This window comes from Homalodisca vitripennis, unplaced genomic scaffold (assembly GCF_021130785.1).
Source record: "Homalodisca vitripennis isolate AUS2020 unplaced genomic scaffold, UT_GWSS_2.1 ScUCBcl_441;HRSCAF=2454, whole genome shotgun sequence".
NCBI classification, from domain to species: domain Eukaryota; kingdom Metazoa; phylum Arthropoda; class Insecta; order Hemiptera; family Cicadellidae; genus Homalodisca; species Homalodisca vitripennis.
Window position 1 is genome coordinate 114,618 of NW_025776564.1, and position 61,282 is coordinate 175,899.

The 61,282-nt window shown below is 32.5% G+C and overlaps 1 protein-coding gene across 1 annotated transcript; it reads left to right on the top strand.

Moving 5' to 3' along the window:
* Positions 1-24,973: 24,973 nt before the first annotated feature.
* Positions 24,974-59,428, top strand: LOC124370692 (the record flags this gene model as incomplete). The annotated part of the gene is made up of 2 exons (XM_046828978.1): positions 24,974-25,084; positions 59,146-59,428. Coding segments are annotated over exons 1-2 (394 nt in total), but the record flags the coding sequence as incomplete, so codon positions are not given.
* Between the last annotated feature and the right edge of the window lie 1,854 nt (positions 59,429-61,282).

The window sequence follows — 61,282 nt, forward strand, 5'->3', positions numbered from 1 at the left end:
TGGCGAGCACTATCTATTACGAAAAGAATCTATCTATTCAAGAAATTATTATTTAAATACAAAAGAATTGTGTAATTCCCCATAAGTTTTCTTAATTAGTTTAAGTATGCATTTTTTGATTCATAAAATATTTTTTATTTAGACGTCAGTCTGTCACATTTATATTCCTAAAACATCGCAATATTAATCTTTAAGATTAAAATTAAGACATCCCATTATGCACGAAGCTGGGTTTCGACAGTTATTTAGGTCAAAAATCACAGTAATGATTAGCATGTTTTTTAAAGAATGGATTATTTTCATGACACTCATAAATACTTTTCTTATAACTAAATTTGTAATTCTAAAGCAAATAAAAGAGTAGCTATATATAATAAATTCTAGAAAACTGTATAACTATCCGACCTCAGGGTTCAGAATACGGACTGCTCTTTATTGGAATATCTTTAAGTGAATATAACTTAACACCGGGTTAATGGGAGAGAATGGTACAGTGCTAAAGTGTATTTACTGGAGCCAAGTCGGTAATAAGTAGATGAACAATGAAGAAGATGTACGTGTTATTTGTATTTTAAGATGGACATCAAGTCTAGATTAATGAATCGTCTAGGGAAGGTCGTCCGGCAGGCAATGCTCTGGGGTGTGTCAGGTTACATTTATAGTGAGTAAATTGTCTAAAGAGAAAACCATAATGTTTCTGTTTTAGTTTCAGCGATTAGATAAGTACTAATCTACCTTATAAAATTTCCTAAAACACAAGAAGGTAAGAATTTGACTCTTTTTGTAACAGTCAACAAGAACTGTGCTAGGTGAAATTTAGCTGGACTGTTAGTTTGAACTAATGTAACAATTAGAGCTCTAAATGTTCTAAAGTGTTTAAAAACAACATCTTTTACTGTAAATGTAAAGATATAAACCCCATCTTAGGATAAAACCTCTCTTTTGATAGAAGTAGTTTTCTACGATATATATTTTCTTGATCGGGACAATCAATTATGGAACAAAACATACTAGGAACAAAGTAAATTGAAATTGCCATAATTATAAACTTTTAAACATATTTTCTTGATTACGGCATAAGGCATACTCAATATTGGCGTCGGAAATATAAATCACTTGAACCAGTAGTGGTTATATACGTGCAAACCTAATAAGCTGTGTGCAAAGCAACGGATAACTGCTAGCAGTGCAGATACAAAAGACAACTTTTTTTCTAGTCTAACTTTTACCATAAATTTACAGACTGTTATGAAACCTATATAAGTTTGTCTTTTGAGAAAGTTTGCTTCTCAGGGATATATTTTCTTGATTCTGAGAGAGGCAAAATTTGCTTTGGAACAACAAAAAAATACTATGACAGTAATAAATTAAAATTGATATAAATGTACACTATATATGTTAAAAATATTTTCTTGATCGAGGGAAGAAGGAAAATTCCACATTTGCGTCAGAAATATAATTAACTCGAACCAGAAGTGCTCATACAGGTGCAAAACCTATAAAATTGGTAACTGTTAGTTTAAAATATTTTTACAGAAAAGACCACACTTTTTGGTCCTAAAAAGAAAATGTTACATCCTTTGAAGAATTGCCCCCAAAACATTAGCAAAAATATATTATTATATATGCGAGAACATTATAAAACTTAATTTAAGATTAAAACTCTCACCCTCTTCTATCCCGAAAGAAAGTTAAAGACTGCTTAGGTTTTGTAATCCCTTCAATGACGACTTTAAATCTGTCTTTGTTTTATTACTTTCTTTGGTTAAACTCTTTAATTTTACCGAGTAAGCTATTGTTGTAGAAGTTCTGTCTTCGTCAATACATTCGCTTAGTTCTGCTAACAAGGGGATGGGTGTATGCTTGATATTTTTATTTCCATTTATTTTATTTTATAGAAATCTGCCAAATGTGATCCTAATCTATATATATATATATATATATTAAAAATATTATTTAGTCTTTCTCATATTTATGTGAAATAAATTTAATAAGAAGTAAAACTAAAAAAACAATTGGATTGATATCTTTAAAAAATAGACTTGTTATGAGTATGTTTTACAAAAGGCGTGCTTACATTTTCTCCAAAAAATGCCTTGGGCCTTTTGGAACATCACTTTATAAAAAGGCCGGGGGTTAAAAATGTAATGAGTAACATATTGCATTGAACCTCAGCATAGCATGTTACGCAACACCTGGTGTGTAGTAGTGTACTTTGTAATACAAGTTAAAAAAGAACTTTTTTTATCGTTTTATGGGTTCTGAAGCTTTTGGTACTTTTCAGATTAGTGCCACAACAATACCCAAGAAAAATCATCTTATTAATAGACATGGGAATCATGAATAAAGATTTTTGATTTTGTTAGAAGACTATGTAATCTGCCTCTTCTTCAATCAACATAAAAAATATGCTTGTCATCGAATCTCAATAAAATTATCTTTTATATAAAAAAGAACCTCCTGACTGACTGAGTGTTATTGAGTCCTCCTTCTTCCCTTTTAACTGATGGAATGAGATTTTACACAAAAATAATTTATGACGAACTCGATACTTCTTATAACAATTAAACATTTTATATATTAAACCATGTAGCCTAATTATCCCAATACATACAGAACTTTACTGTGACTTGTTAGGTAAATTTAAATTATTTAAATATTTATATGACACCAATTTAATAAATTTAAATCTGATTCCATGATCAGATGCATCGTGAAACATGCTTGGTTTTTTACATGTAGACTTGTGAAACTTAAATTAAACTGAAATAAAATTAAAAATTGAATTTCCACTAGAATGGGTTCTACGATGCATCATATTCAAATCAACTTCTTTCTTATGATTATCTATCCGCCCGCAGGATATCTAGAGAATATACTAAATATTTAAAACATTGCAAGCAACCTGTTACGACACGTGTGGTGTGACGTAATTCTACCTTGAATGTGTCGAGTTTGTTTAGAAAATTTATGTGTTAAGCTATTTTAGTTAAAAATATTCCTCAAAACCGAGCCAAACCTCGTAGAGTGACATGTACCATCATCGCACTAATTATGTAAATGAAGCTTCATACCCGATGTCTAGTACTAGTATATAGGTCAGTTCGATTTCGAGATACTGTTCGGATATATAGGCAGACAGAAATTACAATTTTCCAGCCTCACGAGTGAGAGGCTTTGCAAAACTTCGGCCAATAATGTAATATAAAATGAATGTTATTGAAAGTAAATATTTATGTTCTAAACTTTAAAATTGTTACTTTTCAAAATATACATTAAACTCAAATATCTTTAGTCGAAATTAAAGTACTTGTTTTGATAATTTTAAATATCGGTATAAGAAACTTGAACAACGTAACTTGTTGCAAATTTATTACAATAAGATATAGAGTAAAGCTTGAACAAACCCGAACTTTATGCTTAAGCGATTATCAGTGATTTTTTTGCCACAATCCGACCGTGAAAGAAGCATATGAATGAAGAACAAGTTGAGCCAACAATTGAGTTCATTTCAGTTTCAAGATCGGACAATCTTTGTAATAGTAAGTCAGAATGTGTGAGCTCTCTTGTGAGTAGACACTTTACAACTTGTAAGACAAAAGTTTGGCTACGAAGTAACTGGAAGTTTGCCTCAACGAGAAAAGCTGAAGGTTTAAAAATAATCTTAGAAAAAAATCCAAAATTGAACCATAAAAAAAAAAAAAAAACAGTTTCCTTAGTCCCTTCACTTAAATAAGTATTTTTTTTTAGGTATCTTGCTCTTAACCATTAAACGCTGTTCTAATAAACGTGAACAACGTAACTTGATGCAAAACTTTGTCACAATAACATATAGAGCAAAGCTTGAACAAAATGTCAACGGTCAGGTTAATTAAGATTTGTAGGCTACAAAAGAATCTTTATTCGATTGAATTAAACTGTTGTCTGACAGCAGGCGAGAAGAGAGTCAATAAAATTAAAACAATGTAAAATAATCACTGTGCTCTCTACTGATGCACTCACACTTGTTCCAACTGCGCTGAAACAGTAGCAGCTAATTATTTACTAGGTTAGTGGCAGTTAATATATTTTGCCGGTGATTTACTGAAAGACTAATACATCGCGATGTAAGAAGGTTATTCAGTTAATGAATTGTTGATACTGAAGCACGCTTGTTACATTCATCACGATTTGACGAGCGTCTGTCCAAAACTTGGAAATTGCAAACTATATGACAGTGTAGGAGGGTGAGGAGAGAAAGACCATGGAGGAGGAAAAGTGTGTGCCAAATTTTATCTTTATGGGAAATTGAGGGGTTAATAACAAGTTTTAGGGGCTGCAACCCAATTTAATCCCCTATTCGCGTCTAATCTTAATGAAAGTGCTTTATGTTTCCTATTTAAACCATCAGGAATACATGTGCCAATTTTAAACTTTCCGTAATATCGGAGAATTTAAGAATTAGTGATTAGTGACTGAGAGCTTTGCCTTTGATATATATTGACTTTTTGTTTTATATTATTTAGATATTTATAATAAATTATTGCGCTAAAGCTATAGAGCTGTCTTGAATTTATTAAATAACGCCTCTTTAATTTCTTCCATCGCTAATTTGGACGACAAATTCAAAGGTTACATATCTGAATTTTGAAGGCTTTTGAAGAAAGATACTCCCCTAACAAGAATTGTTACTTCTTTTTTCCACGAAGGTTCAACCATGTTTTACAAACAATGGTGATAAATAAAAAAGATAGCATAAAGTATACAAGAAGACTGGATTTATTAGCGAATATATAGCCTTCTATAGGGCAAGAACAGCCTAGTGATTCCTGAGTATTAATACAATTCCTACATTTCACGTAACACCATTTTTTGTATCCCTGATAAAGGTAAATAGAAAAATTGATGCTCTGGATATCTAAAAAGGCTGTGGACCGGATGGTATCCTGCCTATAGCAATGAGATTACAATGAGACCTTCTTTGTGAGCAATGAGCACATATTTTCAATCTTACAGTTATATTCAGTCTTCAACAAGGTATATTTTCTACTTTATTGAAAGCAGTGGTGTAATACCCATTTTCAAAAATGGTGATCGCAGCTTAGTCGATAATTATCGACCAATAACCATCCAATCGCCAGTTGCGAAGATATTTGAGTCGATTGTCCTTGACAGACTAAAGTAGTCTGCAGATGGATGCAATTTACTTAGACTTCAGACGAAATCTGCCACTCTCTAACTCAAAACTGAAGACTTATGGCATTATGAACCACCTAGTAACAGCAAATTAACAGGCTAGAATATACTGTCCGTTTCTCAAGTAGGTTTCTGAATACTTCGAAATATCTTCCGGGGTTCCTCAGGTTTCGCTGACTCTTTATTCTTCAACATATTTTTAATTATGTAGGAGAAGGTATTGAATACAATTACTTGCTTTTCGCAGATGACGTGCAATTATTTGGAATAATCAATGATATAGAGGATAGTACCCTCTCTGCAACGTTCGCTTGATGGTGTAAGTAGTTGGTGTGATGCCAATTTGATGCAACGTAAAGTGCATGGTTATATCTTTCTTTAGAGGAAGGACCTTGCTTGAAGAAAATTACCACATTCATGGGACCCAACTGCTATGAAGTGATTAAGGAGTGTACATTAACACGCTTCTAACTCCTGACAATCACATCGACGACATATGTGGCAGAGCAAGCAGATTGCTAGGTCTTCTATCTCGAGCTGCTAAGAGTGGACCTTTTGCAATTCTTTATAAAACCATTCTGCACCCGATTCTCGAGTATGATTCAATCGCATGGCAGCCTTTTTGTACTCCTATCATATGGCAAGACTAAAAGGATTGCATTGAATATGTATGTCTTATGATTTATTAAGATTTATTTATGATTTATGCTTTTTGGTAAAACTCCTAGAATGGTTTTCTAGGATGTACCAGGGTGATCTGAGGGTACAGATTCCCCGTTGAATATCTAATTGAGAGTGTTGATTTAGCCTTTATTTATAAACTCATGAATGGAGTTGTTGTCCCGATTTACTGGCCAAGATTCAGCTGAGGATACCTAGTCGTAGTAGATCTATTGAACTATTCGTAAATCGATCTCATCCAAGACATTATTTGAAATTTGTCCCCATTGCCAGACTGGATCGCTTAGGTAACAATCTCACTGCAGAACTTGATTTCTTTCACGACAGCCTGAAAACAGTAAAAATAAGATTTATCAGCGTCATTTGACGGCGCGCGGCGTTTCTCATTCACCCATCCAGTCATTGTAACCCAGATGTAGTATTTATCCATTTTTGATTAACGCATGCATTATCTTTATAATCTTATCTTGATAATATTTATGATAATGAACTGCTTAAAATTTTATTACAGTTTTTATAAGTGTTTTGAAGCCCCTAGTTACATTTTTTGATCGCTAAGTTATTATTGTTAACCTTTAAGAATTATAGTAAACTATCTATTAAAATTAATTATATAAATTTTTTATGTAGAATAGAATATTCCAATTTTTATGTTATTCTAGATTGAAAATGTTTACTGATTTTGTTGTTTTCTTTATAGCTTACTTGTTGCTTTTGATCAAATCAGTATTATTGTTATTATTTAATTTATATAGGTGTAAGCATAATGGATTATTACTTATTATGTGCAATATTATTTATTAAGTAGAAGAATTTTAGTTGAGAGAAATAAATAACTACTGAATATGCGGTTCTTCAATTATGTAATTCTGGCTATAGTATCTTCAACTTATTTGTTTAATAGTAGTATTACGTCTGTTACTAGTTTTATTTTTAATATTATAATTTATTATTATCATTTATAAATTTTATCACGGTTAATTCATGTTTATAGGTTGTTAATATTTGATGAACTTGATAACCTATTAATATTTAGTATGCCATCTTGATGATATGAATTACTGTATTGTTATTGAAACGTGTTTAAAATGAGTTTATTTTGAATAATTATAAATAAATATGCGTATTAGAACGCTTTGGTATGATTTTTTTTTTGTATAGATTTTTTGAATCAGGTTGGAGGTCTCGAAATCTAACGTTACCGATTTTGTTCTCACTCACTGGGCAATAGCAAATCTCTGAAAAAGTTCTGCTACTTCCCCCTCCAAGTTTTGGGATTTTATGGTCTACCTGAAAGTGCACAGAATTTCTTTTTAATTCAGTAAATATTTTTTAACTCACGATAATGGGAAATTAAACTATACAAATTCTCATTACTGCGAAAAAACGTCTATTTTAAACTATTTTTCATGACCTTTAAAAAGAAAATTTAAAGTTCATCATAAAGGTTATAGATTTCATCACACTTTACCCTCAAATTGATCGTCTTTGTGAAACAAGTAACACTGGTGAGTCAACAAAACAAAGGTTGGAAGTTTGCAATCGAAAATAAATATTTTGTTCTGAAAACAAAACTTTTTGAACTGATATTTCACGTCAAAACCACGTGAAAGTAGTCAATATGACAAGAGTTTATCTGATAAGTCTACATATACTAAAACGTTTATTTATTCTTCTTCTATTTTCAACTTAATTCTGATATACATTATTCTTTCAAAACTTAAGTAGAGTTTTCAAAAATAATAGGAAATGGAGTTTTCCTTTCCTCTAATTACTGTACATATTTTCTTACCTCATATACAATGTTAAATAATAATATGTGTATTTTAATATAGTATCAAACATGACTAGCACACATTGAAAAGCACTACTTCATTAGCACAATTAATTACAACATCAGAGGATTACGAGCCACAAGCCACGATTATGTAACATGTAGAGTTAATTAATGTTTCTAAGTGTAAACATTACAAAATATGCAAAAGGTAGGTAATTTGAAAAAATAGGAACGTTTTTGCATCTTCATGAATCAGCTCTCCATTTTATAAATTATATTTTAATTCCTAAGGTTTTGAATACATCAAGACACAATGGGTTAATAAAAATTTAAAAGCTAACTAGGATGGTTTTAATAATAGAATACAATTATATCTTTATAATTATTTAAATAGTACTTTTATAGTTTTGTATTATTTATCACATAACTATGAAAACAACAATTCATTACTTTTTCTCATTAATTGCAAACACTCCAGGTGCAGTCTTCTGAGTCCATGAAGATTTTTAATTTTTAATACAAAACTTAGCCTTTTTGTACTAAGAGGACATACACAGCCTCTAGAAATTATAGGCTTAAGCGTTAGCGAAGCCTGTCATTTAGTTTATACACATAACTAGGCTACTGTAGGAAGAGTTTCATTCAATTCGAATACTAAGTTAAGCTGTATTTCACCTTTTACTTACTGCAGCGTCTAAAATCTGGCAGTCAAGTCAATCTAATTCCATAGCTACGCTACGTTATGTGTAGAAAACTTGGTTGCTCCACCATGCTGTAAGATTGTGTCTGAAACATAGTAGTGCCCCTAAAGAGACAATGAGAATATCTATTCACCTGGACTACGCTAGATAGCTTCTGAGTAACCAATCTGAGCTCCTTTATAGTCTGGATGTTTCTGATATCGAAACGATGTAAGAGAGTTCTTTTTGACCATCTTCGTCGACGACTTTTCGTGGATCTCCTCAAGTGGGCATGAGCCTTACAATGCAGAAATCAATCTTTACTAGACACTTAAAGGAAAGGTGAAATGGAGCATAACTCAATATTCGTAATGTATTTCCGTCTGTCTGCTTGTCTGCTTAATATCTTACCTTAATTATAAAAGAATATCTGCTTTAATTGAGGTCACTGAAAAGTATATTATTTCTCTTTAAAGACATTTTTGTTTTTTTATTTTACTTTTTGCTTGTTTGGTTTATATTAAACTTTAGTTTATAATTTTACACTTTTAGTTTCACTTTACTGAGCATTTGCGATAGATTTCATTATGCTTCTTCTAAAGCGATTATGTATCGAAAACGCAAGTTCGTTGACCTTACAGGCCATGTAATCCCATTATACTTTTCATTGTTTTGAGTAAACGTGTAAAAGAGAAATTTGTACATTTGGCATCGCCATATGTTAAAAATGTATAATACAAACGTTTCAAGGATTGTAATCTATCCGCTTCGTCAGGTGGGGAAGGCATTAATAATATAGTATCCCACTGTAGCCTGTGCTGGTGTTATGTGTGATTGTGATTTCGTACTCGTGAATTGTGGTCGGGACTTCCATCCTGTGCAGTAACAACAAAAGGACTGGACTCTAAGTAGCTTTTGGATATGTTTGAACCCTTTATTTTCTTCTTTCCGTTCTTTGTTTTTGTATTAATACTTCCCCTAAATGACGTAAGGGATATATTCTAATCCTTGAAGCGTTATGTTATACCTTTGTAACATATAACGATGTCAAATGTCCGGAATTCTGTTATCCTTTCAAACCTTTCATCATCAATAACAAACTGTAAACAAATAAATTTGTATTTTATCAACTTAAAAAATTATAATTGAGAATGTAGTGATATTGAAATTAGACTATAAGAATGACAATGTTCTATGTATTCTAGTTGAAAGTTAAGGGAAACTATGAAGTAACAAAGTAAAGTGGTGGCGAGGTAGTCTGCTTTAATCTGAGTAATGATGCGGTAGTCGCGGCGGGACTATAGTAGTAATTTAAAATATGTTGTACACTTTGTTAAATTCATAACACTAGCATATTCATGTTGCGGCTCTGCCCTCTGCGGTTTTAACAGAAGATAAGATCCTTGTCTGGATACTTAGATCACGATACTCATAAATATTTTCAATAATGTCCGTAAAAATACCATCTCGGTAACTTAACTCGTTTCATTTCATTAGAACAAGAACTGGCAACCAACAAGAACACCACCGTATACTCTTATTCCATTAGCATCCCCGAATCAGTGTGACCAATGAGTTAATCCCCATCTCATAAAATACCAGAGCATCAGACCTTAAATCGCGTGGAGTAACAGTCATCGAATAACGAACACTCTTATTACATATATATATATATATATATATATACACATATATATATATATATATACATATATATATATATATATATATACACATATATATATATATATATACATATATATATAATTACATATATATATATATATATATATATATATATATATATATATATATCCACACCCAAACGTCTTTCATTGAATTACATTAATCATATGAATAAATGATTTATTTCCATCAGCATCATACAACAGAAATTGCAAATAAAAAACCTGGAAATTGACTGGCCACGTAACCAGTAGTGTGGCCAGTTTTATAAGGCATAGATAAAAATACAATAATATTTTTTTTTCAGTCTAGCACATAAAGTTTAAATATTCAAGAAAGACACTCTCTGCAATGTTTATGATTTCAAGTTATGATTTCAATGTTTATGATTAAGTCATGATTTCAAACTTTAAACTAGACTACTTAAATATTGTAATAACTATTCAATAATTATAACTGTGAAAAGGTTTTTCAAATGTGCGTTAACATTAATTTATGAATATATTGTATGCTATGGAAAAAATTAAACTATATTAACTAATTACATGGTTCAAAAATTCTACATCTTGTTTAGTCATTAGCCAACTTTTCAACAGTGAACAAAATTCCCTAAGTCTAATGCTCTGTCCTTATATAATAAGGGACTTGATTAAAATATTTAGGTGCAAGGTAATTATAGGAATGCCTAAAAATGGATTTGTTTACTTTAATTAGTCTAACATTACCTGCAGAACAGCTCCTAGTATTATAGTGATATATTAAATTATTTTCTTTATTGCCACTTCTCCTGTAGAACAGACTTAAAACTTTAAACACGAAAATATGACGGAAAGGTAGTATATTTAACGTTTGGTATAATGGAAAGGAGGGTGGAATGGAGGAGGTGTTCTGTTTTTTTAAAATAATACGTAAAATATAATTTTGAGAGATTCGTAATTTATCGATCAGAGTTTTAAATGTGCCTCCAAAGCAGACGATACCATATTGTATACGTGAGTGAATTAAAGCAAAATACAACGATCTTAACAATGAAGTTTCACAGAAATGTCTTAAAAAATAAAAAGTTCGAATAGATGATTTTATTTTCCTGTGTAGAGATAATATATGTTCGTCCCATTTAAGTTTGTTATCAAAAATAATTCCCAAATATTTAATGCTTTTCACACATTGGATTGTTCCACAGTTACAAACAAGTAAATCACAATTAGTGGAATGGAACTTTATCTCAAAAGGTAAATCGCCACCACCTGGATCAAAAAGTTTTATTCTTTTCGATTTCGTTTTATTAACATTTACTTGCATTTTATTAAAATTGCACCAATCCCTTAATAATTTTAAATCATTATTTATGTAATTATCTAACAGTGTTAATTGCTTATCATTGTAAAACAGTACAACATCATCGGCAAATGCAGATATATTTCCCCTCCAACCAATCTTCAATAAGTCATTAATAAAGACCAGGAACAAAGTTGCTGAGAGCACTGATCCTTGCGGAACGCCAACTTTAATCTCTTGTTGAGAACTGTAGCAATTATTTATTTTTACTTGTTGTTTACTGTTAGTCAAAAAGCTTCTAAACCAATCCAAAGCCACACCCCGAATTCCTGTCGTTTCTAGTTTAGATAAAAGAATTTCGTGATTTACAAAATCAAAGGCTTTTTTAAAATCGACAAAGATGCCTATAGTTTTATCACCAGAGTTAAAATTATTGTAAATTTGTTCAGTTGCTGAAATCAAAGCATCTTCAGTAGATTTCCCTTTTGTGAAACCAAATTGATTATCACTGAAAAAACTAAATTTATTTAAGTAGGTTAGAACTCTTTTCAACATAAGTTTTTCAAAAATCTTAGAAAAAAACTGATAACAAACTAATGGGTCTCAGATGGTCAATTTTGATAGAATTGTCTTTTTTGTGAATAGGAATGATAGTGCTGATTTTTAATTTTGACGGAAAAATCCCTTTGCTGAAACTTAAATTCACTATATAAACTAAGACTGGTGCTATTACTTCAATTATGTTTTTCAGTAAACAAACACTAAATTGATCGAAACCAGTCGATTTTTTATTCTTTAAATTTTTGACAATTTGTAGTAGTTCCTGTGTAGTGACAGGACTAATGAAAAACGAGTGCGGGTAAGTGACGCGCGCCTGATGGACAGAGCCGACAGTTTGCGTACTCTGTATATCGATAAGTTGTTATTGATTACCTCGGCCACCGCAAGAGACTCAGTCACTATCTCTCCGTTATCTAACTCGAACTTTTGTACGCTCTTATTGATTGCAGAACCAGTTACCTCATTTATTACTTTCCATTGCATGGATGGGTCACAATTACAGTTCTCTATTTGTTTTTTAAAGTGTTGATATTTAGCTCTGTCTATTTCAAGTTTAAGTCTTTACAAAATTTATTTATAATAACATAAGAAATTTTGGTCATATGGCCTCCTTTTAGATATTTTATAAAGTTTCTTTCTTTTACTTATCTGATTTAATACATTCACCGTTATCCATGGACTTCTTAATTTAGCTTTAAATATCCTATTACTATAATCTCTTGTCGTACTACTTTCATTGATAATATTGGTAAGGATGTCACAAAATGTATTATAAATACTATCAACATCATCATTCAAATATATAATGTTCCAGTCAACAAAATTTAATTTAGATTTAACTAATTCAAAACTAATAGTAGTTTTTCCGTGACACAAGCGTATTTATATTTATATTTCTATTTATTTTACTTGTACTTGCAAACCTAAGTCCCAACAAACAATGATCAGTCAAACCAAGGTCAAACACAGCAGAGCTATAATTATTTATGTATCTATTTCTTATAAAAATATGGTCTATACAAGATTAGGTGTTTTTAGTTATTCTAGTTGGTGAATTAATTAGGGATACAAATCCATTATTAGATAGAAGATTATTATAATTTTGTGATTCAGAGGTATCTACTAACAAATTTAAGTTAACATCTCCAATTAAAATAACATTATTTGGTAATTTATTAAGAAGCTGTGTTAATTCGACTAAAAACTGATTTACTGAATAAAATTGAAATCTATACAAACACAATAATTTAAAGTAAGTATTATTAATTTTGATGTCAAGAAGTAAAGCATCAGCTGTGACCATATCTAGATGAAGTTGATTAACGTTGAATGCGCAGTCAATAAAACAAACAATACCACCTGCTCTGTACCGATCATTGCATTTAGCGAAAGCTCTGAAACCTGCTATATTGTACAATTGTAATTCGTCAGAACTTATCCATATTTCACTTAAAATTACAAAGTGGGGCATTTCTTTAATATTATTAAGTTCTACAATAAAGCTATTAAAATTACTCCTCAAACTTCTTATATTGGTATAAACAAGGTTAAAATCGTCTTTAAATCTTACTGGACAGAAAAAGTCATTTAAGTTAACATTATCGGGCATATATCAAACAACAATACACAAATATCTACAGATTATATAATGAAAACAGAAAAACACAACACAGTCTACCCACTCAAGAAATCTACTTATATGTACTGTCATACTACTTAATCTTAACAAAATCATCACAACTGTTTATTTTTATACATTTTCTCTCCAGCCGATTTCCTTATAAAAAATTTCCCATCTCTGACCCATACGTAGGCATAGCCAGCCTCCTTGGCCTTTTGTTTGAGTTTAGCTAAAAGTAGTTTATTAGCAGGCGAAAGATGTTCGTTGATGTAAACTTTTTGCGAACGTAACGATGGATTTACTTGGTTAGCAGTTTCTTCTCCCGGAATTTTGTGGGAATGATATCCCTGGTGGACCTGCTTGAGAATTGTACCACGATCGAGGGGTTGCGATCTTGTTTGAAGGAAGGAATCCTATGGGCGGCAGCGATCTGGTTCTCTTGAATTTCCACCCCTAAAGCTACTCCTACGTTCTTGACGATAGCACAGATGTTCTCCTGGGCTGTTACAGGAATTCCATTAACTTCTATATTATTCCTACGCGAGTATTACTCGAGTGAACGAACTCTCTCCCTCAGGTCGTCAACCTCAGCAGTCAGACCATCATTCTTGATACGAACTTCGATATTTTCTTTCTTCACCGCTGCCAGTTCTTTTTTTATGTCTTCCATAAGACAGTTGGAGGTGTCTAATTTATCCGAGATAAATTTCACAGCTGCAGAAAGTTCAGCCATTTCAGCTCTATTGGGTTTAAGGTCACCGAAAAATTCGCTCTTAAAATCCTGCATAATCTTAAACAAGAAATCCTTGGTCGATTCTTCAGACGCACAACTATCATCACTTTGTAAGGACGAAGATCGGCAGATTTTACATTTCCAATCTCGACCGGATCGCGTTTTTTGTTCGCAACATCATCTTTAATACACGCTAAGTGGAACAAACTGCCACACGATCCGCTGCACCTTGTAATATCACCTTTAGCACTATCACACGATTTGCTACAAACACCACAGAGAGACATAATTAATTCAGAATTTACACATATACATTAAAAATAATAAGTTATATAGTTTGACAACGTGTTCGGGCAAGTAATGGAGTGCGAGTATGCAGCGATAAGGCGGAGCGTCTTATCAGCTCGGATTGCCGTGCTAGACTGAACAAGGAACAGGTTACCTTGAACAGGTCTATACATTTACACTTGTATTTTGAGTAGTCACAAAAACGACTTTGTGACGTAATTGTAAATAAACTCCCCTCCAAAAAACTCCAATTAGGATTTGAAGAATCCGTCTTCCAGAAATTTCATCCTTAACTGTTAAATGTTCCCAAGCAAACCTGAACCATTCAAATAAATCCACTTGCATTCATTTCCCATCCCAGGGGTTTTAAATCGGTTTCAGTATAGTTATTTCCTTACAGTAACTTTCTAAACTGTTTATAAAATAAAAAAAAACGCATATAAATAGTGTAAAATGTACCCCTAACTATTTAAACTGTAATACCGCTAAAATGTGTAACACATTATTTGCGTGGGAATGGTGCATTTATAAATTGGTGCACAATTATTCTCTGTATTCGCCCAAGGCTGTTTTAAAAATAGATATAGCCAATTATTACATGAAAAAAGATATCGTTCAAAGTGTGAGTTATGAAAGGCTAGTTCGAGCCAGTGGCCGTTTGAGTAATAATGCGGTCATCAAGCTTGGTTTTAACGCATATTGTAAAATATTTATCTCAGCAGGTACATTTGCTGAGTAATCCTGTTCTCATTAAGAACAAGCTCTTAAGTGAAAGTACTGTTTACTCTAGTTGAAATTCCGGGAAGAGGGAGGATAAGTTAATGGCGAGTAAGTTATGACAGGCCAGTCCTCTTTTGTATTAATGCGGTCACCGAGCTCAGCAGTTATGTTCACTTTAAAATATTTACAGTATCTCAGCAGGTACATTTGCTGAGTAATCCTGTTCTCATTAAGAACAAGCTCTTAAGTGAAAGTACTGTTCACTCTAGTTGAAATTCCGGGGAGAGCGAGGATAAGTTAATGGCGAGTAAGTTATGACAGGCCAGTCCTCTTTTGTATTAATGCGGTCACCGAGCTCAGCAGTAATGTTCACTTTAAAATATTTACAGTATCTCAGCAGGTACATTTGCTGAGTAATCCTGTTCTCATTAAGAACAAGCTCTTAAGTGAAAGTACTGTTCACTCTAGTTGAAATTCCGGGGAGAGCGAGGATAAGTTAATGGCGAGTAAGTTATGACAGGCCAGTCCTCTTTAGTAATAATGCGGTCACCGAGCTCAGCAGTTATGTTCACTTTAAAATATTTACAGTATCTCAGCAGGTACATTTGATGAACAATTCTGTTCTCATTATGAAACGCTGTTGTCAAACAATTACTTAAAACAATAAATAAGGTTCTGAATTATCTGGAATTGTTTATAACCATATTACATAGTTTCCAAATTTATCAACCGAACAAAAATTTTGACTTTTAGGATTATAATAATTTATAATAGAACCAAAGACCTTAAAGTAATGATAATGTTGCAGCACAGATAAGAACTTTTTAAAATTTACTTAGTCCGTATATTATAGTTTTTACATAGTCCGTATATTATAGTTTAATATACACAAAATTGTGTACAATAATAGTAATAATTTACTGATGATATTAAAATTTCATTTGTATCTAGATTGTTAATAACAAAAAGATTTAACAAAAATCATTCGCCCAAGGCGTTTTCCCGTCCACTTTGAAGACAGCAAAAGTTATTCCAATTTTTAAAAAGGACGATCCTTATGTCGCAAGTAACTATCGTCCAATTTCCATTCTTCCGGTCTTCAGCAAAATTTTCGAAAAAGCCTTCCTTCGACGATTAGAAGATTTCTTCAATCGCTTTGAAGTTATTTGTAATGAACAATTTGGATTTAGAAAAAACAAATCGACTATTGATGCTGGCACGAGTCTCATTGATTCTGTTGCCGATGGTTTGGAGAGGCGGGAACATGTGCTTAGCATATTTCTTCTCAAAGGCCTTTGACTGTGTGCATCATGAAATACTGTTGCACCAGTTATGCAAAAACAGCGGTGTTTCGCAGTTCAAGCGGTGTTCGTGGTTTGCCTCACAAATGGCTCTCGTCATACCTAAATGATAGAGAGCAGTGTGTGCAGATCCCGAATACCCTCTCAGGAAAAGTTAAAATGCCCTATGGAGTCCCACAGGGATCGATTCTAGGGCCTGTCCTTTTTCTCGTCTACGTCAACAGATTGAGTTCATCAATCCATAATGGAAAGATGATTCAGTATGCTGACGATACGACTCTCTGCATTAGGTCAAAAACCAAACCAGATCTTGAAATCAAAGCCTTTGAAGAACTCAAACTCATGCATTGATAATTTTTTCAATATCAATTTGAAAACAAATTGTTCTAAAACAAGCGTGATTAATTTCTGTTTTCGGCAACATGAAAACGAAATCCGACCAATTGTGATGGTGGATGAAACCATAATAGAAGGAGAAGAATCCACCAAGTTTCTTGGGATGCACCTTGATCGAGGGCTGACATGGGACGATCACATTGAGAGTGTCTGTTCAAAGGTTGCTTCTGGCATTTATGTCTTACGCAATTTGGGCAAAATTCTGTTCATTGGATATTCTGAAGACAGCTTACTTTGGCCTAATACATCCACATTTAGCTTATGGTCTAAGATTGTGGGGTGGCTGTTCTAGATACAAATTTAATAAAGTGTTTAGAATGCAAAAGAAAGCTGTCAGAATCATTTAAAAATTAAATCAGAGAGAGTCGTGTAAATTAGCCTTCGGGGAGCTTGGATTACTGACTTTGCCTAGCCTCTACATTCAAGACGTCGTGCTATACTGCCGATTCAAGTGCGTCTCACTTCGGGGGTAGCGATGTACACCAATACGGAACTAGAGGCCGGGACAACTTTCGTATGGCACAGCACAGAACTACTGTTTTTGAACGCTTGCCATCTCAGGTTGGTGTAAGGCTAATCAATAGGCTCCCTGAAGAGATCAAACGCGTCAATAACCACAAACAATTTAAATCTCGATTAAAACACTTCTTAGTGTCCAAAGCATTTTACTCAGTTGACGAGTTTGCGATGGGTTGCTGGGATAGTCTTCACTAACATTAAAAAAAATTCCAACTTCCCTTCTGATATCCAAGAAAATTTTGCCACTATCGAGAAAACGGCGGCAGGTGGGCACATACCCAAAAAGTAATTTTTATTTTAAATTTACTTATCTATTATTTTTACTTAGAATTAAAATTAATTGTGTTAGTTATTAGATTAGGACTTTTATTTATATATGACGCTTGCAATATAATTATTGTTAATTGTTTCCTGTAACAAAGAATATTATTATTATATTCATTTTTAAAATAATTACATATATTTTATTAAAAGTAACAGATATAAAAGTAGCCTTACTAACTTTTAAATTGAAATACCCTAAAATATTAATAATCTATACGCATGTTTAAATAATTTATAATTAACTACTTTACGTCGAAATTGTGAAGTATTAAAGTATACTACGTCTTTTTAACACTGTCAGCATGAAAGGAGACTAAGATTTATTGTAAGCAATGTTACATCCATCGAACTACCCGAAACAATCAGGTCCACAGTCGAACCATAGAGGAGGACAGAGAGATAGGATCCCCTACATCAAGTTATGATGATCGTGAATAATTTGAACAAATAGCGAGCGCCACATTGTCAGCTATGGGGTTTATCCATATTTCTATTACTTCTTCATTTCAGTTTTAATGTTTTACTAGTAGTTTTTACAAATAATTTTTTGAAAATCATTGACGCCATTAGCATACTTTGTTTAAATGGCTTGCCATTCAAGCATGATAAGTGATAGTCACTGAAAATATATTCCAATCTCTTGATCAATTTTAGATGTAAGTTTAAAGATGGAGCTCTAGAGTCGGAGGGTGAAACTGTTTTTATAAATACCTCTGAAATATCATGAATTTCTCTCCAATATTTCATGATATTTCATTTAATATCCATTTAAGCTATAGCTATTTCATTGACAATAGAACTATTTTAAGCTAGTGTAGAAATCCTTAGTCTAAATTGAGACTAACGAATTTCAATTATACAACTAGCTTTTAATTTAACAAAAATATGATATAATAAAATGATTGCATTGTCTGTAATTGATTAAACTTCCAACAAAGACAAACAAAGACAAAGGAAAGCCTCTGCACTTAGCGTGACATTTATAAAGTGTAACCGACTTTGACAGATGAATAAAAAAAATACTATCTCTTGTTTAAATGTGTTTAAATTATTACTCTTGAGTTTGACACATTTACCATGACTGTGTTTTGATTCTTAATACATAAAACAGTCGTACATGTGCACAGCCTTGAATGATGCTAGAAGAAAAATTATTCATTCAAAAAGGAACTAAAATCAATTTATCTAAAATACTAAAATCAAAGCAGTTAATACGTTGGATTGGAATTAGAATCAGGTAACAGAATCTTTACTGAGAGTCATTTATCTTTGAATTAGAATAATGTCTTTCGTTCGTAAAAGCCCCACTTATTCTTTAATTTTAGTAATAAATATGTTCGTTACAATTAAGTAAAATAATCCTCATATTCGTGTACAAAGTTTTTTTAACTTCCAATTAATTTAATATTCTAATAGACAATTAAAATTAACTGAAATTATCAACACTTCAGTCATAATAAGATGCTTGATATTTTACGGTATCACTAGTTATGGATATTAAAACTTTTCTCGATCTATAATTTGTGGTATTTTTATAATTAAACACTCCAAGAACTCGAATTATATTTTTAATGATTTTTAAAAACTGTTATTCTTCTTACAAGGAATTAACAATACATATTTAATTGTGTAAATTTGAAAGTGAACTGGCTGGAGCCTTAAGAAATCACAAATTATCCATAAAAATAAAGCTACCGTGGTCAACAATAACGGATAAATGGAGCAGAAAGATATTGAATCCATCGAAGAAATATCTGAGAATACATTATTTGTACGTTACACTTCTCGATATCTGTGGCACAAATGTAATGACTTTTACTTACATTGTTATGAATATCACGATATAATATGCTGCTCCCATTTAGTATTTGAACTATAAATCTTTAAAAACGCGTATTATGTATTGGAAAGATATTTGATTAATATATCTAAAAATATTTGTTGAATCCAGAATTTTAATACGTAAAACACGAGCTGGGAAATGATCACCCTGTCAATTGGTGGAATTTTCATTAATAATTGAGCTACCGCAATTGATTTAATAGGAACAGTTCCACTCTTCAACTTGGATTTCGGTCACAACAGATAGTAATTGCTTGTTTACTTTACTTACTTGTTTTCGTGATATAACTTATGTTTATTATCAGCTCAACCTCTTTTGGGCTCTTTATTTGTCTTGACCATCTATTTCGTTGCTGTTTTTAAGTAAACAATATACTTTATAACTACTTAAGTAAACGGACTATAAAACTTAAGCTCTGTGGCAGTTACCGGAAGTAAAGTCGCTCTTTACTGCCGCCGTGGTTTCCGGTATTCCCGAGAGAGCAGAGTCCGCTAAGAGCGTTTCCGGCACATAACAAGCCCCACGAGCCTGTAAAGTTAGACTTTGTAGCCTCTGAGAAGCTGTCTTTATTTGACGGACTTAAAAGGAAACAATCTTCCCTTATGATTTCACCTTAAACACATTGCAAACTGTCGTATTGCATATACATTTGTTCAAATCCAGTACAATAATGTCAAATACTAATGAGCCAAGTTCCTAGATAATACTGAAACAGCCGTACAGCTATTTACGTCATAAAACAAAAACTTTTACCTTTGTGTAATACAGTCATCATACCAGTGACTGATAAAAATGATCAAGAAATATTACAAATACCATTATCCTAATATAATTTAATTTTGCTTCACAATTCTAAGATTCGACCAAAGAATATAGTAAAACGGTATAGTATCCAAAATGTGAGATGAACTCCATGCCCGTATATTCTTGAATAAAATATTCAAATGTTTAGAAATTAACAGTTTTTCAATGATTTATGTTACAAAATATTCGCTCGGCGAAAACGGCTATCTACTGGGACCTTTTACCCATGATTGTATTAGTTACAGAAGATAAATCATTCATGTGAACTAGGTTTGCAGAGGTCCGGGGTATTATTTTAATTAGTTCTGAGGTGTAACGATTGTTCTGCGCCATGTGACATTGATGTTGCCATTCAAATCGTTTTTACTTGCGATATTTGAGCCTCTCACCCTACAGAGGGTAGTTCGAGCTTCATTAAATAACATTTAGGTTCATAAAAACTAAGCATTGTTAGATATTTATGTTGATGTAACCAGACTTTTTCCTCACCCTGTATTATTTACAATACTTGATAAGCCGTTACTAACAGCTTTGATTGTATTAGTTACACAAATGTAGTAGTTATAGTAGTCACAACTATTAGTGACAACTCGCGTTTTCTGTTTTAAAAAGAATTAAAATCGTTATATGTGTTGAATAACGATCAGTCAGTTCAAGTACTGTCTTTACCAATTTGAGTTGGCAATGTTTACCCTTATTAAAAGAATTGTCATAAGATGATTATTTGTTCATATGACTTATGAAATATTTTAAATAAATTATAATATTCAAATAATATTCTCGATAAAGCTAAAGAAGGAATAAACAATGTACCCATTTGTTTACAAGTTATATTCAGAAAATATAACATAAAGTATTCAATACTGAAATATTACAAAGGATTTACCAAACTCTACTGTTATGATACGACTATAAAATCCCAAACGTCTTCTTCGGAAAACTGCAGAAGGGTACGTGGTTATAAAAATACATAAAATTGTAGTGTTATGCTCTGAGATAAAGATTTCTTCAATGTACCTTTTATTAAATCTGAATATATGAACTTAGTTTCTCACTTATCTTAACATTTTCGTACAATATGCCACATCTTACAAATTAAAGTTATTTATAACAATCTGAATAAGAGTGAGCTTGTTAAATTGTTTTCGCCAAAACTGGGCATGAGTCTTGTATTGAGATATTACAATTTATGCCCGTACTATCCCTTTTTAGCAACCTAAATGCAAAGAATAAGTCTCCTCTGCTCACCCTCTGTTTCTATCCCTATGTTGAGTTTAGCAGTTTACCTAAGTTACACTAAATTCTATAAACTAGGTTTCTCTGATGTCGAAACAGTGTAAATAGTTCATTTGAGCTTCTTTTCAGCCGAATAATTTTGTATATCTTTTCAGAGGAACGTGACTCCAAATTCCAGGAGTCAAGCTTGTGACAGTCGGGATTTCACACGATGCTCTAAGTGGAAGGTGAACTGGAGCTTTACATTCATATTGAACCAACCCTTCCCACCATAGCTACGATAGTAAGATATACGGTCTTCCCTATTGTAACTGTACAAAGGACAACTCCAGGAAACGGCTCTAATCCCCTTCCTTACAATTTCCGAGTACCCAGTCACCCCGGTAACCACATAGACCCTCAAGAGTTAAGGCGAGTATATGTTTTTCTCAACTAAATTTCCATGAGAAAGAAGCCTAAACTAACATTTTCATATAGACAAACCTGAATCTTGAAAAACAACGTTACGTAGAAAAAGATAAATATGTGCCATTTCTGACAATAAAGAACGTTGTTGAGTTTTGTAACAAAAATGGTTTTCATTTATTTCTATCATGATTTTAAAAGGAGCCTCTATCTTTAGTGTAAAAAATGAAATAAACCCCCTTTTTTAATTTATAAAAATTTAAACTTGTAATAAAAATTAATTATGTACTTTAATTACTTAAGGGTATAAATATAAGTCTATTTATATTTTAAAATACTATTTAAATGTTTCCACCAGAATCGTTTAAGGTTGAATTTAAATTGATCAATATCTTTGTTTTACTTGTTACCCTTTATTGTTTTAATCCTTTAAATAGTATAGGTACATTTAGATACATCATCTTGTCTGTCTACTCTCAACTGTGTGGAACACACTGTATGTAATATCAAATAAAGAGTTAATCATATTTGATGTATAATCTTTAATGAAATACAAATACAATATAAATACAAATACAAATACAATACAAATACAAATACAAATACGGGCTTTGTATCTTTAATGAAATCAATGATGCTTTATAAAGAAATTTTTAAAGATATATTTATCTAAAGATTACCATATTAATAGAAACAACGAAACCGCGGGTGACATAGCTTTTGAAGGGAGCAATCCGGTTTTCAGCAAGGGGTTTCCTCCCCAGGTACCATAAGGTGCACGTGCTAGAGCTGCGTTAGCACGTTTTGACAAAAGTGTACAGCCATCATGTTCTTATGTAAGTCCAAAATGTAAAATTTCTCAGTCAGTAGAGAAAACTCCAAAGTAGTAATTTGTCTGAAATTCGTTCGGCACAGCTGTTACTCCCTCGAGTCATTACGTTTAGAAAAACCCACTGCGCTTCGGCTCCCTTGAGAAATTTGCCTGCTTATACTAAAAGCTGATTTGACATTGTTTTGTCTCTTCAGACACAGATAGACAGCAGATTTCAGCTGTCACTGTGTCACAACATACTCTGCTGAATACTGCGCTCTCTCTTCTAGTACTATCGCAGTCAGTGCAGGAGTCTAAACTCTAACTCTACTACTAAAACTTTTCTGACTAAGACGATGTGATAGACTACAACTTGTCTACCTCTTCAGGAATGATAATGTATTTCCTCTTAGCGTGTACTATAGATAGTAATATAACAGTCTGGTAAGTATTGTACAGATTCTGATAATAACAGACCCAAAAAAGCTGTCTATGATAACATAAAGTAACACATAGAACGACTTGAATTAAAACCATTTTTTAAAAATTAAATTTTAATTGAAAAATTTAACCACGTCTGGCAATGTGATGCTCTATACGTGCTTATTTTACATGTCAACATTACACACGTTACAGTGCTCGAAACTTAACGACAGTTACACCAAAATGGATTACTTTGACATTATTTAATAACTAAGTAAATAACCTGAACTAAATAAAATAAATGTTATAAACTCGTCTGGTATACAATAAACTGTTGTATTCAAAATACTAGGAGGACGGAATTAAAAGAAATATTTCTTAAAATTTTTTTACTTGTTGTGCATTTTTATTTCAAACTGTTAAGTAATATTGTTGAAAGAAAAATAAAGTAATGTCTTATTATACCAAGTGAAGTTAGGGCTAAGAATCCCTCACTAACACTTAACCTGGGACTAACGCCTTAAGGATGACTTCTGATTCCAACACTATTAAGCAAGGCGACCGGACTGCTTGCAAGGATAGGTTCATTCAGTGGTTCAGGATCACAAAGAGCAGCCACTCTCGACGTTGCTTGATTCGGCTATCTTGCGATAACCACCGTACCCGCTACACTGCGCCATCGCTTAAAAAAGCTCTAGTAATAACATGTATAATAAAATATTTTTCTCAACCCATTTAATTTTATTTTGTGTTGTAATCGTTATGCCGTTCTAAGAATCGTATTATAGAAGTAACACATTTTATTTTCTCATAAATACAATAATTACAATTCTCGCACAAAAAAATGCGAATTGACAGTCGCAAACATAAAATATCTCATAAGATTGCAAATTGTTGTAGATACGAATTTTATGATTTTCTGTGAAATGATTGTGTGAACTGAGTGAATCATTTTTATTGAAGACGCGCATTATGAATCTTTATTATTGAAGATATTATTATTATGATAATGATGATAGGGTGTGTAATGCAATAAGAGACTTTTTATAACGCTTTTGTAAAACAATGCTATATATTTCAACTTAAGTGGTGACAAGTAATAAAATGAACGTGGCTTCTTCCAAACAAATGTTATCAAACAATATTTGTTTTTGTATATATCAACTCGTATTACAAAAGTATCAGCATTTGCCGTCCATTACAGTAATTAAAAGAGAATTCGTCACAACGATGATTTAAAAATCCACTGAAAGCTTTATATGCCGTTATTCGCTGAGCGGCAATCAAATATCGAATGTTGGAGAGAAATCTTAGTTATTTCACTGATACTTATATAAAATATTTCACTCTTTAACTCCAGGATCTAAAATCTCTGTTCTATAAACTTAAATGTACAATGGCTCAGAATATCGGAATATCTTTCAGTCACTGTGCCTTATCTCAAGAGTGTCTAAAATGTAATTTAAAAGTAATATGCACTTGGTGTGTTTCTATTTTCAATAAGAAATTGCGTATGAAACCGCAATTAATTAATTACTAATACCGACTGCGAAAAATTTCCAAGCTGTTGGAATCAAAGTGCAAACTAACAGGTCAACATTAATTGTGATAGGGATTTACAGGTCTCCCAGTGGAAATGAAGATAAGTTTTTTTTTTAAATTCGAAGCGTTACTCACTGACCTGACTAACCATCAACACGAATACGTCTTGATGGGCGATCTCAACGTGGATGCGATAGACAGTAACCATCCATCCACCAAGCAGCTAATCGATCTGCTGAGGTCATTTGGCTTTGAACTGTTGGCCAAAACTCCAACGAGAGTGACGGCTAAAACACAGTCGGCTATTAATAACATCATCACGAACATTGAAAATGTCACAGTGTATGTGGTCAACACAGCTATCTCGGACCACTATGGCCAAGAGGCTGTCATTAGTGGAAAACGAATCGCGAGAGAACCAAAAAGTATAAAAACAATAAGAGACAAAAGGCCAGAAAATATCGCTCTCATTTCCTAATAAAAGTGGAATTTTCCTAAATTTCTCACACCCCGTCGTAGAGCAGGAGCAAACTTTCAATGAACGTTTGAATTTCCATCTCAACAACTGTTGCCCTACAAAAAAAACTATCTAAGTTTGTCAAAAGAAGGTAAATAATACTTGAGTCACCTAAGGTATTCTGGTTTCGAGAGGAAAATTTTTCTCCGAAATAAACAAAAAAAACAGCCAATGAACAGTTCAATTTTTAAAAATTATAAAACAATTTACAGAAAGGTGATCTAAGCTGCAAAAGCGCATGATGTCTCAAAATCAATTATTTTTTCAAAAAACGTTTCAAAACCATGCATGGGACATCATTAACAATAAACATCAAGAATTCAAGTAAATCACATTCAAAATTGAGGACACACTTGTGAGTTGGACACACTTCTAGGGTTGCCGACGAGTTTAATGGATTTTTGCATCCTTTGCTTACGGACGGGGCCCTCGTCAATCACTGCCACAGGGGAATCCCACGCGTAGACAGTCCAACAGCCTGAATGGCTCTGACTCCCGTAGTTGAGAAAGAGCTCGATAGAATATTCAACAACTCCCAGCCACAAAATGAAATGGTCTATAATTGAGATCCATGTGGTTAATTAAAAAAACGCTCAAGGCATATTGTGAAACCACTGACTCAATTTGTCAATTTGTCTTTTAAACTCAGTAGTTTTTCCCTCTCTCCTAAAAATTGCAAAAGTGCATCCAATTTTCAAAAAAGAAACCCTCTTTTCAATAAATAACTATCGGCTTCAATTTCGCCTGTTTTAAGCAAAATATTTGAAAAAAAAAACATTTTAGAAAAATATTGCTTTACTTCTTAAATAAAAACAACCAAGTTTCTGAACACCAATTTGGATTCAGGAAAAATAAATCGAAGATATACGCAGTGATGTGAGTCTGGTTGATATGGTTGAAGAGGGGCTAGAACGTCAGGATCACACATTAAGTGTGTTCCTTGACCTTTCTAAAACATTCGATTGCGTTTACCATGAAATACTGTTTAAAATACTACAATCTTATGGTATCCGAGGCGTGCCACTCTTACGGCTTTTATGATTTTTAAGTCAGAGAGCTCAAGTGGTTCAGATCTCAAACAAATTTTCCAAACCAATGCAACTGAGTTATGTAGTTCCTCAGGGCTCTATACTCATTCCAATCATTTTCCTGTTGTATGTAAAACGACATACATTCATCGCTGCTGCATGGTAAAATCGTGCTGTATGCTGATGACACGACTCTCTGTTTCAGAGATAACTCACAAGAAGGATTGTAACTACAAACCTTCGTCAATATCAACAATTGTGTTCAATATTTCGATAGCCTCAAGCTTCAAACGTATTCTTCGAAATCTAAAGTGCTAAATTTTGCACTGCGTCCAGTGGACTCTCAATGTGGGTCATCCGTCATATTGGCAGATTCCATACTGGAAGAAGTATACTCCTCAAAATTCCTTGGAGTACTCCTCTATCGAGGATTGACATGGAATAATCACATTGACCATGTGTGTGCCAAACCGTCCTCAGGAATATATGTTTTGAGGTCCTTGGCCCGGTATTGCCCCAGTCAGGTATTGATTGCGGCATATCATGGGCTAATTCAATCTCACCTTTCCTATGGAGTGGTGTTGTGGGGAGCCTGTACAGGCAATAATTTCTTGAGGGTCTTCAAATTGCAAAAAAGCGATTCGTACTATCGCAAAGTTGAATTTCAGAGACTCGTGCAGAATAGCATTAAAAAATTTGCAACTGTTGACTTTGCCTAGTCTCTACATTTTAGAAAAATTTTTGTTCTGTTTGTCTAAATGTGCCCTTACCAGAGGACGTGACATACACGGGTATGAGACTAGAGACAGAGATAACTGGAAGACACAGAACGGTGGTTTATGAGCACTTGCTTTCGCAGGCAGGTGTTCATTTCATCAACAGATTGCCAAATTTTATGAAAAACGCCCAAACGCTCAAGACGTCAAAGCTCGTCTTAAGCGCTTTCTGGTGTCAAAGGCATTCTACAGCGTTGACGAGTTTCTTGCGTTAACTGGGAGACTGCCCAATTCTATGACTGACTCCAGCGCTGGAAGTGGGTTGAGATTTGCGAAGGATGAATGAGACTAGAATATATGAAAAATTATGTAAGTTTGAACGTGGTGGTAATATGGTATGAGAGTTTAAAAATTTAGAACTAATTATGACGTTTGCCATACAATGTCAAATTGTTAGGAACAAGATTTAATTTGATTTTACTAATAAATATATAAATAAAATCTACGTATCATATTTGTGCTTATAACATCAGTAGTAATAGCAGTTATGGAGGTTTTATCGAAATAGATAGGATAATCTTTAACTGAGAAATTACGTATCTCAAAAATATAACTTAGTATTAAACCTTTGTTTTGCCTCCTTTAAAGGACATATACCTACTAGTACTACGAAATTTCTGTGGTTTTTTATACATAAAATTTGATTACCAGCAATGTATGAATTCGTTATATATCCAAAATTTTATTCAACTAATGGATGTGGCGTTTGATTTTATTCATTATTGTTCTGTTATTTGACATGTAATATTGTATCTTGTAAATTAAAGATTCAAGATTAAGCATATCGCTCAGATACATACTATAAAATAAAAAAATACTTAAAATCTTATGACATAAAATATTATTTTCAAGACATAAAACCTTTAATAATTGTTAATGTTAATTTATAGCTATTATTATGTACATTTAAGTACAATTATTCTGCTTTTCAATTTTTGTTCTGTTTACAACCTAATATTATAATCTTTCTGCAATGTTAATATTATGTAGTAAAATTGCAGTATAAAATTAAAATATTATAAAGGTAAGGTAAGTAAGAACTTGCATCGGCAGTTATATACTGAACTGGCGTCGGAAATAAACTATTTTGGGAGGTTTTTTTTAGAAAGCATTAATTTATATTGTGAACGTATATTATAATCTCACTCTGAGTAAATTAGGCTACAACATTAAATCTGTAAGAGTTACATTGTTTTTCTGTTTGTTAATGGATTATACATTTTCAGTACAGCTGGTGATTCAGTTTAAATTGTAATTGAAGGAAGCAAAACCGGCATCCATCTCTCCGACATCGTTTAAAAGCGGTTATTCTACACAAACGATACAACTCTGTTTTTATTCTGTTTACTCCATTTTCCTTCAAGCGTTCTAAGTTAATTATATATCTTGTCCATGAGGAATCTTTCGTTTGCTATCTTATTTTTCTTTATATGTGTAGTGATAATTATCTCTTATCATAACGAAAAATGTTGAATAATTATCCACAATTCCAACTAATAAGTTGTTTCAATGAATAATTAAATATCCTTTATTCAACTACAAATTTAAATTTAAGATTAAATTAAATATCAGTTATTCATTAGAATGACTCATTTTGCCCAGGTTTAATTTAAACCAAATTATTTGAAATTGAAAGCAAAGATGGGAATATCTTAAGATGATCATCATTTGTATAAGGTAGAGTTACGTGAGACCAGGCTTCGCTGTTTCGAGGCTAATGGATATTACTTGTAAGGGCTATGGCTCAACGACATCCTGGTGTTATATGGTTCATCCCTATTTTCAGAAGAGCTGCCTTGACTTACTACCGCCAAAAAGTACTGAACGTACTTGTAATCATGCCCAAAAGGACTGCTGCAATATCTCTCCTCCCAAAAATTCCTCATGTTTGAAGGCAGAGAGTTTGTGATTGATGGTAAACTGCTCAGATGAGGGCTGGCCATAGCAGGGACATCAAACTTGCTTTTGAATAGTTGATGATTTATCACAATTCCAAGCCTGTAGTTTCCATGCGAGATTCTTTCTCTACACATCCTCCATCAGTAATAAAGTTCACTAACTCTCAGCTAAATCCTATGAAAGGACATCCACCATCATCGAACTCTTTCATGCCTATTAGGAGCGAACTTTCATATTTCTAGTTTATATTCAATCTTGATATATCCCCTTGAAAAAAGGCTTCACTAACTGCCAGCCAAATTTGATAGAAAGGCATATAACAATGTTGAAATAATCTTGTCTATTAGGATATGACGTTCTATCTAAAAATTATAAATTATTAAACTCTTTGTTGGGATATTGAACTAATAATAAACTGTGCTCACTAAAGCCTAGCCAAATCCTTGGCCTGATATGCACGTTAAGTAATTAAAATTTCTATCAATGTAGAAATAAAGCTTCATACAAAATTTCAAGCAAACTTTGCTTTCAAGATATTCTGCGGATGACAGACAGGTTGACAGGCTGTACATTCTCCCTCCCACAATGTGGGGGGGATATTGTTCACCATTGTGTCTACAGATCAGTCTTGTCTTGAGATATCCTTAGACAGTTAGGTATCGATATCACAAATCGAAACCACATTAAGGGGAATTTATCATCATAAATGATATATATATATATATACAGGGTGGAAAAAAGTATGGAAACGCTTTCACTAATTTTGTATGGCTTCACTTATAAAAATTAAATTTTGTACATCACCACTTGTATTAAGAACCTAGTTTTTGAGACCAGTGGGGACATTTTATCTTTTCAGGGGGACGGCCGTGAAGAGTCGGACGAAAATCTTAAATGTAAGCATAGGCCGAGTTTTGGTATCAAATTAAAGGTCTAGTAAAGAGAAACTCATTACCGCAAACCGCACTTAAAAAGGTTGACCCTATCCAGAGTACGGGCCGTATGAATTTCATGACAAAGAAATTTAGTAATTTTGTCTTGTGAAAGTAACTAATTTACTTTCAGTAGTATGTTTTATGTCGGGTTATGTAAAATGTAAAACAAATTCCAACAAAAAATTATTTTTTTTTACCTCTACATTTGTTGGATAACAGTAAATAGGGTTTTCCTGTCTTGTCTTCAAGAAACTGAGAGTATTCAATAATACCACCGTAACTCCTTATCAACATGAGGTCAAGGTCCAGTCCCTCCAGCCCTTTTATCTCAGGCAAACATAAAACTGGTTTAGGCAATACAAACAGTACTATCACAGCAAAACTCCACAGTTTTGTATTTTTTAATATCAGCTTGGTTTTTAGTCTACGTTATAAATTTCGTCCACGTAAGATAAAGTTGAAAGTCTTCACTAGAAGGTACTGCGATAGTTATAAATTTTTTTACTTAAGTGTTTACATTTTTATTCTACTAGTTTTAAAAGCAATTTCGCTTAGTGAGTTTGAGAGAAGCACGCTGCTTATGATGCGTGGATATGGATATCTAGTTCGTCCCTATGAAGAAACCGCGCATTTGTTTAATGACACTTTTCTTGATAGACCCCCAATTAGTAAGTCAACAGTGTTTAAGACAGTAAAAAAGATTTGAAGAAACTAGAACAGTCAAAGATCGCGAAAGAAGTGGCAGGCCTAAATCGGCAACAAATGAACAAAACTCTTTGGATGTACTCAAAACATTTGTTGAAAAATCCCAGCACCTCGGCCAGAGTGGCTGCAGAAGATCTTGATATGAGCCATACTCTCAGTGTTGAATGTTTTACACAAAAACAAGTATCACCCTTTTAAAGTAACCCTAACCCAAGAACTTGCAGAGGATGATTTTGATCGAAGGACTGAATTTTGCGAAATAATGATGAGAAAGTGTGACGAAATTCAAAATTTTTTAAGTTCGATATAATATCGAACTTAAAAATAATTGTTTTTCAGAAGAAGCTACATTCTTTGTTAATGGACAAGTTAATAAGCATAATTGCCGTTACTGGGCCGACCATAATCCACACTGGATGATAGAAGGCCACACACAAAGGCCTCAGAAAGTGAATATGTGGGCTGGAATAATAAACAATAAACATTGTAGGGACCGTTTGTGATAGGTGGAAATCTGACAGGCGAAATTTATTTCAATGTGTTGACAAATAACATTTTGCCAGCAGTGAGTGCTCTTCTTGGGCAAATTTTAATGCAGTATGGTTTCAGCAAGATGGAGCACCGCCCCATTACTATTTGCGGGTGCGCAATCTGTTAAATGAAGTGTTTCCTAACCGTTGGATTGGTCGCAGGGGTACCGTTGAGTGGCCGGCTAGGTCAGCGGATCTTAATCCACTAGATTTCTTTTTGTGGGGCTTCTTAAAAGATAATGTGTATAAAACTAAACCAGCAGCCAACATTGAGGAGCTCACAAATCGTTTATTAGAAGAAGCAAGAAGAATTACACCCGAGATGCTTTAAAATGTGACTGCAGTAGGTTTTTATAATAGACTAGCTCATTGCCAACAAGTGTTCGGAGAGCAGTTTTGAGCACCTCATTTAAAAGGTTATGGTTATTTTTTTGTAATACATAGATAATTTTTAATTTAATTCTTTTGGATAATTGTGTTCCATAAATTGTCATTTTCAGTCAGAACAGTTTACTTGAGACTGTGAAATTGCGGAGAAATGATAATTAAAACAAACGTTACCTATGAAATTCAAACGGCCCGTACTCTGGATAGGGTCAACCTTTTTAAGTGCGGTTTGCGGTAATGAGTTTCTCTTTTACTAGACCTTTAATTTTGATACCAAACTCGGCCTATGCTTACATTTAAGATTTTCGTCCGACTCTTCACGGGCCGTCCCCCTGAAAGATAAAACGTCCCCACTGGTCTCAAAAACTAGGTTCTTAATACAAGTGGTGATGTACAAAATTTAATTTGTATAAGTGAAGCCATACAAAATTAGTGAGAGCGTTTCCATACTTTTTTTCCACCCTGTATATATATATATATATATATATATATATATATAAATTGATATATATTTATATAATGATATATATTTATATAATGATATATATTTATATAATGATATATATATATATAATGATATATATATATATATATATATATATATATATATATATATATATATATATATATATCATCATATATAAATAAAGGTTCGGGTAACATCTTAAGTGTATACCTCAATTAGTTTTCAAGACGCTGTGCAGAGAGACAGAAGTCAAATTTTTGGTAAAGCTCACACAATCAGGTGTGTTTTGTACATTGTTTGGTAAAAAGGATATATCTATAAAATTAATGCTACACAACACGACATTTTGTACGAAGACACGGATAACAAGTAAAAAGCCAACCAGTAGCGCCTCAAAGTTTTGTAGCTACATTTTGCCTGAAACAATTTTTACAAACTTTAACAACTACACACTATTATAGATAGCGGCAATCAATTTATAAAATATTTCTATCCTTCAATTATAAACTGTATTTCAAGAGGTTAATAGGCTGTAAAGTAAAATTCATCACGCAATATATCTCTTACGATGGTCCGAAACAAATTAAGTAACGCACTTCGGATCACATTTGCCTATCTCATAAAATTCAGCCGTTTTCAGTTTGTTAAAATACGGAACGTCTTTATCTGAGTCTGGTAGATCTTACTTATTTCAACAACTTTCGTTGTAGAGTCACAATAATTAAGATTTTATAACGACTTAAATGAATATCTTTCCACAATAAGTCTTAGAAAACTCTCTGTTGAAAAGAGTTTAACTAAGTTCGGAAAATAGCGCTATAGATTTTAAGTTTAACACAATTCTACGTCTTTGAATCAACAATCAAAGTGAGTTTATTCAATAATACAAAAAGCGTCTTATTTATTTTGTCACGTTGAAACTTTCAAGATCTGAAGTTACCAAGTTGTTTACTAATTTTAATAGTATTTCTACATAAAGCCAGATCTCAAGTAATGAGCAGATATGAAACTAAACGTGTAAAGACTACATTGACGTTCCTTGTGTAGTTTTTCCACATTAAAGATTGTCCAAAAAAATAATTTAGCAAGCAATAAATATTGTCATATAATGTGTGGTGTTACTGTAGACGGTTTACCATCAGACTATTTTGGTGCTTGCATAATTTATACTCTGTGACATGTGCTCTATTATTGAACTAAACTTCAATTCCACATTAATTCTCTTAATAATTAGTGCGCACGAACAATAAAAATTATTTTCAATTACTTACTACCCGATCATAAAAGCGAGGTAATAAACGTTTTGGACTTTATATGAAAAGCAATCTATTTTGAAACTTGTTTTCTTAAATTGGTTGTAGTGAAGCTAATAAGTTAAATACTAATACAAAAATGCTCTACTATGCCTTATAACAATTTATTGATTTGAATTTTACCAACAACAATGAGATTTATAGAAGAAAAATACGAGAAAGATATAAGTCTACAACTTATTGAGTTTTTCAAGGGGTATAATCGCAATATCCTGGTATTGCTGAGTTAGCCGACGGTAATAAACACGGTCCAGTACATTATTTGTTCAAGATTATAATTTTTAAATCACACAGAGAAAGAGAAACCTCACCGTAAATGGTTCTCTAACAATGTAAAGTCGTAAAATATTAAACATCAAACTTTGAAGAGTAAATTGTTCATTAGATTATTTCTCTTTATTTTTGAGTCGTAACCCTTCTGTGAAAAGAAAAAAATCGCTATGAATTATAACCATTAAAGTCCCAAAGTTTTAGCAATGTTGGATAAGTTGAACCAGACTCAAATGATCACTAATGGTAAGAATATTTTATTTTATAGTAAGAATTTAAAATACAATTCGATTTTGCTTAAAATTAAAATACACTACAAAGAAATTAGAAAGTTTTTAACAAATTTTAGTTAGGAAAAATTAAACTTTGTTGACTAATAACTATTCCATTTTATATTTTGAAAAAAATTTTTAAATAATCGATTTCTTTAATTTTTCAATATATATTATTAGTTCAATTATTATTTTAAAGAACACCGTGTAGAATTATTTAAAAAAGTCTCTACTGCTCCTATATTCAAGGAAGGTATCTGTAATAGTGCGACTATAAAATAAATTTATTAATTATCAATAAAAAAAATTTCAAATTTAAACCCTACTGCCGATTTTCGGTGAATATCAACCGATTATTTACAACACGATAAAATTGTATTCCAACCCCCTAATATTCCATGTATCACGATTAATTAATATCTGGATTTTCCATGAAATTTAATTTGAAAAACCTATGTTATACGTTTATTTCCATACCTTAAAAACCAGTTGTATTATTTTATAAATGCGTACGCTTACAATGTCTCAGTTGAAAATAAATAAAATAAGTGATTCAGTGTGGTTGGGACAAGCAAAAACTCGCATCCATCTCTCTGACAGTAAACGTGCCCAATCGGTTCTTGCACGTAAAATGTTCAGCGTTGTTGTTATTTTGTTTGCTCCAAAACGTTTTCCAATCTGATGTTATCACTCAGTTATATGTTTCCAGTAACAATCTTTACTTTTTGATGTTTGAGTAATTAATGAACTGTTTAATAGATACACCAAGATCAAATCCAACACCACTGTATTACTCACATTCATGAAATTATGTGCTATATATTTCTTAGTTTTATAAATAAGATAAATTGTGTCAATTGTTTACAATATAAAATGTAATTATATCTCTCACTGATATATAGTTGTAACGATGTATTATGTAAAGGTAAGCATATGGTGTGTAAATGTTTATCAATATATCAAGGAATCAATAATAACAAAAAGGAATCATTTTATAGTCTACCCTCCCAGTAGACTATAGAATGAAGTGAATTTTAAAATAATGAATTTGAATATCAGTATATTTGTTAGAGTAATGAACTGAAGGGATCAAATAAAACCCCTTGTAAAAATTATTTTATTTTAGACATGTGTTTAGGTACTAAACCATCATCAGTAATTAGAGGTTAATGTTCACACTGATGATGGTTTTAATACCGAAACACATGTCTGAAATAAAATAAGTTTCAAAAAATGGTTCTAGTTAACCATTCATTATTCTAATATATATAAGATAATCCTGTAATGTCGAGTTAATAACATAATAGTATATTTGTGTTTATATTTCTTTATATAAAAACATCCAGCTAGTGTATAGTATTATTCATTTTTAATACAAATAACGTAGAGCATATACTAAGTTCAGCGAAGGAATGTTTTAGCAGTAGAATATCTTTGACAGATAAGTGGCTAAGACGGATGGATAAATGTATATTATAAATATCAATGAGTCTGAATAAAAGAGATCAAAGATGTTTTATTCAATGCCATATAAAACATCTGTTAAAATGGCGATTCACAATTTTAACTTTGGCATTGAAATATTGTAACGTGAGTAAAGCAATGTGTTTATAACAACATTTACGACATCAATGGTTTTAGAAAAAATTGATATTTTCATTCATCTTTCCTAAGTTCATCTAGATAAGTTCTAGGCTACGAACTGAAGGGCAATATATTAAAAGAATGGAATTTGCTCAATAATTTTAGGACAGTAATCATTAGGAAGTTGATTAACGTTTAGGGAACATCGCCCCAGAGGTTAAGTCATGATGAGCTCAGAGCCTGATCGTCAGTCAGTGGAATGACGTCACAGGACATTGTTATTATGGTTTTGATTTGATTGATAAACAAAAATGTTAGGATCGCGTATATCATTAAGAAAACCGACAATGCCACCTGCTTATTACAATAATTGTGTGATATAGTGGCGTATTATATATATATATATATATATATATATATATATATATATATATATATATATATATATATATATATATATATATATATATATATATATATATATATTGTATTTCTTTTTTTTAAGGAGAGGCAGGAAAAATGCAATTACGCACTCAGGTGGACAGCCTACAGTGTGTGGAACTGCCCTAAAAAACGGGGTTACCCTCTAAAAAACCTCCTCTAACCTGGGATTGTTCATTACATTACGTCAGGCTAGGCCTAAATTTGGCGTAAGCCCGTAGGGCTCGCTCCTTATGCAGCCGCTCGGTCAAGGGATGTGGCCCACTTCGCGGTCCAGATCGGGTTTCTTTTCCAGGAGGACGCCGGACGACCTGTGACAAACAATCCTAGTTCCCCTCATCCTCCATAATATTTTTACAGACCGTGTCCACCGAAAAAAACACCGAGTTTTCTTGTGGTGCCAGGCGGGGCCTTTCCCAACGTGGACAGCGGAAGAAGGTGTGCATGTTTTAGTTAGTGAAGTTGACACACAACATGGTGGATTATAATTCCGAACTTGCGCGTGTCACAACGCGGGGTATAATTTGTTTATTTTAACCTAGTTTGTAAATTATGTGTTAGGTTAGTTATTGGCAGAGAAGGATTTAAAATACAGTACAAAGTTACTAAATTCTTACCAAGAAGACACACACAGAAAAATATTTAAATTATCAATCAAAACCATAAAAAATCTATCAAAGAAGGAGTGGCCTACTCGTTATTTGATAGAGCAGAGTTTATCCTCAGATAAAGATGGACTAAAAGAGAAAGTTGAATTGGATCTTAGACGCAATGAATACCCTCAATTACCAATAAATAAGTGCAAACGAATCAGAAGAATCATTCCTGAATCTGAAAAACAGAATAGTTATAAATTTGCGTTTATGTCAATCCCTTATGCACTGGGATTATCGGAGAAAATTAGAAGAGTAGGTAGAAAGTACAACATTAGAACCGCGTTTTAAAGCACATAATACTCAGTCTCGTAAGACAAAACCCAAAAATGGCGCCCAGGATTCTAAAAACAGTGTTTACAGTATAAAATATAGTTGACAAAAGAGAATACATAGGTGAGAAAAAAAATACCATTTAACGATAAAAGAAAAACAAAGTAAAGATAAAAGAACACAAAGAAAACACAAGAAAGGGTCTCACAGAAAAGTCAATAATTGCACACCATTGTTGCTCCGAAGACCATGATATGAATTGGGAGGAAGACAACATAATACATCGGAAATCAGGTTTTTATATAGGAAATCAATAGAGGCAACATACATTAAATTGGAAGACCAACCAATCATTCAACCATCGGTCGAGATTAGGTCGCTTTGATTGCCAATTCTAAAAAATGAACTATGAAGAAAACCAAAAGTGTTAAACAGATTAGATATTATAATACACCAATGAGGAGTCACAGTATGATTTTAAGAAGTTTATCTATCATGAACCAATAATGAAAAAATAGGGCTACTCCTGTTCCCTTTCTTCTGTGTCGCTATCTTGTTTCTGCTGTGACGATCGCCATTTACTATTGGCCTCTGGTCAGTCGTGCATGTTTTAGAGTTAGTGAAGTTGATACAAAACATGGTGGTTGTGATTCCTGACTTGCGCGTGTCACGACGCTCTAATGTAATATGTTTATTTTAACCTAGTTTGTAATTATGTGTTAGATTAGTTATTTATCTGAAGAAGAGATAATATTGCAGATCTCGAAACGTAGTGTAACTGATTTTTTGTATCAATGAACGACGGCAAATGTCCGGAAATTTCTGTTTCCTAAACTTAATTGTATTTTATAAAACCCATATCTAAAGGAAATGTCATTCTTGCCATATATTTCATTCTGTATTAAATTTAGAAATAATTGCGCGCACCTTACTCTTAACTCCACGTACTTAATAAGGTTACTAATTCATGCGATGTAAACCATTCCTCATAAGTAATTGGATCTTACCGTACGCTACAGCATCAGACGTGCTATTCAATTAGCTTTCTAATTAGTGTATTTGTCAGAGGATAGTATCCAGCATATTAGTACACATTTCAGTGTTTTAAATATAATATGCGAAAAAGTTGCTTCGACACGTTTAATTTTAAAAATAAATATTATATGCAAAAAAAAACATTTGAAAATCATGTAACATTACTAATCACTTGGGTTAATCACAGGGAGGAGAGAGGATTTACTGAAATCCGTCTTAGAGACCTGTGTTTGAGATTCATGTCTCTGATTGAACGACTGATTGAGATATGAGTCAACAGTAATCAGCAATCGGATTAGACTCGCGGTAGGTTGTTGGAACTCTGATTGTATGCGTTGTGTCGGTCTCCAATATAACGTGACTGTGAAACTAAACCAAGAATAGACCAGTCTTGTGCGTGTGTTTATCTACTCTTCCTAGTTGGTCCTTGGTCTAAGAATTACGTTAAATCTGGTCATTGTTCATAATTATTGTAGGTGACATTCTGGTACAGACAGATATTGTGTTATCCTACTGTGCTGTTTTAAGACTTCTCCGAAGATTTGGTTAGTTCTGCTGCGAACTTGACGGTCTAATGCTTCTCTTTATGTTTCAATAGTTTAAGTGCCTGAGCTGGCCAAGAACCAGGTGAAGTCGGTGCCTTGGAAGAGTGGGTATGAACTCTTGAAGAGATTCACTCCATGGCCCCATACGAGGCTACCACTACACTGAAAGATATTTAATTCTATAACCATCATCGTACTGTTTTTAATTACCAACATCAATAATTGGTAAATAATCTCCAAAATGCTGCTTATTAGTTACTAGTTAAGGTTTGGCTACCAACCTAGAATCTGGCTGCGGTGGTTAGTGTCGTGGAAGCGTCAGGTATAGCCCGAGATACTGGGATTGTGATACTTAGAATTCCCTCTAAGTTAGCGGAATAGAGGATCCTTTTTTGAGCAATCTTACGAACTTCAATAGGTATAGTGGTGGGGTAGTTTATCCTTCCTCTCGGATCCAATGAACTCTCATCAGAATCTGACATCCCTTTCCTGCCCGGATATGGAGTTGATAGTGTTTACCTAAGCAATGGTTGCGGTACCAGAATCAGTCAGAACACTTTTAATAAAACTCTTTCCTGGGTCTCGATGTTCTTTACATCACTTTAGCTAGTAGGATGACGACGTTCTTTTGTTTTGGTTTCAGAGCACAGCTTTCACAAATCTTTGATATTATAACACATTACTATAAGGATTGTTTTTCAACCTTTTTGCCGAATACAAGCGATATTTCACAGCTGAAATATAGCTCAATGTGTGTATTTGAATGTAAATATATATATATATATATAAACATCATTTAAAAATGTATTAGTGATAATAGCCGAATTTAATTTCAATTAATATTGAAATCACAAAAAGTACTTGCTCCGCCGGGACACGAACCCGGATCTCTCATTTGCCGGGTGAAAGTGCTACCATTACACTACAGAGCCTTTACATTTTACGATTCAATTATTTTGTATTTGGCCGTATCTGTCACATATGCGTTTAAATAACCAAACTAAAAAATGATCGGAAGACCAAACACCTGTCAAACGGCTTTTATTTACGTCTATATCGTGTAATAGTAACGTATAATCATCGTTAGCTGTTTTAATCCAAACTTAGCAGTGCTTTTTTTGATCAAAAATAAATTGTAGTATGGTTTTGAAATTATTTGTATTCCAAATTATATATACGTTTTTATAATGTGACCACTAATGGACGATAATATAAGTATGATTGTTAGGATAATTTTAAAGAAGCTATATTAGACATCATATTCTTTTTATACTCTTTCAAATAAAGACAGTTTCTCAAGCGCTATTTACTGCAAAAGGTCTAACTTTACAGGCTTTTGGGGCTTGTTATGTGCCGGAAACGCTTTTAGTGGACTCTGCTCTCTCGGGAATACCGGAAACGATGGCGGCAGTAAACCCTGACTTTACTTCCGGGAACTGCCACAAGACTTACGTTAGAGTCGTCCAGTTACTAAGCAGTCTTCCAGAGGACATTACTCAAAAACACTCCTCAGTATATGGTTCACTTGAGTTCATTACCATCGGCGTGGACTAAATGCCATTGTTGTATTTGATTTTTAAGTAAAACGCTTGTACAACAAAATTCAATAATTTAGTAAGTTGAATCTTCATCATCACAATTTTTTGATTTTTTTTTTGTAAATTTTGAATCTGTTGCCTTACGATTTTTACCATCTGAGGAAGGCGATAGTTATTAATCGTCGAAACACAGTGTTCGAACATATTTAAAACATATTATAGTGATGGAAAATACCGATATCTTTTTAACTCCTTAGTAATAATTCCTTTCAATATTAATGTAAAACAATGAGATCCGTAGTCAAAGCCATCCACCCTGACTTACAAGAAGCTACAAAACTTACAATTACAAGACTTACAATTTTCAACAAAACAAGAGTTATCACCTTTATTATCTAAAAGCATCATATTATATTTTACACGAGTAATTCTTCGGAATTATTGGGTCACCTTAAATTTGTATAATATTTTAATGCCCATTGTGATTGGAGCGTTAACTTTAATCTCGAACTTGAATTTCTGTACGAACTGGTTTTTTTTTGTTTCGCCAGAAGTGCGAGATAGCACCACCAAAGCCCACACTGATGGCCATTTGTGATTTCAATTTCTTGTACCAAATCATTTAACGTGATGTGATCACGAGAAAGTACCGATCCCAAATCCCCTGGCTATCAGTGCGAACTTTCATAGCAGCATCTCTCCAGTTAGTATGTACAAGATAAGAAGTGGCGCGACGTGTCACGAGAATAATGAACCTTATTACTTGGCAATGTCAATAATGACTATTAATGTGGATAATATAAACTGTTCCTAGGGTAGCATCTCACAATCTAGGTTGTATATAACACTTTCCTAACTGTGGGACATTCAGGGAAAAACTAAATACCGATCCTATATTTATTGAGGCCAGTCTTGGAACAGAACTAAATTTTGTTATTCACGATATTAAAGTCCAACGCTATATCATCCTCAGAATGGATGTATCCATTGAAACTAAAATCAATTACATTGATGTGTGTACAACTTTTTTCATTTATGTAACGTGAAATTTAATTACATTTTCATAGATTTTATGGGGCTTTCGTAATGTAATCAAGAAAACACTAGTTTTTTTTAGTGCAGTAAAAGCAACATCTAAACCTTTCCAATCCATACACATGGAGGATATTACGAGTAATAGAGATTAAATTGCAAAAAGTGTATGAATATTCAAATCCAAATAATCGTGCCTTCTAAGTAGAATACATATATTATTGTGAATGTAAATATCTCGTGCGATTCTCAGTATCGGTGTTGTTGGCTGATCGCAAATAATATGGGATTTACGGGATTCACCAATTGCGGTAAATCCTGTACCAGCGTGGTGTACAAACAGATCGGGGTTTCTCTGCTACAATGCTAATCTGATATTGTGTTAGTTGTAGACTTAGAGATTAGGAATATATTATGTTTAACTACTACATTCTGGTGATTTAGCAATGTATTTGATAAGTTATAATCCAAAATCATACAAACGTATATCATGTTCAGTACCGTAGCTCACTTGGAACAATGTGAAAACTGATGATTAACTAAACTTTTGGCTACAAGGGAAAATATCTTAAACTGTTGCAATCAGTTTTGAGAATCGTAAATTGTTATGATAATTCATAGGTCTATGAGATAAGTGTCTCCTTTTCTGTATTCGGAGGAGGAATCTTAAAAAGCTACGGATAAAATCGGTTGAACCACCTTATGTAAATTCACTGTTATTATCTGAGATTACGACTGCAACTTTCCAATAACTCTTATAGCAACATGTGTAATGTGGCTTTAAATATATTATTTAATAATTTTTACTTGAGGTGGCTACTACTAGTATTATATGGATAATAATACGAAACAACAATAACAACCTAGGAGTCAGATTAGTAAACCAGAGCAGACTACTGGCTTCAGTCTCGTCAACGCCATTGAATTTTAACGATGTCATTTGAATATCGGAGCACTATCTGAGATGTTTTTATTTTTACTTCACTTTACATTGTCTTTTACTATATTATTATATAACAATCTAATGATGTCTGTCTGTGAGTTCGTGTGGGTGTTACTGAATCATGTAAGAACTACTGGGCAGATTGTACTGAAATGTTACACGGATATTCTTAGGGTCCCTGATTAACATATAGGCCTATTATTGTTTACAAATTCTCTACGGGCTAGCCCCTCTCGTCACTAAAGTTGTGAAAAATCTCATTTTGGTCTCTAAAGTTGCATTACAGCAAAATATATTATTTGTAATTGAAAGAGCCTATTAAATATGATCAACTGTTCTCTGTAAACAGTTTTTTTTATGAGAGCACAATCACATGTTTAATTAATTTTAAAACTATTTTCAGCTTTTTTTCTATTAGTTTATTTTTAGTAAATTTCTATATTTTAACAAGAGGCCTTTCGACATCGAAGATGCCATCATCAGGTGTGAATCAACAATTTAAAACAAATATCAGCTGAGTAGTAAATATGAAATATTATACATAAATAAACGTAAAGATAAAATATTATACAATGATTTTGGACCGATTCAAAATTCACCATTCCTTTAAAATATAACTAAATTCTTTTTTTTACCAAAACTTTTATACATATACTAATATTCTTTTTATTTTACTTTTAACCATGTAAATTTTGTATTCAGTTTTACTCAGCTGATATTTGTTTTAAACTGTTATTCACACCTGATGATGGCATCTTTGATTTTGAAAGGCCTCGTGTTAAAAATATAGAAGTTATTAGAGAATTACGGGTTTTCTTTAATTTACTAATAGAAAATTGATATTTCCAATAAGAAGAGCTCCTCCTCCATCATATTTTCAGCTTGTTTACATGTATTCTTGGAAGCATGGCGTAAGCTTTATTGTACCCATAGACCTTTAGTTTGTGATATTACAAACACCTTTTTTTAAATCGCTCGTGAGTGCAATGCAAGAAAATATCCAGATGAGAAAATTAAAATTTCAATAAATGTGTACGTTTTTAATATACAGGGTGATTCATGAAGTTCTCCCCCCCACTTCTACAGCACATTTTACTAGTAAAAATAATGAAAAAATGTTATATAAACATAGGTCCGAAAACGCTTCGTTAGCGAGTTACAGCTAGCGAAAGATTTCGCCTGAATTCCTGGGTAAAGAGTAAAATAAAAGCCATACTGAACTTTTGGAAAGGTTAATTAAGTAAGAAATATCGTGGATTCTTATGTATTTTTACCTGATAAAGCTAATAAAATAGGTTTCAGAACTGTACCTGTAGTAGTTTTTGAGGGATTCAGGGTTAAATGCAAAAAATTGGGGCACGAAACAATGTTTTTTTAAGTTTGATGTACAATAACTTTGTTAAATTGGTAATAAATACATAAAATCAACAAACATTAATTGTAGAGAATTTAATTCTGAGAAAATTGATATAATCAAAGTCTAAAATAAAACAGAAATAAGTACCAAAAAATCGATTTTATACATTACTAGTTTTAAGCAAAATTAATCAGGTTGGGCCAACCGTACGCACCTTTTTATAATAGATGTTCGAAAATGAGGCCATCATTATCAATACATTTTGCAGCACGTTTGTGTATTGCTTTTGTTGCGTTTCTTAATTTTTCAGGACTTCCCTGTATCTGCACAGCCGAATCCATAATACGGGCAATTAATTCATCACGAGAATTCACTTTTGTCTTGTATACAATGTCTTTCATCCATCCCCAGATGCAATAATCCAATGGAGATAGATCTGGTGATCTTAGTGGCCAAGGGTGAGGCCCTCCACGACCAATCCAGTGTCCAGGAAATTGATGATTTAAGTAAGCAGAAACGGCACGTGAAAAGTGGGGAGGTGCTCCGTCATGCTGGAAGTACAAATTTTGTCTGAGATGTAAAGGAACATTCTCTAACAGCTGCGGCAACTCTTCTTGAAGGAAATGCAAATAGAACTCAGCATTTAGGCGTCCAGGTAATATGAAAGGTCCAATCAGCCGATTGTGCAAAAGGCCACACCAGACATTGACGCTAAATCGGTGTTGAAAGTTCTGTTCCACTACCTCATGTGGATTTTCTTCTGCCCATGAGTGTTCATTGTGCAAGTTATTGACACCATCCCGAGTGAATTGTGCCTCATCCGTAAACAAAATACGCTTGTAGAGTTGATTATTAATATTCAAAAAGTTGCAAAAACTCCAAGCGAAGCGGACCATCCCCTAGCTGTAGATGTTGAACCTTTTGTTTATGAAACGGATAAAATTTGTTTCGATTAAGTGACCTCCACTCCGTTGACTGAGAAACTCCTATCCGCCTAGAAATACGTCGTGTACTTACACCTGGACTGCGATGAACAGCATTAATAACAATATCATCATCAAGTTGGACAGCTCGTTCATAATTGGTTCTAGTACTTGGTAGTGATCCTGTTTCCCGAAGAGTACGAAAAGTTCCTGAAATTGTTTTGGTATCTGGAATCCTCCTATTAGGGTAACGTAGTTCATATTCTTCTACAGCAGCTCTAGCATTACCATTACAGTAACCCAAAATAAAAACAATATCAGCGTATTCCTCTGATGTAAATAAGTAAGGCATTTTTTCGCTGAATAAACAATCGAATTACTCACAGAAAAATTGCATTTAATAACACGATTCACAGAACCCGATCTCCTGCTGTAGCTTGCAAAACACCACTAATACAACAGTTCTAACGTAACAGTACAGAATACCATTGTTGATCAGCTGTTATTCGTGCGTTACCAACTTAGAAATTAATAAAACAAAAAACTGCATTTCGATGATTAGTAAACAATAATGGGAAAATGTTTGCTTCATTTATTTTTATTTACAAACAAATTTATTTAACAGTTAATCTTGTTTTCTCAATTTATCTCATCATTAAGGAACAAACATTTTGTTTTTTGTTTTATTTTTAACTAAATACCGTACGGTATTTCTTTACAGCTAGTAATGTATTATACTGAATAAAATCGATTTTTTGGTACTTATTTCTGTTGACTTTGATTATATCAATTTTCTCAGAATTAAATTCTATACAATTAATGTTTGTTGATTTTATGTATTTATTACCATTTTGCAAAGTTATTGTACATCAAACTTAAAAAAACATTGTTTCGTGCCCCAATTTTTTGCATTTAACCCTGAATCCCTCAAAAACTACTACAGGTACAGTTCTGAAAACCTATTTTATTAGCTTTATCAGGTAAAAATACATAAGAATCCACGATATTTCTTACTTAATTAACCTTTCCAAAAGTTCAGTATGGCTTTATTTTACTCTTTACCCAGGAATTCAGGCGAAATCTTTCGCTAGCTGTTAACTCGCTAACGAAGCGTTTTCGGACCTATGTTTATATAACATTTTTTCATTATTTTTACTAGTACAATGTGCTGTAGAAGTGGGGGGAGAACTTCATGAATCACCCTGTACGTATATTTTAAACTAATATTAGGTATGTAACGCTTAGTCAGCACTGTAATGCAGATGACAAAGTTACAATTTAATCTCTAATATTAATTTTTAAAGAACGTTATAAAACCCACATTACTTGTCTTTTGACAGAAGTAGGTTTCTGAGACCTGTTTGTGTATCTATATGAATGTTCACAAAAGGGGTCCCAAACATCTGTGGCTGATAGTACTCATAATTGTAAACAAAAATATCATATAATATTAGGTCAAAAAGTGGTCTTGTTTAGTCCCTAGCCGCCATCGTAATTTTTATAAAAAACTTATAATTTCTAAAACTAATAAAACTGAGGAACCCAAATTTGGCACATAGGTTTGAATCGATAAGAAGAAAATGAAAAAAAATTGTTTTATTGTATTTAATATTAATAAAACGGTATCTGTTGAAAGTTTTAAAGTCAAATATATAAAAAAAAACTAGTAAAGTTAAACATAACATATTTGCTAGACACAATTACACTATCTAATAATAGAATTAATCGCTTTGAAAATTTATCTTCAAATACCACCTTTGGGATTGAATAAATGAATCTATAGTATACCAATATTCATTGGGTGTGTGCACTGTAATGCAACTGTTTTTTCCTGATACCTGACAAAGCGTAGGGGTTGATATTGTTAAAGCAGGATTTTAGTAAACTCCATCTTAAACCAATACCTTGTTTTTTTTAAGCCAACACAAATGTAGAGTTTTATGTAGCGTGTGGGAAGAAGAATCTACAGTCTTTGAAGTTATCAAAAATCATATACACCTCGAATTGATTTCAAACACATCATTTTCATTCTATGAGTAATTGTAACATTTTATTGACACAACTTGCTAATGATATGGACGCGATTATTTTACTTGTCAATTATATAAAAATAAAAAGGTAAATACGATGATTTGAAAACTTGTTTTGATGAAGAATATAAGAAGAATCCATTTTTTATACATTCATAAACAAAATTTTAAATCAGCAATGACTATTTTATTTTTGTTTATAATGTTTAAATGTTATTTGAACTCATAAAATAAATTATTAGGGTTATCATAAAAGAACGGTGCGATTTCGAACATGGTTTAAAGAAAAACCGAATTACTTAAATTTAAAGTTGTTTTATTCATAAAATTTTTCGTTCTCAAACAGTTTTTTACATAATGAATAAATTTTAATATGTGCGCCCTTGGTCACTCGACAAAATGTCCAAACGTTACTCAATTTCTCCTTAAACATTCGTTAACATTTCTTCGGTTATGCTTGTCATTGCTTTATTAATCCTGTGTTATAAGTGTTCAGGTCGCAAAAATGAACCACGCTTTTTGATGTCCCACCACAAGGAAAAATCACAAGGTGTCAGGTTTGAACTCCTTGGAAGCCACAGCATAGTTCTTGCCGACCTATCCATCTATCTCCAAATTTTTTCGTTCAAAGCGTCCGTGACCAATGCACCGAAGTGTGGGGGAGCACCATCTTGTTGGGAGTGAAGTTGGTGAATATTTTCGAGTTTATATAGCTGAGCAAAGCAATAATGGGTTAAAATTTCAAGATACACCAGTCCATTAATAGTTTTTTCAGCGAAAAAAGGGCCTATTACACGATTTTTATTACACCACACCAAACATTAACTTCATTCGCCTATCACGTTGTTTCCCATCAATTACGTGTGAGTTTTCAGAGTCCCATATTTTTGAATTGTGTCTGTTAAACACATCCATTCACATAGAAAAGTGGCTTCGTGTGTAAAAACTATATCATATAAAAAATGATTCGTTTTCAGTTATTCTGTACAATATTTCAACAGCGAAATTGTAACGGTTTACACAATCATTGAGTTTCAACTCCTGCAGTATCTAGATTTTTATAAGCGTACATTTGGAGTTTTTTTACGTAAAAATTTGTTTTAATACACTGTTGTTTTTGGAATTCGTAAGTCAACGCTTCGACGAGTGATGGACTTCCCAGGACTTCTAATTGCTAAATGTTTAATTAGTTCAACCGCTTCGTCTGGTACACCTGGTCTGTCGATTTATTCTTGTTTCTTAACTGATCCAGTTTCTTGGAATTGCTTAAACCAAACAATTGTTATATTATTTTTGTAGAGTGGATCACTTATAAATTCACGTCTTTGGATTTTAATTCAGCCAACAATAAAACACACTTTGATTTTTCTTTATCTGATAATAAGTTATCTCACTAAAACTCACCACAGCAACAATATAAGAACTAATTTTAAGGTTAGAACAGGTTATAAACAAACTTTTAGATCGGAGGCTTTGAGAGATACCAATATAACATCTAGAAATTTCCCTACTAAAGTCCTACGAATCACTGAAACCGCACCATTCTTTTATGATAACCCTGCATAATGATTAAATGTTAAATGAATACAAGGTGTTAGAATGTATTTACTAAATAGAAGATTGAAATTTATAAAATAAAATACGGGGTATGATCGCTGTTGTATTTATATTTGAATGTAATTGCAAATTTCCCTAGAAGTAATACATACTTTTAGTTAAATCAGATTAAAACCTCTGTCCAACAATTTTCTATTGCAGCTTTATGAAGGATTATAGTTACACAGTTTGCAATATTTGAACGATACGCAAAAATTAATTATGCTTACAATTAAATACCTTTGAGCGTGGTTTTGAATATAAATAACTAGTTCATTTGCACGTACAAATCAAATAAACCAGGAGTAATAATGGAAACTAATTTAAGTTTCTTCATAGATTGCAATTAATGTTCTTCATTATATTGCCAAGTTGAAATTAAACCTTGGAATGATTAAAACACTCTGGGTATTGTTCTTCTTATATATATTCACATCTAACTTAATTCGTTCTAAGTATTAGTTTCACTCCAAATTGTTTTAAAAACTTCAACTTAAATATAATTGGGAAATGTTTCAGAAACAAAAGGAAATAAATGTAACTATTCAAGTTAAAATATTTCTTTTATTTTCTCCCTTAAAGTACTAGATAGAATATTATAACTCACAATAAAACTTTTAAATAAGAAATGGAATGAGTTTTAATGCAAGTTTTGAATATAAATGTATTAATAATTTGTGTTTTGGTTTCATTAATATTATTTATAAAATGTTTTCTAGGAAGTTGATGAAAAAGTTTGCAACAAGTCTAGACGAGTTTAAATTTATTTTTTAGCATAGCGTTTGGTAACATAGACTGATACACTCGTTTATCAAAGAGTCTACCAGTAATTAACATACATAGAAATGGCTGTTCATAAGGTGACTATGTAATAGCGAGTGTATAGCATAGGCCTATCCCATTTTTTTATTCTGTTCGTCTTTGGGCCACTGGCATGTGCGAGGATCTAATCAAACAGAAATGGGCAGGAGAGACGTAACAGTACAAAGTCTGTACTGATAAAAAGTGCAGCGGTCACATATAGGATTTTAACCTGTGCTTTTTTTAAATCACTAAGTCTGACGCTCGGCCACCGGCTTTCTAAATCTATCACAATAAAAGAGTATAATTGTTTGCAGACAAGTGAATAATGACATCGTGTGACGATGTTATCCTAAGACCATGGCTAATGGCTGAACAAAGACGGTTTTTTTTTTGTTAGAAACACGTTCCGCAATGAAGAAAGGTTTACAGCAACAGTTGAAGTTGCATTTGCAGCAAGTTTCCAGGAGTGGGTGAAAAAGGGTGTCCGGAACCTCATAACTCCAAATATGGAAAAGTTCATAGTGCTCCAAAATTAGGCAGGCCAACCACATCCAATTTACACAAAGATATTAATGGTGGCAGGACACGATGCTACAAAATCTGGAGAAATCGGTTTGAGAACTATCTCAACAGGTCCACGTGACCATTAGATGAAATACCTTCTGCGAAATCATCACACGGTCCTTGCAACATTTTTGGTCAGCTTAGGTTATTTTAGGTTATGTTATGATAGGTAATGTTAGATTAGGTTACGTTAACTAGTCAATGGAAATTTAGCTAGTACAAACACTTCAAAATTCCATTGAAAGATTTTAATGATGCAGAACATGATTCTGAAAAGCCCGAAGAAATCGGTTTGAAAATTACCTTTAAAGGCTTTAGTGTTTATTTAATAATTGCCCATGATTCATCACAGATTCAACAGTGTGGACGTTTTTAAACAGGTTTCTGCCATTCTTGCAGAACAATCGCGAGGGGATTGTTGAAAAAAAAAAAAAACATTTTCAGGTTTGAGGGATGGTTTCCTTCTCTCTGCCTACGTGAATAGCCAGAACAGTCCTGTGGACTACGGAAACTTTGCAGGAATTTAAGGATTTACCACTGCATGATCAGAAGGTCGGTCTTTAGTGCGCCACTATTTGAGTAGTAGCCATCACTCACACGATCGTTTTCTTTCAGGACATATTAATTGCAGATCGGTACCTTAATTGTATTCTGGAGCATTTACTAGGACAACTGTATGAGGACGAGTGATTTTGCAGAGTGGATGGGCTGCACACCCGCCCCTATTTCGATGTAGATTATACGGACGTCTACATGTAACCACATCATATATTGTGGACTCTGGTCTCCTAGATCACCCAACTTGACAACCGAATTAAATTGGTTGCGTTGCGCTGGCACATGAGACAATATTTACATCATACATGAACTGCTAGATGAGGAGATCCATCACATTCGATACATCATTTCCCACATCCTATATAACGTCATCAATAACTTGTAGAACTATGTCAGTATGCATCTGTTGCACTAAGCAATTAATTTAATACTATAACTTACGACCCACAGCATAGATAATGTATAAAAAACCCTTTATAATATCTAACGCAAAAATACTAGAAAGTGAAAAGAAATTTAGGTTAAAATGTTTTAGCTTGAAAACTCTCAGTTTTGGTTTATTAAATCTCACTTTGGAGATCAGACACCTAATTTAACTTAAAAATCTGTTCGTAAATAAAGTAAGCTCAAAGTTTTACTGCCAATTACTTATTTAGATAAGCTACTTTATTATAAAAATGACGATCTGAAATAAAAGAATTTTTACATTTTTACAAGTGAGGAACCAAATATTAATCTTTAGCTGTAACTTAAATTTATGTTTCTTTTAATGTATTTCCGTATCCTACTTGTAACCATTCTTTTTATTACTAACTGGTACATTAACCAGCAATACTTTCAAAAACAAATTATTTAATTTTTTGTAAAATTTTGAAAATAGCGCAAAGAATCAGAAATGTATTGAATTACAATAAAAAGAAACATATTTAGGAAAGCATACTTACATATTTAATGCGTCTGTACACACACACACACACACACACACACACACACACACACACACACACACACACACACACACACACACACACACACACACACACACACACACACACACACACACACCCACGCACGCACACACATATTTATATACAGATTGATTCAATGTTTATTGGTTAAATAAAATTAGGCTATTGCAATTTTAAAAAAATTGATTAACGTAAATAAAAAGTCATTTTGACAAGTATTTGGTCTTCCGATCATATGTTTGTTCGGTTATTTAAACGCATATGTGACAGATACGGCCAAATACAAAATAATTGCATCGTAAAAAGTAAGGCCTCTATGGTGTAATGGTAGCTAGCACATTCACCCGGCAAGTGAGAGATCTGGGGTCGAGTCCGGCGGAGCAAGTACTTTTTGTGATTCATTGTTTATTGGAAAAATTAATTTTGACTATTGTGATTTATAAAAATTTGAGTAACGTATATATATTTACTCCTACTTTTGAAACACTTATTTACATATAGTCTTCGGAAAACTGCTGTCCTTTGTTGAGCATTCGAATTTAAGTTTGCCATATTGAATCTGGAATATTGGAATTTAATAAAACTTTTTATGCAATAGTGGTTTTTCGATATGTCTATTAGTTATTGAGATACTGGTACTTTTGTCATTATACAATTATTCTGTTTGCTAAAGACAAAATAAAACTAACTGAAAACATTTCCTAAAGCAACAAAAGAAAATCTTATTCGAATTAAAAAAGTAATTTGTTTTCTAATTAGAATAAGTAATAGTAAACTTAAACCATTTTTTAAAACTATTGTATTGCCATAAACATATTTATCTATCATCAGAATACATTAACCTCTAAATAAATATTAAACAACTAAATATACACACGTGGCCCATTTAAACATGTTAAATTTACATGACACAGTTGAAATTTTGATAATTAGTATTATGTATTTAATACTTAAACTCTTTCAAAAATTGCCTTATATATTTTTTGGTTTTAAATGTTATGAGGATCTTTATTATAATTTAAATAGATATGTAATTCTTCTTTTGTGTTTAATTTTTCTCTATTTATTTCGATATCTAAAATAACAATGTTTATGTTCTTTTTCAACATTTGTAAAGTCAGTTTCTAATAAATTTTCAGCGAAATTTGATTTTATTGTAGACATATTATTTGTTTTCAAAGCTTGTAATATGTTCTTCAAACCTTTTATTACAATTTCTGCTAGTTTTTCCAATATAATAGCTTTTAAAGTCACTACAGTTAATTTTGTATACTCCAGGTTGTTATTTTCTAGTATTTTACTTCTACCGATTGTCCCTTTTAAGATTACTAGACGATTTAGATTTTAAGATACGTTTAAGATTTATGGACGGGATATACTGTCGTGGGCTATTTGAACACCCGGTAAAGATTAGCTGTTAAGTTTATAATCATTTTGATTTAAGTTGTCACTTGTTTTGGCAACTAAAACTAAGTACAAATGTGCTGGCCTAACATACTAAAATTCCAATTACTAGGTACTATTAATTTGCGAAAATATACATTTAAATAATGCATCTCAACACCACCTTTACTATAATAACCAATTTAATTCCAATATGGTGGATCCAAAGTGGTGGCTGAAAATATGGATTAATCCATAAGTAATTGTTACTCAACAATGGTTAGTGTTAGTCCGGAGCCGTTATCCTGAGCAAATGTGGAAACAGTAGGGGAGGCGGACATTTTAAACTCATCCTGTATAAAACTTTGCATTATTGTTTGGTAAAACAGGTGAGAAACTAAAGATCATCATATACTACACATACTCTACATAATTCTTTAAATAATCACCAAGTCAAATATCATAATATTGTACGGTAGAGAATTCAACAGATGATCCGACAAGAAGCGTCGACAAGGATTCTGATCCGACAGCTTGTAAGGACAACACTGTTCTCATCGATTCAACGCTCGATACAGCAGAACCCTAACGTCATCTGATAGAACAAGACTGATTTCTTGTGGCATTTAAGCTCATGATATAAGTTAAGTTAGGGGCAAGGATCTCACCTTTTTTCATGAAAACATGAATAATATTAGACATCTTTTGGATAAATTAATTATTATTTAGAATGAAGTTACAACCCACACGAGTAATGCATATGTGGAAGTCGTTAGAGAAATGTTTCCTGATTAAAAGATTCGGTGATCTCAATTGGCCTGCACGCTCGCTAGATCTATCGCCATTAAAAGTAATGGCCCAAAAATTTGGTAATTAAAAGTAATTACCAACTTTTGGGTAAGTAATTTGGTTTGTAATTAAAAGTTTGCCATCGGAAATCTCATCCATTAGAAGATTTGAAGGCTACAATAAGCGAAGAAATTTATTCTGTATCACAGGACATTGAGAAAAGTTTGGAGAGAGTCTTTCATTGTGTTATTAACGCAAAAGGATGCCCTATTTCCGATATTATTTTAAAAACACAATTAAGAGCTGTGGAATTCCTAATGCCCAATTTCAAATTGGGTTGCTTTCTAATTGTTTTGGTGTTAATAAAATTATTGTGTGATTAAAATAAATTTACATATATTATTTTAAAATACATGCGTTATTTTTGCGCATATATGTGGGTTTTGTAGAACCGTAATGTTCATTTTAAAGTACTTAGAAATAATATATCTCTATATATCTTCACGACCTTCATTCTTTGCTCCACTAAATCAGTTATTATTCAAAGAGAAATGCCCATGTTAAAGTGATTGCTCGCAAAATAAACTTGCCACGTGAAAGTAATTTCACTCCTTTTAAAATCATTCAGTCTGCTAGTTCAGTGAAAAAGGATGTAACAAAGTCAGCCATTTGCTTTATCAATTAGTTGTGAGCAGAAGTCGGCGGAAGTTACGGTAATGAAATTGTAATTGAGATAGCTTTCAACAACTACCTTGCGTGAATAGCTGCTCAGTTAGTCAACCACACGCTTGATCAATGCGAGGTTTGACTTTGAATGTGTGCCGAGAGAACTGCCATGCAAATTGTCGATACTTTTGCTCAATGAATAATAAGCCGTCAGAGAGGTTCGCGGAATTTCAATTATTACTAAACCGTAATATCCAGACACTCAAACCATCTTTGCTTACATTTAAAACGTTGCTTATTGTCCCCTTGCATACACCAGTGTCAGTAAATCATGAACCATTGAAGACCTATGTGTTTGTAAAGTATATTATTATAAATGATAAATGTTTGAAAGAGTTAACTGATTAGTCTTTACAGAACATAATTCCTTTATTAAACCTGTACGGAAGCGTTAGCATTATAAATAGAAGTGTAAATCACTCATTGAGAAGATATATGAGCAAAATTATGACCATTTTTATCTTTACTTTTAACAATTCTTTGGATTTAAGGACCTGAGACTATATCTGTCCAAAATATAAAAAATCTAGTACACGTCTTGATTCCTAAATTTGTCTCAAAGTTTTCTGTTTCTTATAAATTACGTAGATCAGATAAATTTAAAAGGAGGGGGAACATTTTGGAGTACCATTAGGAAGTGTCTTCGGCCAAAATTTAATAATAAAATGTCCTTCCTTCTTTAAATCCCATCTCTAAAATATTTCCTTTAGCTGACCTTAGGTAGTTATTATCTTCGCAAAATAACCTTTAAAGATATAATTATTAATTAATTGGCCTGTGTTTGAAACTATTTTATTGACCTAGATTGAAATACGGGTGAATAAAATAAAACGAACTTATTTATTTTATATGAAACTACGACTATAAAGAATAACGAAGAATTAAGGCTGAGAGAAAATATCTATCGTTTAGACAGTGAAATACATAGCTTAAATAATTGACCTATGATGGTGACCGCACCTTGACTCTCCGGAAACAAGAAGGGGAAAAATCAATTACGATTTACACCGTGCGAAAGAATACGTTTGAATACATATAAATTCGCTCCATATTTTATTTGTAAATTTTTTTTGTTTCTTGTACACAAATTCATATTAGGTCTATTTAATTTGAACCTTACGTGGAGTACACATATTTCGATACAAAAAAAACCAAAACAAAAAACGCAACGGTCCTTGTTTTGTAGTGCAAAAAAAATCTGTGAGGATTCGATTTTAATAGCAGGATATTATAATTAACCAATATTTACATTCCAAATTCTACGAAAATATATTCATATCACATCTCATTAGGTTTCCGTCTTCATGCAGGTTAAGGTAATTTATTTTAATGTTAAATAATTCCTACATACAAAAGGTCTTCAGTGAGCTTTTAAAGATAACAAATTAGTACCAGTCCTAGTTCTTGAATAAATGTGATTAAAGATAGTGACGGCAGTTTACTCATCATCTCTAATCTGTTTACAATGTTTAATATATTATTGTTATACGTATATGAATATAAATATGTTGTTGCTAATGTATTATTTCTCACATACAAATCCATGAATGGCAACACGGCAATTCCACAAAAAAAACACCGTATCGTGAAATAAAATAAACTAAAACCTTAACAATTATATTTACTGATTATTTTATTATAAATTGATATGTCTGAGTAAATTTCTGCTTAGCAAATTTGTGACGTAAGTGTATGCAACTTTTTTCTGATATAATAATTTGAAGAATTATTGTAAAATAATCAAGCTATAATATATTATGTCCAATTATAATAGATTAATTATAAAAGGTGGGATATGTTTTGTTTTATTTTGTGTTTTGTAGAGTTTGTATTAACACTCGAGAGCATTTAAAAAAATCAGAGTAAGCCCATTAATAAAATTATTTATTACTGTTTAGTATTTCATAGTAAGAGCATTATTATTAGGGTTATATATTAAATTATTATAAGATTTGTATTGTTGGCTGAGCTTTACCGAAGCCTGTTACTCGTGGGGCTGGAAAATTTAATTTGCACAATATCTCAAAAACTAATTAACCAATAGACTAGAAATTGTGCACGGATCTTTATTTATACCTGTATATGGGTAACACTGGGTTGGGTTGGGTGCTTCGGCCATGAGGTTTGCCCGAGCGTTAGCGAATATTTTTATATTGGTCTTATGAGTACCCATGATGGCAACGAAAAAATAGATAATAAATACATTTGTAAACAAACTCAATATGCCTATGAGAGATTCACAAATTTGACACATGGGAGATAACTATCCCAACACATACAACAATCATTTTATAGTGACTTGGTGTGTATACTTTTATTGTTTTAAACACTGATATCAAACCTAACTTAATGAACAAAAATCTGAATGTATCAGGTTTCAAGTAATCTGGAGTTTTAAACAAACTGAGGTTATAAAACGATATAAACGCTGTGATAAATTAGATACGAGTGAGGGTTAATTAAGGGGTTAACACCAACAGACTAAAATTGTCCCTTGCAAACTTTCTCGCGGCCCGAGGCCACAATACATCAGTACTTTACATTGGGAATGTTATAGAGTGTTAAATTCTAAAATTTAGTTGCTGAAAATGGTGTAAATTAAAAAAAGGAAATAACCGATACAATGGGATATCGAAGGACCTGACAGAACGGTGACAAAAAGTCTCATCAACCAACCAAACACAGTAACTTTATCCGAGTGGCGAGTGAGATATAATCATATGATTTTACTCAGTGTGTTTACACTTTTGTTTATTCACTGATTTTCTCTTGATATCATGGTTACCGTATAAGGCAAATGTACACATGTAAGAATTTCATTCCCTTTTTATTTTTGACCTATTGCCCACAAGATCAATAAAGTTTTTTCTTGCTCCAAAAGAACTTGATGCCCAAGTTTAGGTATCCAGTAACGTTTTTATCAAGAGTTATAGTATGTGTGGATATATAACGACACGTCTTTAAGAAGGACCTGTTGTCACCTTAATAATAAATAGATCTAAAAACTGTGTATTGTTGTTTTGTGTTTGAAAGTCATGAAATGATCAAATTTGTGAGAATACAGCTGTTCGAAATAAAAGCCAATGATAAAATTATATCAAAAGACTTATAAAACGATAAGTAGAGTTTTATATTCTTGTGAAGTGGAGCACCGCCAGAAGATCTTTCCTAAGGAGGTCGGATAAAATGGTTGCAGTTGCATTTGGTAATTTGTTTTCTCTTTATCTCCGCACACACACACAACTACACATTTTATTTAACATGTTACTTGTTCACTGTTGAAACTAGAACAAATAAGAAGCTGACAGCTTGGATAACCAGAATGTAGCATTATATTTTAGTAACATGCAGAATAATGTTCTTGCAGTTTATTTCCGTAATCCACTAACGGTATCAACCAATGTAAATAATTTGTAGATGTAATTTTTTTATATTTAATTGTCTTCACTTCTTAGCTTGCAGTTTATTTCCGTAATCGACTAACGATAGCAACCAATGTAAATAATTTTGTAGATGTAAATTTATTATAATTTAATTGTCTTCACTTCTTAGCTTGCAGTTTATTTCCGTAATCCACTAACGACCAATGTAAATAATTGGTAGATGAAATTTATTATATTTAATTGTCTTCATTTCTTAGCTTGAAGTTTATTTCCGCAATCCACTAACGACCAATGTAAATAGTTTGTAGATGTAGTTTATTATATTTAATTGTCTTCACTTCTTAGCTTGCAGTTTATTTCCGTAATCCACTAACGATAGCAACCAATGTAAATAATTTGTAGATGTAATTTATTATATTTAATTGTCCTTCACTTCTTAGCTTGCAGTTTATTTCCGTAATCCCACTAACGACCAATGTAAATAATTGGTAGATGTAATTTATTATATTTTAATTGTCTTCACTTCTTAGCTTGCAGTATTTATTTCCGTAATCCACTAACGGTATCAAACCAATGTAAATAATTTGTAGATGTAATTTTTTTATATTTAATTGTCTTCACTTCTTAGCTTGCAGTTTATTTTCCGTAATCGACTAACGGTATCAACCAATGTAAATAATTTGTAGATGTAATTTTTTATATTTAATTGTCTTCACTTTCTTAGCTTTGCAGTTTATTTCCGTAATCGACTAACGGTACGGTAGCAACCAATGTAAATAATTTGTAGATGTAATTTATTATATTTAATTGTCTTCACTTCTTAGCTTGCAGTTTATTTCCGTAATCACTAACGGTAACAACCAATGTAAATAATTGGTAGTTGTAATTTATTATATTTAATTGTCTTCACTTCTTAGCTTGCAGTTTTATTTCCGTAATCCACTAACGGTAACCAACCAATGTAAATAATTTGATAGATGTAATTTATCATATTTAATTGTCTTCACTTCTTAGCTTGCAGTTTATTTCCGTAATCCACTAACGGTAACAACCAATGTAAATAATTTGTTAGATGTAATTTATTATATTTTAATTGTCTTCACTTCTTAGCTTGCAGTTTATTTCCGTAATCCACTAACGACCAATGTAAATAGTTTGTATATGTAGTTTATTATATTTAATTGTCTTCATTTTCTTAGCTTGCAGTTTATTTCCGCAATCCACTAACGACCAATGTAAATAGTTTGTAGATGTAGTTTATTATATTTAATTGTCTTCACTTCTTAGATTGCAGTTTGTTTCCATAATCCACTAACGACCAATGTAAAATAGTTTGAAGATGTAATTTATTATATTTAATTGCCTTCAACTTCTTAGATTGCAGTTTATTTCGAACTAAATAAAGTAAGTTTTCAGAATTACCCCAACAACAACAACAAAAGTAAATATTGTTTCGAGAGTTTTTTTATATAAAGGGTTTTTTATTTAATTAGTATCGGTTTATTACAATCAAAGATTCTCTAATAGTAATGTAAATATTATTTTGATCCGGTATTATATACATTATAATACACTATAGTTTTATAAAACTGATGTTTAACTAATATAATATAAGTATCTATTATGTAAATAATATATTCTATAGAATATAATATCTATAGTAAATATTTATTACTACCAAATACGTAAATATTTATAAGCTTTTAATAACTTAAGCTACATTGCTATCTTTATGGCAGACCAAAATATTTTTAAAGCTTTATGCAGTGAAGGTTATAGTGTATGTTAGTATAATACCAATTTTTAAAGTGTATGAAAGAATGTAGTTGGATTTAGAAGTTTGGTAGAATGTTTCGATTAGTATATTGTTGAAGAGTTAAATCACTAAATTTGTGGGGTTTGTAATTTGCGGCTTTAAACCCGATAGAAATTGTGAACGGTACTTCAGTAGACGTGTTGCACAGGTTTCCGAGTGAGGGTGGGAAGGGGAGGGGGGGGGCGTCGCGACGCCAGTTCGCGCGTGGCAGCGGTGGTGCTCAGTCATGGACTGCGACGCGGCGGTTGCGGCCAACTTGACGCTCAACGCGACTTGACGACGCGGGCTCGGCCGCCCTCGAGTTTCGTAACGAGTCCCGCTACTGGGTACAGCGGGTCCTACAGCCGGCGGTGGTCCTTGTGGGGGTGGTGGGCAACCTGATCACCATCATAGTGTTGACCCGCCGCCGCATGTCCTCGTCTACGAACACTTACCTGACAGCTCTGGCCGTCACGGACCTCGCCTACCTGACCTGTGTCTATACCGTCAGCTACGAGAATCACCCGGGCATCACGGGCGTCGAAGTACCTCTGGTACTGGCGGCCTCTGGAAAGAACGGCCATCTGGATCGTCGAACCTGCACAAGTCAGTCCTTTTTTTACTTTTCAAGTGTGGAGTGACAGATAATTGAACTTTATGTAGGTTTAGCCTTGGGAAACTGCTAAACAGGCAACTGGGAACAGTAAATCAAGTATTTGAAAAAAATGTTTTGAGCAGCAGAGAAGTATCTCAAGTATTACAGCAGAAACTGGTCAGCGTGTCATTACTTTTAAAATTTAAAGCATCACCATCAATTTTTATTACTGTTACCATACATAGTCGTATCCAATATCAATAGGAACAAGTTGAGTAAACGTTCCAACGCAACCCCTAAAAGTACTTAATTGTAATTTAATTGTGAATTATTTAAAGTTAATGTGTTCGTTAATATACTTACTACTTTCTGAGTACTTATACAGGTTATTACTTTTGGACCGATAAAAATCGTTAAATAATATCTTCTTTGCATTTAAAACATTTTAATGGCATTAAATTCGAATATTTGAACAAAAACACAAATAATTCGAAAAATTTTATTTGCACCGTTAATTGGTCATTTTAAACCACTTCGTATGAATATAATTAAATTAACTGCAGCTTAATTAAACACTTTTTTAAAGCGAGTAAAAAGAAAATAATTTCTTGTCGTAAATAAAGATTCATAATTGATTCCATGTCAAATATTATAATAACGAGTAACATTAAGTTTTTAAACAGTGAAATTTTAATAGGATACGAAAAATACTTAGTAACAAAAAAAAGAAAAAAAAATTGTAGCTCGTAAGAAATTAATCATTTAAAAAAATCGTGTCATCCTGAATAAACACAAACAATCGCGCTCCATGTTTTTTGGTATCGAATTTTTTTTACAAATCCATTGTAAAAAAAATTGTCCCAAGTCCTGGACAAATAGTAAAAACGGGAGCAGCCCGTACTACGCATATGACAATATACGTTGTATAGCACATTAATTTGTGTTTCGTGTATTGCATATTATTATTTTATATTACCAATTCTGAATAATTTATCTGAATTTTCCAAATGTTTAGCTAATTCGTGAATGTTTGTTTTAATTCGGGGATACTATTAACCTTGGTTCTTGGGGCTTTTATTTCGTACTAATTTATAATATTTAACAAGTAACATGATCAGAAAGCGAAAAACTAACAAAATAATAAAAATATGCAGACTATTTTTACAATCTGTTTACAAACACCTTACTTACAAAATACCCATCCACTCCTTACCACTACCAGTTGCAATTTCTTTAATACTTAACATAGTTATATAATTGGCTCTAACTAAACCAAGTACAGTTAACATAATTCAGAAATGGAAAATCTGGTCGTGGTCGATGGTAAGATAGGGAAAGGTAGATTATATTTTAGAATTCATCTTTTCACTCTGGAAAATCAGTAACAAGAGATCGTGATAATTGATTTGCTTACTCCACTTCTAACTAAAACAGAATTTAAACTGTTACTCAAACGGTCGTAAATAAAAGTTATAGGAATAGAATATTTCAATATTATTCAATAGCTTTATAGATATAAAATTATTACTCAATTAATATGTGTGTCTTATAATTGTGACCAAAATAAATTAATTCTAGTAAGTATCCCGTAGAGGAAAAGAAACAAGAATATCTTGGCTTATTTTTACTGGATTTTAACCATTACAGTGAGAAACGTGAAGGTAGCGGCGTATCTTAAAACAAGTAATTATTTCGTAATGAGATGAATCTAAAGGCAGCCTAGACAGAACTCCTGTTTTCTTATTTGCCCTTCAGGATAGTATGCTCATTTTTATTACCGCATTAAGAAATGGCAAATCCCGTTCATTTTCAAAATTACGCTCCTGTAGCAGTGGGGCAGAAGGCCATTTCAAGTATTGTGATGT